Source organism: Vicugna pacos, chromosome 21 (genome assembly GCF_048564905.1).
Source record: "Vicugna pacos chromosome 21, VicPac4, whole genome shotgun sequence".
Lineage (NCBI taxonomy): Eukaryota > Metazoa > Chordata > Mammalia > Artiodactyla > Camelidae > Vicugna > Vicugna pacos.
Genome location: NC_133007.1, coordinates 28,598,279 through 28,670,367, shown reverse-complemented (window position 1 = coordinate 28,670,367; position 72,089 = coordinate 28,598,279). Strand labels below are relative to the sequence as shown.

Sequence of the window (72,089 nt, the reverse complement as noted above, 5' to 3'; positions counted from 1 at the left end):
GCTGGTGGTTTTTCTCTCATCCTAGGAAACCACGAACAAGCTCACTCCTCAGAGTCTTCCAATCCCAGGCTCAAGTAGCAGAGGGTGAAAGGATTTTCTAATCACAAGCTGCTCTGTCTGTGCTAGTGACAAAGTCTCCTCCCCTCTTGCAAGCCAGCTCACAGATTTAGAGGACGAGCATTATGGGATCACCTTAGGGAAAAGGAGAAAAAACTCAAGAGAGGTCGAAAACGGACCTTGGCAGAGATGTTAATGGAATTTGTGGAGCTCAGAAAAGGCTGGCTGGGGTTGGAGGATGTAGACAGAATGCTGGTCTCTGATTAGACATTCAGCTAGAGAGTTAACAGCCAAATGCTGGATACAGCTGCTAAGGGTAGAACTGGGTGCAAGATAGATTCTACAAACAGCAAGGGCTCAGTTTAGACACAAGGAGGAACTTCCTGGCAGTAAGGGGATTTAGGCAGTCAAACTGGAATCATGGAAAGAGGCAGCAGAACGCTTTTTTCCAAGTCTGAAATTTAGTCCTCTAGGAAGAGTGTAAGTGCATCTTCGCCTAGAGAGAGGGTTGTGATTTAAATGGCTTCTCAAGCCCTTGGGAGCTACGTTGGGTTATCATGGTACCTTGGAGGGAGGAAGGAGAGGTAGAAAGTACAGGTGTATTTTTCAGCCTGTCTGAACAGACTCAACAAACTGAACACAGGGGCTGTTGTTCCTGTGATGCTAAAGCTCCTGAAATAGGTAACTCTCTTCATAATAGTATATATTTGAGGAAGCAGCAGGGAGGGGAGGGGGATGGTAAGAAAGAACAATATAAACATAAGACGGGAGAGGCCAGAGGGAGCCCTTCATTCCCCTCAGACATCCCCTTTACCTCCTCCCTCTGGACAATCAAGGACCATCTGGGTTTTGCTTACTTCAGGATGATAGGATTAACCTGTTAGCCCTGTAAGTGTCCTTTGAAGGAGTCATGGTGAAGGCAGACCTGCTGGGGCTCTGGAAATGGTAGCTTGGCTGAAGAGAGTGTGGACAAGGGGTTTAAGTGGAAACCCACTAGAGGAGTCAGGGCTTGGGGGCTGCCCCTCTCTTTCAGGCCTCTGTGGGCCTTGGGTAGGACAGCCTTTTTCTATCCTGCCATTCCACCACCCCCCTCCCCCCGCCGTCAGGCTTCTGGTTCCCAAGACTGATTTAAACTTAAAATCTGGGGACAAGGACTAAGTAATTTTATCCTTATCACCTCGCTTCCAACCATCCCCTAGGTAAAAGATGAGAAAAATATTCAAGAGGTGTTTGACCTGAGTGACTATGAGAAGTGTGAAGAGCTCCGGAAATCCAAGAGCAGGAGCAAGAAGAATCATAGCAAGTTCACTCTTGCCCACTCCAGACAGCCTGGGAACACGGTATGCTTCTCCTGCCACCTTGGCCACTGGAACATTGACCAGGTCAGGGAAGGGGGGATGCAGGGGAGAGCACCTTCCCCCTTCAGGAGCTCTCTCTCAGCTCAGAGGCCCTGAATTATTGCTCTCTTGCTGACTTTTATTATTTAACGTGAGAATATTGTGACCATTTCCTTCCCTCTGGGCAAGCCAGCCCTTAAACTGTCTAGCCACAAAGGTCATCTCTCTCTCTCTACCTCCCCCACCTCACACACACACACACACACACACACCCACCCACCCCCTCTCTTGGGAGACAGTCACTTTTACCTGTGAAGCCATTCCTGTCACATTCTATTTTTTCAAACATTTAAAGGTCTTTGTTTTAGTACGCATCCTTTACCAAACCTCTTCTAATTACCTCGAGTGCTGTATTAATGTCTAGTACCCTTTTGAGTTCCTCCTTGCTCTTTTCTAAAACAGCCTCCAAGCTGTGGCATTTTTCAGGAAGAGAGGCTGGTTTCCTTAAGTCACAGATGACTCCAGAAGTAGACTCTCTCCTTCCAGGAGCTGGGTCTAAGAGAATGAGATTATAATTTCTTATTTCTTCACTGTCAAGGTGAGGCCAATTCTAAAATCCTGGCTGAAACAGGAATCTTCCCCTCACAGGCACCCAACCTGGTCTTCCTGGCAGTGAGTCCAGAAGAGAAGGAATCATGGATCAGTGCCCTCAACTCCGCTATCACTCGAGCCAAGAACCGCATCTTGGATGAGGTCAGGGGACTTACCGTGGGGAGAGGGACGCTGAGGCAGAGGGAAGTGCTATGACTCACTAACGAGGGAAATAATGATGCAGGCCTTGTTTACCAGCTCTACTTCTTTGTCTCCCTTTTGAAAACCTGTTCTCCTATCTTCTCTCCAAGTCTTTTCTGCCAACTCCTCTTTCTCTGCTTTCTGATGCACGGGCCAGCCCCGAGCCAGCTTAAGAAGCCCCTTCATGTCCCTTGCCTTTGGATTTGCTCAGAAGCAGTTCATGGTGGGGGGGGGGAATTTTTCCCCGTCCAGGCATGTTCAGGCATCAGGGGAAGCTGGGTTGGGACAGAGAGTCTCTAAAGAGCATCCATGGCTCACAGTGCGTCTCTTCAGGTCACCGTTGAGGAAGACAGCTATCTCGCCCACCCGACTCGAGACAGGGCAAAAATCCAACACTCCCGCCGCCCCCCAACTCGGGGACATCTAATGGCCGTGGTATGTAAGACTGTAAGAAAGTAAAAACTGCTGAAGGGCCAACTCCATGTCCATTCATCTCAGACAGGACTGTATCTCAGATAGTACACCAGAGGCATTTGTGATACCAGAGGCTAGGGAAGTCCCTCCACCCCATTCCCCTGCCTCATTCTTCTAAAGCAAAAATATTTATTCAGCACCTACTGTGAATTCAAAAGTCTTGCCCTCAATAACTTTTATCATCCTTTGGGGAAAATGAGACATACCCACAGGAAAGTGAAAAATGGAAGAACTGAATACAGTACAAGGCAACAGAAGCTACTGTCATGTGGCTAGCTATCCTGATGGGTAACAACATTACATACTGCAGGCATTTAGAAGAACAATGGGATTTTCTTTCATTTGTCCAAGCTCTAAGTGTCTAGGAAAAGAGGCAGTCAGTACAGTAGAAGAAACATGGGCTTTGGAATCAGACAGAACTGGGTTGGAACCTGTACTCTCTCTGTGATTCCCTGAAACTGCTTGTCTCCAACTGTTAAGTGAGGCAGTAGTCATGCCACTTGAAGGGTTGCCATGAGGAATGATTGAAACAACATATGTATCAATACATATGAGGTACTGAAAACCCTTATCACTTTTTTTAAATTATAGTATTCTGAAAACAGAACAAGTTTTATTTTAAGGCAAGGGGTTCTGGGTTCCAAATAGCAGAGGGGGTTGAGGTGTGTGGCTCAGAGGATACAGATGGAAAAGGACAGTTACCCTTTCGTGCCAGGTATCCTGCGTGTGTCAAACCCAGTTTGATCCTTAGAGTCCACAATACAGAGGAAAAAGAAGCTCTTCAGGAAGTTCATAATAAGGTGAAAAATATGGGAAACAAGCAGAAGAAATTACTTTAAATCACAGAAAAATAAAAGAAAGAAATAAGTTCAAATCACTATCAAAGGAATAAGAAATAGCAAACAAAGCCACAGGGCTGTCGGGAATGAAGGGCTTCAGGGATAGCACGTCGAAGAGGAAAATGGCCACAGCTTGCATCTTTCAGGCAGTCAGTCCTAAAATGCCCACTGATGACCATCTGCCCCCTTCAATCCACCTTCTCCCCCTGCAGGCTTCGACCTCTACCTCCGATGGGATGCTGACCTTGGACCTGATCCAGGAGGAAGACCCTTCCCCTGAGGAACCAACCTCTTGTGCTGAGAGCTTTCGGGTCGACCTGGACAAGTCTGTGGCCCAGCTGGCGGGCAGCCGGCGGAGAGCAGACTCAGACCGCATCCAGCCCTCCTCAGACCGGGCAAGCGGCCTTCCTCGACTTTGGGAAAAGCCAGATAAAGGGGCCACCTACACCCCCCAGGCACCCAAGAAGTTGGCCCCCACAGAAAAAGGCCGCTGTGCCTCCCTAGAGGAGATTTTGTCTCAGCGGGACACTGCACCAGCCCGCACCCTCCAACTCCAGGGTGAGGACCCCTCGGCGCCCATCCCACCCCACCCGGGGCAGCTGTCCCGGATCCAGGACCTGGTAGCAAAGAAACTGGAGAAGACTCAGGAGCTGCTGGCAGAAGTTCAGGGACTGGGAGATGGGAAGCGAAAGGCCAAGGACCCCCCTCGTTCTCCTCCTGATTCTGAGTCAGAGCAGCTGCTGCTGGAGACAGAGCGGCTGCTGGGAGAAGCATCATCAAATTGGAGCCAGGCAAAGAGGGTGCTGCAGGAAGTCCGGGAGCTGAGGGACCTGTACAGACAGATGGACCTGCAGACCCCCGACTCCCCCCTCCGACAGACCATGCAGCACAGTCAGTACCGGAAGAGCCTGATGTGAAGGACGGCAACAGAGTCTGGAACTTCTCGGGGGTTGGGGGCAGATTCTTATCTCCAAGTGTTGCAGGATAAAGCTTTTTTATTTACCTCAGTCAAAAAAGAAAACAAAAACACAATCGAACTCGTTGCTCTTGCTGGTGCCCAGCCCTCCTGCAGCCCTTCTTTCCCAGCTTCCCTTCCTTCCTTCCCTCCTCTCTCTCTGAGACAGACCTAAATTGCCTCAGATTTGGAGAAGTGGTGACCCCACCTGGATGAAGAGAGAAAGAGGGTAACAAAGGCATAGTCTGACCATTTTACACACACCACCCCTCTGCGGCAGGACGAGGAATATACTGCTGCTCCCAAGGGTGTGTATGGGCTTCTAAGTTTAGAGGTGGGGGGGCTTCTCTTATGTCCCATTCCAACTTTTCAATTTGAGGGTGAAATTTCAGCCGCTCAGCTCTAGCTCTGTGGATGTGGGAGCCGGTGCCACCTGTCCATGCACACAGAAGTGAAATTTATCCCAGCCCTGAGGAGGATTTTTGCAATTAAAATCTTCTCCGCCAGACACTGGCTTCTCAGGCTTAGTAGCCTCTGGTCGAGATTGTGCTGCCTGGCTTTCTTATTTGAGGGTTTTCTTCCCTTCATCTCTCACACCCTCCCCAACACTGACTCAAAGATACAACCCTGGATGGATGGGATTGATTTGGTCATTTGGCTAGAGGGACCTAGCACAGGGGAACACAGCTGACCCCACAGAAGAACCAAACTCAGAAGGAAACTGATTTGTAATGCAAGCTGGGTAGGATGAAGGGGAAAACCAATATGTGCCCAGGTTCCTCTTTCGGCCAAGCTAGGGTTTCCTGTAGCCTCCCCCTCTCCTTTAAACCTCTCTTGCAATGTTAATCAAGCCCTAGAGAAACATCTTTCTACTCATGCCACCGTGCTCCTGAGCAACGTTTGGAGCTTCCAGGCTCCCCTGCATTTTTGTCTGTAGTAGATATTACACAACTCTGTTTGCTTCTAGCCTCTAAAGTTTCTAAGATCAAGCTGAATAACACTGAAGATGTCCAGAGAAGAGTTGTGCAGGCAAGATAACGAATTTTGAAAAGAAGGGGACAGAGAGCCTCAATGAATCAAATAAATGAAGGGTTTAAAAAAAAAAACACTTTGAAGAACAGTTGCCCCTTGAACAACATGGGGGTTAATCTGCTTGTAACTTACAGTCACCCTCCTTATCTGCAGTTCCTCTGCATCTGAGGATTCAACTAACCACAGACTGCAGTACTGCAGTATGTTTTTTATTGAAAAATACCAAAATGTAATGCAATTCAAACCTCTGTGTTCAAGGGTCAGCTGGAGACCTGTCGCTAGCTTCTTGATCCTCTTCCCTAGATCTCCTCTCACCTAGAGCCAAAGCCTAGAGCTTCCCTGAGGGTAAGCAGGGAAAAGAGGAGGAAACAGACGAGTTGTGTGTAGATCTCAGCTGCGAGCCTGCCCTCACGTGACATTCAAGAAGATGGGGTAGGAGAGAGACAAGGAAAATCCTTTGGGCAAAACATACTCTCAATTGCCATTCTGCTCTGATGTTACTCCACAACTCATCTAACAAGATGGGGGACTCTCTCCAAGCTGAATGTCTATAGGGAAGAGAGATTCTCGTGCTCTCTTGGTCCCCCACCACTCACAGTCATGAAGATCTTCCCTAGATAGGACCTGGAGTAAACAAAATTACATGTATCCTTGAGTGAGGAGAGTGCACCGGAGTAACAAGTACACATCATTCCCATAGTCCCCTGGGGTAGGAGGGGAGGGAGCTTGGGTCTCCAGACTTCTGATCCTCCAAACAGGTTTCATTCACCTAAACTCTAAGCATGGTCAGCAGAGTCATCCATTGTCACAAATATTGAGAGTCTAGTTTAAAATGGTATTTACTGTATAAGTCTCCATCTTTGTATTAATTTTATCAGCATTTTCCCTTTTCTCTCTTGTCGCTACCCCAGAGCTAAGAAAAAGAAAGAAGCAAGAATGACATGTATGTCCCAACATACCAATTATCTGAGGCTCCCAGGGGAGCTAGAGGATGGCGGGAGACACTGGAGAGGAGAGAGAGAGGTGAGAGGAAGGAGAAAAGAAAGATTGGGGAACCTGGGAGACTAAAAGTTGGATGTTGGGCTCCTGGGGTCTTCAGGCACCAGAGCCAGGCCACAAGGTGGTAAAATGAAACCAGCTTTGTAACCAGACAGATCTGAGTTCAAATTCTGTCTTTTTAGTTATGAGGCCCCGGGCAAGGCACAAGCTTTACAAGTGTCCGTTTTCCCATCTGAAAAATGGAAGTGTAAAGACAATGAATGGAAGTGTAAAGACAATGTATGGAAAATGCCTTCCTGTTTGGAAATAGTTCTGGTGGCTGCTGTTATTAGTTTGACTCAGTGGGCTATGAACTCCTGCTCAGGTGGCAGGATTACAGTTTGAATGAGGCCTAGGGTAAGGGGTTAATTAGTCGGCCTAGAGTGTTCTGGTGCACGAGTTGATCCAGATCACAAACTGTGCCCATAACCCTTTCTTCAAGGAGAGAGTGCTGAGTACTGTGCTAAAGGCTAGAGATTGAAAGTGGGGAGAAGGTTGATCTCCTGTCTTCAAGAATTTCAGAGCTAAGCACAAAGCCAGGCTTCCCAATAGAAAAACAGCTTAGAGTGTACCCTGATGGTGGGCTGCTAGCATGATCTCTGTTAACGAAGTGTGAGCACATGGCTGGAGGAAGATAACGCTGGAACTCTAGCTTTCCCGTCCTCCCAGACCCCTCTTCCCTCACTCCATCACTCCAATTTCTTTACCTACAATATTTCCCTTACTTCCTCTGTCACCTGTTTTGGGGTAAATGGGTGGATTGAGTGGGGAGCATGGGGCAACCGGCTTTCTACACAGTTGCCAATAGACATCTTTCGGGATGTATATTTATTCTTCCTTCATTCTTCTCTTCTAACGTCTTTGCAATATCTTTTCTTACACAAATGAACTGAATAAGGGAGAATCTTTGGGGAGGCCCCAGGCCAGGGAGATGAGGAAATCCAGGACACAGAATTGAAATGGGATAAGGGATAGAGACAAGTGAAGAACTAAATGCCATTTCCTATTTCAATGACATTTTCCTCAACTTTTCCGGTTCTTCTCCCATTAAATTGTTAAGTAAAGGTTTAGGGAACAGACTGAGGTACAGTCCTGATCCGCCTCCATTAGGTAGAAAGTGTGAGGTGTTGACCCGGAAAGCTAATGAGTTAATTTGCATGCTATTTCCACAGTATAGCTGTAGGTTGTTTAGGGTGAAAAGAAAAGGAAAAAAAAAAACCCACAAATTGATCTAACTCCTGCTTCACAAACCCTGCCGTGTGCAGACACTAGGGAAATAGCTTAGCCTCCTCCTTCCCTGCCCTGTCTCCCAGCCCCTCTGCCATCAGTAAACTACCTCATTCTCCCCAAAAACAGTCCCAAAGAATCTCTCCCCTTTCTAAACTTCACATGCATCAGGACCTAGCCCCATTCTGCAATCTCAAAGCTCGGCTACAGCCCCCTCCCCTTCACACTCCCTTCCCTTGCTTAGTTCGTTCCTTTTTCTGCTTTCTTCCTACCTCCCAGTCTCCCAACAACAGCAGCCAATCCCCAGCCCGCTCTAGAGCCACACCATATATGGAGAGGTTGGAAAGAAACCGGAGTAAATGCGGGAGCGAACACACCACACACACACCACACACACACATACACACCCCTAAGAGCTTGAGCACCTCTCTGCACGTGACCGTGTCTGTCTGTCTGTGTGTAGGACACAAGCCCCACCATTCCCTGCCCTGGCTCACCCCACCCACAGACCCAGGAACCTGTTTGCTATTCCCCGCCTTTATTCATGCCCCCTGAGACCATCAATCCAACCAGTTGCCTCTGACCTAGATTCTCTGCACTAATTACAAGCCTAACGAGATCTAACAAACACCCAACTTAGCACAGCTGAGACCCTCGAGGTCAATTAGTGCAGCCCAGCTCAGCTCAGGAAATGAGAGATGGAGCCAGAAACTTTTACTTGCCTCACTCCAACCCCAACCCCTACCCCAGCCTGGGCTTCGAAGCAGGCTTGGGGAGAATGCAGAAATTAGCAAAACCAGTTTAAAAATAGGATCTTGGAAAGTTAACGAGTGTGGGGAGAACTGCATTAGGTTGGGGAGCAGTTGGAGAATACAGATTCCAGCTCCTCCTAAGTTATCAGGAGGGAGAGCTTGGTGCAGCTACAGAAAGGAGGGACATCAGGCAATCTTTATTTTCGTAAGGCAAATATGGAGAAGAGAAACTCATAGAACAGCGGGTAGCATAGAACTCTTGACTGTATCACAGTCTCCAACTCTTATTCCCTCCTCCTCTTTGCTTCTTCCTTTGGACAAGTTGGATTTATCTCCCCTGTCTTTCTTGCTGGTTTGGAATGGCTCTGAAATCACTCCTTTCACAAATACTAGACTCTACCTCATTCTTACCCTTCCTCTTCCAGATTGTGAAAGCATGACAGCAAACAGCCCTTTCCTCCCAAGAAACACAGAAAAATATAAAATAAGGATAATCAGTTTGGAGTTAACAAAGTGTTGTCAAACACTTAGGGATAATCCCTAAATTACTATCTTCTAGATGAAGAATGAGAGGAAATGGTCAGAAATGGTAACAATGGGAATATGGTTGCTTTTGCAAAATTTTCCTAACTGGCAGCAAATGCAACACAACAAAAAGAAGATGCAGCAGGGCAATGTGGCTCAGTCCCCATTTTCCTGGGTTACTTTCTTTAGGTGACAAAACAAGGCAGTGAAATGGTTTCACATCCTATATCCTCTGCATGCTGGCCAGTTGTCCTAACCTCATCCCTAACACCTGTGGCTCTACCCAGGCAGAAGAGGGAGGGAGAGGGCTAGCGGAATACTATTTGCCTGAGTGGGGAAGTGGACTTGGAGCCGCTGCAAAAGCAGAATGTTCCTCTTCCCCAGCCTTTATCAAGTCTTGTACAGAGGGCTGCACTCTGCTAGCACCTGCCTTCTCCACAGTCCACTGACGCAGTAACCAGGAACCGGGGCAGGGGGGTGGGGGTGGGCAGGACGATGCACATAAGCATCATGTCTGTATGTTGATGATATCCAATTTACTTCCCTGGCCTGAACCCTGCTCTGGGATCAATGCATTTACAGCTAAGTACCTATCTGACATCTTTACTTGGGTATCTAACAGGCATCTTAAACTTGTGTGGTCCTCAAAGAGTCAACTTCCCTCCTTGCTCTTTTGCATTGTGAGTTTACTGCTCCTCTCAAGAGGCATTGCTAATTCTCCAACTGCATTTTGAATCTGGGTTTGCCTTGTGACTTGCTTTGACCAATAGAACATGCTATTGTATAAGTGCTAGAGCTTAGGCCCTGAGAGATCTTGCAGTTTCCTCTCTGGCCCTCTTAAAATTTAGCTGCATGTAAAGGAATCTGGCCAAGCATCTTTGGGATGTGAGACCATGTGAGGAAAGAGGCACTGAAACCCACATGGAACCAACCCAATATCCAAGTCTCTGGGCAAGCACAAGCAAAATGCAGCACACCAGGCGAGACTAAAGACCAACCATCCAGTCAGTCCACAGAACTGTGAGAAATTAATAAATCATTGTTGTCTTATGTTTGGGGGTTGTTTATTATTCAGTAGTAGATACTGAAACAGAAATTGGTACATGAGAGTGGGATAGGCCATAATTAAAACCTAAAATACAGGGCATTGGCACTGGGACCAGGCAGCAAACAGAGGCTAGAAGGGCAGCAAGGAGACTATTAGAAGCAGGATGAGCAGGGAGGAAACTGCTACTGGGCGCGGGAGAAAGGGTCACCTGTGTTAAATAGTGGTGGAATAATTTATGAAACTGTCACCTATGGTACCTGGAAGATAGAAAATGTATCTAATAAACTTGTTGGAGGTGGCTAAGGAGATTTCCAAGCAGAATGCTGAAAGTACCAATAAGCTTTTCTTAGCTGTAAATGATAAGGTATTGCAAGAAAAAGGAACTAAAGAAGGAACCATCCAGTTTGCAAGCAAAATTTGAAGGAAAAATAATAGAGAGACAGAAACAGTCTCCAGGCAGAAAGACTTTCACCAGCGATAATTTAGGAGAATGATCTAAGGGAGGGGAAAATCCTGGCCAGTGAAATCATCCAGGTATTTGAAAAGTACAGGGAAATGACTCAAACAAGGACAGAAAATTAGCTGATTGTTACTGAACTGCACTGGCATCTTACAGAGAGATAAGGAAAAGTGATTACCTAACAATTGAAACTAAGTGCAAAAGGCCGAGGCTTCTTTGGTGACTTAAAGGAGGTTCTTATCTCCTGCAGTAGGAGAGCAGTAAAGAATGAAGACCCAACTCATAAACTAGTAGAGGTGCAGAACTTCAAAGACTTTTTTCCATTTTTCCTTTTTATTGAAGTTGTGTTAGTTTCTGGTGTACAGCATAGTGATTCAGATACACATACTCTTTTTCATATTCTTTTTCAATATAGGTTATTACAAGTTATTGAATATATTCCCTGTGCTACACAGTAGGACTTTGTTGTTTACCTGCTTTATATGTGGTAGCTTGTATCTGCTAATCCCAAACACCTAATTTATCCCTGCCCTCCCCTTTCCCCTTTGGTAACCGTAAGTTGGTTTTCTATGTCTGTGAGTCTGTTTGTGTTTTGTAAATAAGTCCATTTGTGTCACTTTTTTCAGATTCCACATACAAGTGATATCATATGGTATTCATCTTTCTTTGTCTGACTTACTTCATTTAGTATGATACTCTCTAGGTCCATCCATGTTGCTGTAAATGGCATTATTTAACTTTTTATGGCTGAGTAGTATTCCATTGTGTGTATATATGTGTGTGTGTGTATACCATAGCTTCTTTATACAATTATCTGTCAATGGACATTTAGGTTGCTTCTATGTCTTGGCTATTGTAAAGAGTGCTGCTATTAATACTGGGGTGCATGCATCTTTTCAAATTAGAGTTTCCTCCAGGAGTGGGATTGCTGGATCATATGGTAACTCTATTTTTAGTTTCTAAAGAAATCTCCATACTGTTTTCCATAGTGGCTGCATCAAATTACATTCCCACCAACGATGTAGGAGGGCTCCCTTTTCTCCACATCCTCTCCAGCATTTATCATTTATGGACTTTTTAATGATGGCCATTCTGACCAGTGTGAGGTGATACCTCATTGTAGTTTTGATTTGCATTTCTCTGATAATTAGCGATATTGAGAATCTTTTCATGTGCCAACTGGCCATCTGTATGTCTTCACTGGAGAAATGTCTGTTTAGGTCTTCTGCCCATATTTTGATTGGGTTGTTTTTTCATTGTTGTTGCTGTTATTGTGTTGTATGAACTGTTTGTATATTCTTGAGGTTAAGTCCTTGTCAGTCCCATTATTTGCAAATATTTTCTCCCAGTCCATAGGTTGTTTTTTTTGTTTTGTTTATAGTTTCCTTTGCTGTGCAAAAGTTTATAAGTTTAATTTGGTCCTATTTGTTTATTTTTGCTTTTATTTCTATTGCCTTGGTAGACTGACCTAGAAAAACATTGCTACAATTTATGTCAGAGAAGATTTTGCCTATGTTGTCTCCTAAGAGATTTATGGTGTCCGGTCGTACATTTAAGTCTTTAAGCCATTTTGAGTTTATTTTTTGGTTTGGTGTGAGGGGGTGTTCTAACTTCATTGATTTATATGCCACTGTCCAGCTTTCCCAATACCACTTGCCCAAGAGACAGCAAAGACTAACTTTCAACTGAGACAGGTAGCTAGAACCTCCAGCCAAGGTAGATCTGTTATGCCAAGGTCAGGGCCCTAGTTGAGAAAACCTGTACTAGAACCATGACACATGGAGTGGGGACACCTGGTACCCTTGGATGGTAGATGTCCGTGAAGATTTTGGTTTCCCATACAAAGGTGGTCCACCCCTCCCCATTCAGAGCTAGCACCACCTGTCCCCAGGAAAGACAATGCTAAAGGCCCCTCTCTAAAAGGTGGCAGAGGTCAGAATCTGCCCCATCTCCTCTTCTGGCTGCCAGGATGATAACTAGAGCTAAGTCACAGCAAAATTTAGCTGAGAACTTGGGGCTCATAAGGAGGGAAAGGAACTAATATCCAGCTTATAACAACAGGAGCAGGAGAAAATGCCATGGATTAGATTTTGAGTGTGTTTGATCAAGGGTACCAGAATATAAAACTGGATAAGAATTTATTAATTTAGGGGCATTCTCTTGGGATACAAGGTTTACACTCGAGCAAGGACCTCAGGGATAGTTCCAACGTGTTAACAGAGTGCTCCTAGAAGCCTGGAAAAAGTGATGTCCCACAATGAGCAAAGTTGAAATGCCTGAATTTCCACATCAGACAGTGGAGGAATGGATTAAAAGGCTTAGGGGGTCGACATACTGGAATGGATCTATTATTTGAGGTCTGAAGACCCACTACAGGATTATATTTCATGGAAGGTCCAGAAGACACACCATTCACCACAGACATTAGGAGTGTGCTGGTGAGAGGGGTACCAGCATCACTAAGTTCAGTGGTGGCTCACCTCAGCAGACCAGGGATGAAGGTAGGAGAAGCAATCACAGAGCTAGGATCATTGATAGCAATGAAGGTGATCAACCCTCTCCCCACTGGCATCAATAGAGGCCAGGTGGCAACAGCACAAGTCGGGGGTTACAATTATCTTAATGACCAACAATGTGGTATATACATACAATGGAATACTGTTCAGCCTTTAAAAAGGAAAGAAATCCTGGATGAACCATAGGGACAGTATGCTAAATAAAGAAAGTCATGAAAGGATAAATAGTGTATGCTCCCATTTACATGAGGTATCTACGTTGTCTAACTCACAGAAACAGAAAGTAGAATGGTGGTTTAGGGGAAATGGATTATTGTTTAATGGGTACAGAGTTTCAATATTGCAAAATGAAAAAGTTCTGGAGCTGGGTTGCACAACATTGTGAATATGCTTAACATTACTGAACTGAACAATTAAAAATAGTTAAGATGATAAAGTTTATGTTATGTGTTTTTTACTACAACTAAAAATAAAATATTTTTAATACTTTTTTAAAAAGTTGTGATCTCCTGCCTAGTTCCTAGACCTGAAGTTGTTTTCAGACCTGAAATCTTTTGAATGAAAAAGTGTCCGATGCACCAGAAACTAACACAACATTGTAAATCAACTATACTTCAATTAAAAAAAAAAGTCCAAGTCCTCAGGAGAAAGGACTCTACAACATCACAGAAAGTATATACTGTAATAATTCTACCAGGCCTTCTCCCAAAGGGACTTACAGCCATTTACTTGGGTAACTGTAAACTTGGGGTTGGTGGATATTCAGCAGGACACAGGGTCTGAAATGGTACTGATATTCAGAGACCTGAAATGTCATGGGGACCCCTATTAGAGTGATGCAATATGGGCCAGGTCAAAATGGAGTCCTGCCTGAAGTCATCTTAAATGGGTTCACTGGGTCCATGGCCCCACTGGTGGTCATTGCCCCAGCCCCTGAATGTGTAACTGGGATTGATAAATTAAGCCGTTGGAGAAGGCCCCACATTGGGTCATTGGTTTATATGGGGAAAGGAGAATGGACACAGGCGCTCAAGAGGGTGAGCTGTAACTCTATGAAGATTCAGGGACCTGACCCTTCAGTAAAGTTATTTGGGGTCTAGTTGTCAGGGGCATGCTAGGACACCCTGTCTAAAGACAAACTGCTGCATCTTGCATCCACAAAGAAGGAAACACAATGCCTGATGGACGTCTTTGTTCTAGAGACAATATGTTCCACACCTAGGAATACTGCTCCCACCCATATAATGGGGGAACATGCAAGGCTGCAGCTTTGAGTGGGGCTGAGGCAGGTATGTTGAGGCTGATGAGCAAAGGGAGGTAGAACTGCTACCACACAGTGGAGCTGGAATACATGTGGCACTCAGGTATACACTTGGGCAACTCTTGGCACCCTGTGGCCTGTGACATGAATGACGAGTGCAGCCCAGTATATGAAGGGTGAGGGTATCAGGGCTCAGACCTCCTCAAGAATGGTGGTGAGTTACACCACCATGTAAGCCATGAAGACCAGCAGAGGTGATAATGGACTCACCTCCAGCAGAGAGGGAGAGTGGAATTTAGAATGGATAACGGAGCAGGGAGAAAATAAGTTACCAGTTGTAGCCCCAAGACCAACCACAGCAGCAGCCTATGGTTATCCCAGGGACCTCCCTTTTCAAAGTCCCTTCAGGAAGAGAGCTCACTGGAACCCTGGTGAGCTACCCCTTGCATATGGAAAAGTAGATCCACACAGTACAAGGGATGGACGATAGCCATGGGGGTGCCCCACTTGGATCTATTTTAGAGAAAGAGCTTGCTCAGCAGCTGCAAGGAGTACAGGCAGCTGTCAGCCTCCAGCCCTCAGCTCCTTCAGCACCCTCTTCCCAGGAAGCCCCCAGCCAGTGACTGAGAGCACAGTGAGGGGTCACTAGGGCCTGGGCATTTCTGCCCAGTGGGAACTTCTGTCATGGAAACATCTTTGCTCTGGAGTTCCCCAGTGGCTTGCCCAAGATTTTACCTGCATTTCAGTCTGAGGTTTTCCCTGTCCAATCCTGCTTCCTCTCTCCTTTCCTTTTATAGGCATTATCTCCCTCTTATACCTCCTACATGACTAACTCCTCAGCATCTGCTTCCCAGAGGACCCAACTAACAAACCTTTCTTCCTTTCGCCCTCCCCAAAGCCAACATCTAATCCATCAGCAACTCTTTTGATTCTACCTTAAAAAGTATCTACAATCTGACCATTTCTGTCTCTTCTCTGCCAGGTCCTCACCAAATAACTGCATAGTCTCCTGATGATCTCTGTTCCTGCTTCTACTCTTCCTCACTCCACAGCTGGAATTCTTAAAGCAATTCATATAACATTTCCTGCTTAAAACCATCCAAGCTTCATATCACTCTCAAAATAAAAACTCAAACTTCCTCCCCTTCATCATCTGACCCATGCATGTCTCCCACCTTATGTTGTCCCAATCTAGCCACACAGACTTCCTTTCTGTCCTTGAAACACACCAACCTCTTTCCCACCTCAGGACCTTTGCCTTTCCTCATCCTTCTGCCTAAAAAACACTCTAGTTCTCTTCCTTAAAAATCTTTTTTCAAATGTCAGCTCCTCTGAGAGCTCTTTACTGGCCACTCTATCTGAAGAAGCACCCTGCCAATGGAACTGCTCTTATCGCATCACTCTATTTGCTTCTTTCCCAATAATTACCACAGACTCATTTGCCTCATTTGCCTTGTTTCTCTCTCTCCCTGAACAGAGAATATAAGCCCCCTGGGGGCAGGGCCTTGACTTGTTCACTGTTAGCTCCCCAGCACTCTGCACACAATATAGACGTAAAAATTGTGTAATGAAGGACAATAAAATTGTGCCTAACCCACCCACACCTCCACCACATTCATTCCTACCATTTAGTTCCATTGTAATAATATTAATGTATCTTGATGGCCCATTTCTGTTTTTAAATCGCATATTTTTATTTGTAAGTAATGGCTTTTTACACACATTATTTATTTATCTTGTTCTTAAGAATTAACCCTGTGAGGAAAATAAGGGAGGGATGACCCCCAAATTAAGGATAAAAAAACTGAAACCAAGAGAAGTAACCAGACTAGAAAGTACCAAAATCTAAATTTAAAAGCAGGTTTGGGGGGGGAGGGGGTTTTGGGGGGGGTTATAGCTCAAGTGGTAGAGCGCATGCCTAGCATGCACAAGGTCTTGGGTTCAATCCCCAGTATCTCCTCCGAAAATAAACCTAATTACCTCCCTCCCCCAGCCAAAAAAATAAAAATAATATTAAAAAATAAATAAAAGCAGGTTTGGGGAAATGCAGTGATGTCTGACACCAACTACCAGTGCTAGGCCACCAATTCCACAGGTTAAGGGTACAGTTCTCCACAAGGCTGTCCTCACTTCAGACACCTGTCACAAGTTCAGGGATCCCACTACTCCCTCAGTTTGAGAATTTGCTAGAACTGTTCACAGAACTCAGGGAAGCACTCTACTTACAATTCAAGTTTTGTTGTAATGAAAGGATACAAATCAGAACCAGTGAAAGAAGAGACAGATGGGGTGAAATCTGGGCGAGGGCCAAACATGAAGCTTCTGAACATCTCCTGTGGAGTCCTGGATGGCATTACCTCCTCCTGGCTACAATGTGTGCCAATACTCAAGAGTGTTGCCAAGCAGAGATGCTTACCCAAGTCTCTGGTGTCCAGAGTTTTTATTGAGGTTCAGTCACATACTGCCCACCTTGCTGACCTTCCTCTGGAAGTCGAAACTGATAGAGCATGTTCCAAAGCCCGCATCTTAAATCACGTCGTTAGACTGGCCTGTGGCCAAAGCCCCAGGCAGACAAAGACACTCTCATCAGGTAGGATATTTTAGGGATCTAGAGGTTGCTTCCCAGTAGCTGAGGGCAAAAGTTTCTCTTTGGATAAAGCTAATTCTTCATTATACAGAGTTTTACTCTTCCCTTTTTTTTTTTTTAATTCTAAGTCTAGCGCTCTAAACACATTGTTCTGTTTAATCTTGAATCTCTAAATCTGACCCATCCTTCCTCTTTTAGAGTCTGCTTCAGGTCACATGTTGCCCTGGAGAACGGAGAAGGCTGAGCAGATAAACAACCAATTACGGCCCCAAGAAAGCAAGAGGACAGAAGTAAACAGTCTTTATTATCAAACAAGAAATATGCTGTTTACAAAGGAAATTATGACAGATTCTTTTTATTACATAGTGTTATCAAAGTAAGATCTAGCAAATATATCTGTTAGTAAAAAGACTAAAACAATGCTGGGCAGTGACATCAAAGTAACATAATACTGTAATCTAGTTGACATTCTCTGATGATATACTACTACACTGCAGCCTAAAATTTCCTACAGATTAACATGCCAAGAAAATGCCAGTTACTTATTGGAATGTAAAATTCATATGATTTTCACTGATGTTGGGGGGTAGGGAGCGGTTACGCATGAGTATGTGTATGTGTGACTTCTTTTTCCCACTTTTTTCAAAAGTCAATGTAATCATCATCTTTTGAAAAAAAGTTGTCATCAGGCTATCATTAAAAACCATTTATTAAGCCTACAAACTGCAAAGTATATTTTGTCTTTGATTCTTAACTGTTTATTTCCCTTTCTCCCAACTAGATGGTGAGCAGTTTACAAAAGTACTCAATAAATGTTTTTTAATGAATGTCTACACAAGGCTATCTAATTTGAATTTTTTAGAAAAGATAATTACATGGACCAATAAAAACATACTCACAATAACGAAAGTTAAAAAAAAAAAAAAGTACTGAAGTTGCTGACCAAAAGGCCAGGTTCCCATTCTGGCTCTGGTCCTTATTGGTTATTCGACCTTGGGCAAGTCTCAATTCCTAAATCTGCTTCCTTGTCTGCAAAATGGAATTACTCACATTTGCACTCCTTACCTCATAGGGTTATTGTAAGAATCAACTGAGTCCATAGATTTTAAGGTATTTTGCAAACTGTAAAATATCTTACTAACACTACTTTTTTTTTCAATGAGAAATTATTTTTAAAGTGACATGTGCAGAGGAGGGTATAGCTCAGTGGTAGAGTGTGTGCTTAGCATGCACAAGGGCCTGGGTTCAATCCCCAGTACCTAAATAAATAAATAAATAAACCTAATTACCCCCTGAAAAAAATTAAAACTGGAAGATTAAAGTGAAATGTACTTTAGTGGGATGTAAAATATGATTGCAGAAACAGACTCAAGAATTCCAAGCCTAGACAGATTGAGAGCAGGAAAGCTACTTCTCACCTCATCAGTCCTGTAGTAGTCTAGAGGGACTTCGTTCTGCTCTCTGCTATTTGTTATCTCTGTATCGTCTCTGAGTCTCAGTTTGTTTATGTCAATCTCTGAGCCTCAGTTATACCATCTGTTATATGGGAATAAAACTTGCCCTACTCACCCCAGATGTTTCGCTGGGAGGCTCAAATTAGATCATTGTTGCTAAAGTCTCTTTGCCAGCCGTAAAGTGCAATACAAATGTAAAAAAATTTGGTACATTTTCCTAAAGGTGATGAAATTTCAGGAATAGTTTCAGTAAAATACAAAGGCTGAGAGTATGTTAGGCTGGCACTGGCAAGCACAACCCAGGAAAGAATAGACTGTGCTTCACTGTCTTGGGTTGAACTACATATTGCTTTAACAAACTCCATTCTGGAAAGGCTTTGGAAGAAAAGTAAAATGAAACATAGCCTCTTCCACATGCACTGCCTTATTAAATCTTCCCAAGACTGTGCCATCCAGGAATTATTATGCACAATTTACTGGCAGAGGAACTGAAGCTTAGAGATGTTAAGACTTTCCCAAGATCATGCAACTGGTAAATGGTTGCATCTGAAACTAACTCATCAGGAGGAGAGGACAAAGTATGCTTAAAAGAAAGAGAGGAACTAGTGGGAGGTGGCCTTACAACAATGGCCCATTTCTCACTCCTCCTTGACACAACATTCTATTCAAGCCATCAAACCTAGTTTCTGTCTTTTACAAATACTTCATTTTCTCACTACAGCTAGAGAGTCCAGAGAAACAACTGGAACAGTAGGTAAATTTAGGAGGCAGCAGGGTGACAGCCATGGATGGGTAAGAGGGGATTTCTCCTGGAGGAGAGTATGGGCAGTGTTCATAGTTGTGGCAGCCTCCTCCCCTGAAAGATTTTTAACTGAAGAAGTGATTATGCCAGCTTTAACCCTTCCCTGTTAGAAATGCCCAGTTCTCAAGTCACATAGACTCAAAGGTCTGCATACACACTCACTCCTCTCCCACCTCTACCCTTATACCCACATTCACCCTAAGGTTTAGGCAACTCAAGAGTATGTTCCTCAGTCACGAAAATGCCAGGGGTCCCTGTTGATGTATAAACCTTTTTTCAGCGCCCATAATTCTTCCTTCATTAATTCATATCTCTTCTCTTATGTAAAATCTAATTCAAACACCAAAAATTGGAAACATCCCCAATGTCCTTCAGTTTGGAGACTAGTTTAAGTAAATTATGGTAACATATTCATTCAATGGACTACTAAGCAATCATTAAAAAGAATGAAGCAGATGTGGCAAGACTGCCACAATATAATGTGAAGTGAATTACTAAAGGGAAGAGCAGGATGTATGGCATGTTCCTATTTTTGTAAAAGGAAAAATATTAAATATTTTAATAAAAGTAAATTTTTTAAATAAAAATATTAAAAATTTAAGCTTGCAATGGTACAAAAAACTAAAAGAATACACAGGAACTATTAATAGTGGTTGGCTCTGGTTAAGACATACTTTTCATTGTACATCTTTAGTACTGTTTGAATTTTGCTGTGGCATGTATTACGCTTTCAATTAAAAAACAACTTTGATAAAGAAGTTGTGGTATATTTATACAAGGGAATACTACTCAACCATAAAAAGAATAAAATAATGCCATTTGCAGCAACACAGATGGCCCTAGAGAATGTGATTCTAAGTAAAATAAGCCAGAAAGAAAACGAAAAATACCATATTATATCACTCATATGTGGAATCTAAAAAAAAAAGACAAATGAACTTATAAAGAAACAGGAACAGACTCACAGACAAAGAAGGCAAACTTGTGGTTACCAGGGGGGCAGGGGGTGGGAAGGGACAGATTGGGAGTTCAAGATTTGCAGATACTGACTGGTATATATAAAATAGATAAACAAGTTTATACTGTATAGCACAGGGAACTATATTTGATATCTTGTGGTAGCTTATGGTGAAAAAGAATAGGAAAACAAATACATGTATGTTCATGTATGACTAATCATTGCGCTGTACATCAGAAATTGACACAACATTGTAAACTATTACTTCAATTTAAAAAAAAAACTTTAAAAATGAACTCAAAATCTTTTTCTCTCAAAAGCTTTTCTTCTCCATCCTACACTTCTTAACTATCTCCTAAATCTGATCTCTTCCCTCCCTCGCTCCCCTGCCTCTGCTCCAGACTAACTGCTAGGGGTTGATGATACTTTGCCGCTGGAGACAAAACTGTAGAGGGGAAGATCTTTTTTTTTTTCACATAATTATTTTAGAAGAATAGTACCTGGTTATCCAGAATATTTAGTTAGACTGAAAGCTATTGGAAGGCACATTACCAGTCACACCCACATGCAAGCCATATCTTGAATTACAGAGTTGTTTGAAGGTCAGTTTTTAGTTGTTCACCTTGAGTGCTAAAATTGCTATCCATGGTTCTGCCCTTACAGATTCAGGCTATCAGCCCTTCTCTCAACTAATACAACATTCTTCTAATTAGTCTCACTGATTCCACTGTTTCTCATCCTCCCTTTCCCATAATCCAGTGCCACACAGCAATCAGAGTGATCTAAAATTTAAATCTGAGAGTCATATCTCCTTTGCCCTTGAGTTAAAGTCTACTTTCTTTAACACAGTTTACAAGATCCTCTAGATCTGGACTCTTTGGCCTTATCGTCTCTCTCCCCACTCCCCTCACTTGATGTCTCAGGGCCTGGTCCCCTGCTCTAAACTCCATCCACTTTGCATGTGCACTAAACTTTCTGTTCCCTGAACCAGCAGTGCTCCCCCTGGTCTCAACTTCCCATATCTGCTGTTTGCACTTTGAGGAACTGCTCCCCACCACCAACTTGCCTGCAGAGCTGTAACCAAAATATATGTGCAGCCACAGTCTTTCCTCTCTGATGCACACCCTTCTCCTGTTGGAACAAGTATCCTTTCAATTAAAAGTAATAAATCTCCTCTTGTCTAAGTAGCAGATGGTTAAAATTGTTCTTTTGCTTTTAGCAATCCTCTTAAATGGGAAAGGAAACCTATGCATAGGCATAGACTGTGAGAAGAGATCAAATATTAAGGCTGAGAATAAATTCCTAGCAGCTAGGCAGAAGTTCGGGGTGGGGTGGGGATTCAAATTCTTTACATCAAGACCTCCACAAGGGCCCCTCCTGTCATAGGCTCAAAGTTCTAGCAGTCTAGGTTCATCCTCCAATGTGTGATGGTCAAACTTACTCAGAAATCTGTGAATCACTTGGACTCCACATTCTCTCCCACATCCAACCTCCCAACCCTCACCCAGCTTTTATTTTAATGTTCACCAAGGGAACTTCTCGTGTGCACACACTCAAACAGAAAGCACACTTAAAGGCTTTTTCATACTTGGACAGGAGAATATAAATTTCTCCATGTACGTGCCCTGACAACACAGAACAGAGACCTGATTTTTCTGGTTCTTTTCTAATGTCCACACCATACCCAGTGAACTCTCCCCATGTGCAATGGTAATTGATTATTCAGTTTATACTTCATTATATATTGTTTTGAACTGTTCTCTAACAACTACAAGGCACTTTCAACAACAGTCAAATGGGAAAATGCCAAACTGGAAGTAAAAATATCTAGCTTCCAGTCAAGAGTCTGCCACTAACTCTGTGTAATCTTGAGCAAGTCACCTTTCGGGGCCTCAGCGCTCCCTGCAGAATAAGAGTGGATTGCTGATTTCTAAGGATCTCCTACAGTCTATGGCTCAATGACTCTGAGCTCCTCAAAGTTCGGGAGCACAGGCCACATCCCTTCTCAAGACTAGACACATAATAGGAGCTCTCTTAATACTTGAATGAAAACCATTGATGAAGAAGTTGCCCGGCCTCAGCACTTTCACACCAAATCAGCATGCTACAGATGACGGTGTCTTCCCTGAAGAGCTCTCTCAAAGTTTATAAGTGAGTCTTCAACTTCACTGATACATATCTAATAACTTTTATTATCTTATTCCACTGGAAAGTTATTCCTTAGCATGAACTTAAATCTCTCCAGATCAACCTTCAAGAAAAGTAAGGATCATCAGCTTCAAATTTGCTTTATTTCCCCCACCCAAGGACTCCATTTTGCTGCAGCACTTAAATTCTACTTCAGAAAACAAATATTAATGCTGGGCCACTAATTTGTTAGGGACACTGCCTTGGACCTACTGCCCAGACCCCCAGTATTCCCACTAACCAAGCTAAGAGATCATTCAAATCATTGACTAACACCCAAAGGCAAAAGAAAAACAAAAACAAACTCTTTTTCACTTAGGAAACAAAGTATAATAGCCAAAAAAAAACCCTAATTTTTTAAGCTTTTGGAGATGTTGGGGGTGTAGAGATCGCAAGAACTGGTTTCCAAAGAGCACTGCATACCAGACAATACAGTACAAGAGCCTCCCGGCTGTTTTGTCAATGAAGCCTTTCAGGCCCTCCACACTACTTCGCTTGTTCCCCTAAAGTAGCGCTTTCTGGAAGCTAAAGCTCTCAGCTGGTGAGAACAGTGGACCCTGTGCCATTTGTCTATCAACTTCTTTAAAAAGAAAAACCTCCTGTACAGCTGTCTTGTTTTGCATTTTCTATTCTGTACTCCAGTACATGTAATGACAAACAGAGGAGGCAAGGGGCTCTTTTAAAACTGTGAAGAAAGAAGAAAATTTTAAATGCCCAGAAATCTCTGCTTCAGCTATTGGGGAAAGTTTGCAGCCCATAGAAACCAGCACTAATTTAAAAGAAAAAAAAAAGTGAGTCCTAAGCACTAGAAATCAACAACAAGGCACACTTCATTCAGGCTTTGGGGTACAGAAGAAATGACACAGCCCATCCACCCTAATTCAAGCAAAATGGTTTTCTAAAATTTGAAGGTAAAAATCTTTTCATATGTGAATGTTACCTTAAAAAAATAAACTCTTAAAAAATCTTTCCACCTACAGTCTACTCTATTGGCACTACTGTAGGAAAATAGTTGGTACAGATAATTCAAAGTAGTAAATATTCCCAAAAGCATTTCTTTTCCAAAAACACTTTTTACCACTCTTTGGTATACTCTATGTACATTTTACAGAAAATGTATCTTTGTAATTTTATTTTCCTTAAAATAATTGCTTAGTATAAATAGTTTACACCATTTGAACCCACACCCATTGACAGCATAAGAATGCAGTTCAAAAGAGTACCTAAAAAGAACTGAAATATTCTTTTTAAATGTTTTCCTTAAATATCTTTTTAAAAACCCAAAAACCCTACATGTTCAAAATTGGTGTTTAAAGGAATATTATTTAAAAAAAACTATTGATACTGTTCATTAAAAAAAACTAATGACTTAAAACACATCAAGAACTCAAAACGAACTGATAAGAAAAACCTGAGAAAATGACAAAGTAAATAATAATATAAATAAATAACAATATGAGGAATTGTTCATACTTAATAGTGGTCATCAAAGAATTGATATGAAAACAATAAAATAACATTTTTGTCCCTCAATTTAGCAAATAAAAAACAAATGAGACTACTTCAGTGCTGTTAACTGACATGAAATGGGCCTCTCGCACTGTGATGGGAACTCAAATGGGGACAACCCTTCTAGTAAGCAATGTGTCAAAATACATCAAGAACCTTAAAAATGGTATATTCTTTAGCTTGGCAGCTCCACTTCTAGTAGGAACTGGACCTAAGGAAAGTAATCCTGAATGTGAAAAAGAGTTTACAAAGATGGTCGCTGAAGCATCAAATGTGGAAAAATGGAATAAACGTCTAACCATGGGGCATGGCTGAACAAATTATGACACATCCCACTATTGTCATGTAGGTATTTTAAATGATATATATGAATATTTTTAAATGCTTATGACATAATTTTAAGAAAAAACAAAATAAACAATTCTATTTCATGATCACAAGTATTTTTAATGTACCTAAAAGACTTGGAAGGAAATATACAGAAATAGTTGTCTTTAGGATTGTGGATTAATGTTTTTCTTTTTTTTTTTCATATTTTCTAAATTTTCAAAGGGTCCTTTTCATAATGGGACAAAACAGATTAAACTTAACTTTAAAACTTACTGTCTGTATAATGTGCAAATAATGGCAGTGTGACTGTTAGGATGAATATGAAGTTGCTTTTGAAAGAACAAGATATTTCATTTTAACTCAGAATCCATGATGAACTCTCTCTCTCTCTCTCCTTCTGCATTTCCAGAACTATGAACTTAGTACTTTGGGAGTTTAGCACTTTAGGGCTATAGTTTAAAGTTTACACTAAATCTTTATACTAACATTACTTTCCCACTAGATATCAAGCTTAATGAGAGCCAAGATCATATGGCTTTTATGTAGTGAACATACCTCCCCACTCCCCAGTGATTCTACATATAGTCAGAACTTCTTGATGACGACTATTTGTTTCTCTGATTGGTAAAGAGCTAGTAACTAGAGTGCAGCTAGCGAAATAATCAAACATAATTGAGACCAGTTACTGTAATTGACATGTAGTTACTACATACAGTATATTACTACTCTTGCCATGTCAAGCGACAAATAAATACCAGATGACTAAATGAACCTCAGTTCAGATTGTGAAAAATAACTTCTTGGCCATGAAAATCAATCCATTTGATACCAACTTAGTAGTTCTAGGAGACTACATATTACTTCTGTATTTCTAATGGTCTGCACCGTTCCCAGTCTGTCTCTCAGACTTTTAGAAACTCTCATTCGCCGTCATCCCTGATGTGGCTCCACTCCCACCACCTCCAAAATCATAAAAATTTTCTCTAAACCTGTGAGTTACCCAACGAATTGCATGACTTTGGACAATTTATGTGCTTTCAAGATGTAGATTCCCTTTTCTACAACTTGCAGCTACGCTGTTTCCTTACAGTAGTTACTATCGCCATATGGCTACTGAGCACTTAAAATGCACCTCCTGCAAATTCAAATATGCTATAATTGTAAAATACATACCACATTTTAAAGACTTGGTACAAAAAAAATGATGTAAAAATACTTACCTGGCAGGGGAGATACCATGGTTTTCCCAGGGCGAGGCTTATCCATTGTACTCCGGATGTGCTGACCCCTGCGATTTCCCCAAATGCGGGAAACTCTAGTGCATGATTTGTGGTAGTGGGGGACTGTGTTCCTGCTTTCCCCTGTGGAAAAAAAAAGTAAGATATCTTGTTAACAATTTTATATTGATTACATTTTCAAATGATAGTATTTTGATCATTAGGTTAAATAAAATATATTATTAAAATTAATTTCACCAATTTTTAAAACATTTTTAATGTGGCTACTAGAAAACTTTAAATTTAAAAAGTGGTTCATGTTATATTCCTGTTACATAGCTTGCCTTAAAGGACTACAGGACTTCAAACATCCCTCCTTCCAGGTTTAAACAATAGAATTTCCAAACTTTGGGTTCAAATCTCTGCTCCGCCACGTACTAGCTTTAAAACCTTAGGTGATTACTTAAACTCTCTGTGTTTAGTTCCCTCACTGGTAAAAATGGAGATGATAATAATCATATGTACCTTCTGGAGCTGTTACATAGATTAAACGAGTGTACACATGTAATGCACTTAGAACCAGGCCTAGCGCTTACTCAGTACAGTCAGCTATTTTCATCACCATTTTTATTTACCAAAGAGAGCAAAGTTACAAACTATGCCTTTCCATATAAAATACCTAGACGAAAACAGGAAATATCTTGCATAATTCCAAACACAGTGTTGCTTAATATTAAATTATAAATATTATAAGTATATTATATTAATAAAAATATTAACTATTATAAATATCCAGAGTTCAATGAATATCAAGCTTTCCATCATATGGATTGTGTTCTTTATATATATCCATTTATTCAACTACTAAATATTCCTTGAACATCTACTATGTGCTAGGCATTTTTACAAGTATAAACAAAAATAGAAAAAAAAATTGCTGTCTTCATGGAGTTTACATTCTAGTAGAGGGCAGGAAAGCTAGTGACCATAAAGTCAATCTGAACTACTTGGTTTTTTTAGATCACATATTCTTGAATATTTAAAAAAGACTTTAAAAGTAAGCTCAAAAATTATACCAGTTCATTATTTTCCTAGTCTTTTTCCATTCCCAGCACCTTCTCAAAAGAATGATAAACCTAATTAGTATTCTGTACCACTATACCAATTAGTACCCACCCGGAGCTAGGGGGAAAGAAGCTACCACAAAAATGTGTCTAAGCTCATTACTTAAACCAAATGAAAGCATTAAGACTCAGATTATTTCCATATTTGTTTCAGAGTTTTAGAAAACATACAGTCTGATGCAACAGATTACAGGATTTTGCATTTTTAACTTAGATTTAATTGATAAGACAGCAAAAAATGAATACGTGCAACTGAGCAATTCCATTCTTACATGTATACATTAGAGCAGAAATCAGCAAACTTTTTCTATGAAGGGTCAGACAGTAAATATTTCAGTCTTTGCAAACAATCTAATCTCTGTTGTAACTACTCACTGGGCCTGAAAATAGCCATAGGTAACATATTAAAAAATGAGTATGGCTGTTCCAATAGAATTTTATTTATGGACACTGAAATATGAATTTTCATGTAATTTTCAAAAACATGTCATAAAATAATAGTCTTTTTTTAATTTTTAAAAAATCATTCAATAATGCAAAAACCATTCTTAGCTCCTGGATATACAAACATAGGTGGGAAAGCCTTATGGGCCAGGATGTAGTTTGCTGACTCCTGCCCCAGAGAATTGTTACACATGCACAAAAGCAGCTATCATATGAGAACATACATAACATCATTATTTGGATTAGTAAATAATGGGAAACAACCTAAATATCTATAGTAGGAAGATGATGAATAAATATTGGTGTACCTAGAGATACTTGTATCAACATGGATGAATCTCACAAACATAATGTTGAAGGCAAAACACAAATTATAGAATACTTACATGCCATCTATAAAACGTTTTTAAATACGCAAAAATTATACATTACTGTGCATATTTAACATATGTAATAAAAGTACGAAGAAATAGATGAGAATGTTAAACATTAAAGTCACTTACCTGGGCACCTGGGCATGATGGCAGGGCAGAAAGCAGGAAGAGAGGGTTACAATTGAAGAAAGGGTATGCAGAGGGTTTCAGTTAGATTGGTTCATAAATGTCCATTCTTTACACCGTGTTGTATATCTTTAATGTTTAATAATAAATAAAAAGGAATGTGTAGGTGTAATGTGAATTTAGCAAATGGTTTGTACTGTTTGGGAAAAAGATGTTCAATTTTTACTAAAATACTCAAAAACTTAGTCTTGAGCCTGGATGTCTCACTCTGAAGAGAGAAAATGTTTCATTTTTTAAAACTGGACTGATACTTAGGAGAAAACAGAAAATTTTATTGCATTCTTGCATAGTCAGCTAATTAAATGTTTTCAGGCAAGTAAATGGTTATTATTTATCTGTTTCAGAGAATCAAAGAGCTGTGTCAGACTCTCTCTGCCTTGTCTAATGGGTTCAATCGGCTTTGCCTGTCTGCTCTTAGTCCCCCTTTTCCATACACAGCTTCCACAGCATTACAATGATCCACATGCCCTAGGAATAGCCACTTTCCATCACCTGCTTCAACAGAACAAACAGAAGTGTAGGTGGCAATGACGTTAGTGTTTCTGTGTGTGAAAACCTAGTGTGAATTTTCCCCTTTCTCTGGCAAAAGTTCTCAAGGCATCATTTATAAAAAGAAGAAAAAAAAAAAAACTTGCTCTGCTTTTACTGATTTCAGCAACAGTTATCATTAAAACTGCCTTTTGATCTAGAATTACTTAAATAATTCCTTAAGGGCCTCCTAAAGCCACTTTTCTTCAAGTTACCTAAATCATGAGCTCTTTTTTTCCTTCAAAGACCCCCAAAGTAAAGTAATGTCAGTCACAACCGCTGGGCAGGTACTGCCCTCTAGTGCTTACACTTTTATAATAAAATCTTTAAACACTGACATCATACCAAAGAAAGTTAATAACATCCTCTTGATCAAAGATTTTTCAACTTCATACTACTGACGTTTGGGGCCAGTAAGTCTTTGCTGTGGTGGGGGACTAACCTCTGCACTGTTAGATTTTTAACAGCATCCCTGGCCTCTCTACCCACTAGATGCAGTTGCACCCCTCACCTCCCCACCCTGCCCTAGTTGTGACAAACAAAAATGTCTCCAGATGTTGCTAAATGTCCCTTGGGGGGCAAAATCACCCCTGGGTGAGAACCACTGAATTAGCCAAAAGTGGTCCAACACATTCATATTAGTACTGAAATTATAAGCAAAAAAAAAGTCTTCTCTAGACTAATTCATTTGAGTGAAATAAAAGATAATTTCATTTCTGCATGAAAAAAAAAAAAAACAGAGAATTAGATTTTCAGCTTTTCTCCCCACCCACAAAGTCTTGACTGGTGGGAAATTCTTTACACCTTTGTCTTTCTGTTCCAGCTTTACTTCTTAGATCTATTCACTTCCTTTCAAAGGGCTTAGAAAACAAAGCTTGCACTTCTAGCTGAATGTAGGGAATACTATAGGGAAAGGGTAGGGGGAGGTATGAGTGTCTGTATTGTGTTCTAAAAAAACTTAGAGGGTCAACATGAACAATGCTGGCAACAGAGAATCCTTATTGCTTGTAAACACAATATGAAAATGCTTACAAAATATCAAAAGAAGTTTCAAATCTGGATTTTATAAAGTTACATTAGGAAGGTTTATTCAGATCTGCTATGAATGGTTTGTCCTCATGTAAGTGCTTTATGCTTATAAATCCTGATTCTATGAATTTTAAAGCCTAGAAATGACTGAGGACTAGATATTTAAAAATAAAAAGTAGTTTGGACTGGCATTGAGTGAAATTTCCTCCCCTCATCAAATTTCTCACTGACTTAATTGATTTTACTGATGAAATAAATAAGAAATAAGAATCAATAATTTTAATTCACTTATATGATTAAAAATAAATCACTTTTTATTAACACATTCAGATCTAATATTTTATTTATTGCTTAGTGAAATTAAAAGTACTATAGCTCTACAATTGTAAGCTCTTATTAGCAGACCCTTGAAGTGGAAATCTATTTTAGCTCCACAGAGCAGTATGTGATCACTCCCAACCTCTTCTTAGAGGCTGTTGCTTTGCTGACTTTATATTGGTTTCATTCTATCCTCTCTAATTAAATTCAATTAGAAAGTCTTCTAATCATATAATAAAGCCAAGCACAAATAGGTTTTAGGCTTTGATCTTTTAAAGGACAACCAAATGATTTTGAATGTATATTTAAAACTATAACAAAGAAAAGTTACATGACTTGGATCAAAGTAAAATGCTAAAGGAAAACACAAAATCTGGAAAGATATCACTCTGATCAGGGAGAGAGGAGGAATACATATCACCCAGTGATACTATTTAAGTCATTTTAAGGTATTATTTAAGAGTTATGTTATTTTAAGAGTTATAACTTTTTTCAGTTATATAAAAAGTCTCAGCTATTCTATAATACGCAATTATTTTAAAGCATCCAGAAACTTTTTTAAAAAAAATAATTATTCTAGAAATTAGTTTATGTATTCATTGCTAATTGCACAGCACTTGAAGCTTCTCAGTGAAGGAAAATATTTTCTTAAGTTCTAATTTAAAGGAACTGTGGTGGGCAGAATAAGGGGAGATAGTTACCTATCAAATCTCAAGAGATTAAAAAGTCCAGTAGCCCAACTATACTGGCTGTTGAACAAGTTGAAACCTGAGTCAGAAAATAGAATCTGACTTCAAAAGACAAAAATGGCAACGTTAACAATGTTACTTTTATGTGACCCTGTAACAGAAAGCTGAGGTTTGTAGCAGTTGTTAAAAACAAGTTAAGTCATTGGAGGAGAGAGCTGAGCTTGATAAATTGTGAAAAATAGGCCTATCCTCTTAATGTAGACGGAGAGAACTGACTGACGATTATTCTCATCTCATTTCACTAGCATTTTAATGGTGAAAGCTGCCGCTGTGAAAGCTCGCTGCACAGCGCCTGCGGTGCCTCCTTCTAACACAGCGACTCCCAGTAGTCCTTTTGATGGCAAGTATCCATACACTCTTCCTTCTTATGTAGAAGTATTATTCAGACACACTTACAGGAATTTTAATTACCATCTTTAAGGATTACAGTACCTTCAAATAACTAAAACAAAGGCATATACTCCCAGAAGAAAACAACTCTCCTTCCTTTGCCAACCCACTGACAAATTTGGGAAAGATAAAATTCCATACATAAAGTTCATTATTGCTTATGATTTTGACTCTTGAAACTTTATGAAGAAAACCCTGCACACAGACTTTTTTCTCATCTTTTCTTTGTAGTTTAAGAAGATAAGCTTCAGAAATTCTCTTGCTTCCTCTCCTCCTGTCAGGTTTCAGGATCATCTGGCCATTCAACTAGAACATGAGTTCTTTTCTTCTTAGCTTCAACCAATTGTCATTTAGTATATTGACTTTTAAAATAGTGTCCACAGAGTAAATTAATTTGTTACAGAAAATTTTCTTTATTTTCAACTGGCATCAGTTGGGCATCAAGGTGTCCTTTGTACTAAGCAGTTTAATCCGAATTGGCAATATATGGATTACATATGTATAGTAATTTGGAGACTTTACTGTATTTCCCTTATGAAATGCTTTATACAATTTATTTTCTCTCCTTCCTTGATATCATAAAATGCCTTTAGAGAACTCTATGGACAAAAGGTACATTGTGAGTTTAAAGAAAAATATTTTAAGAAAAGTAAACTCTAGCCATTTCTACCCTGTACTTGAAAATTCTCCCTTCTTGCACTTCTGTAAGGAGGCAACTGATAACAACTAAGGGGGTTGTAAAAATCTAAACAAGCATTATAAACAAGGCACTGCTGCAAAGGATGGAAGAGCAAAGACAATTCCTGCCCTCCGGAGGTTCCCATTTGGTGGGACAGGAAAAATAATGATAAGAGGCTGAGTAAGAGCTGAATCATGAGCAAGCTCTAGACAAGCACCCCAAGGATGTGTAAGAGAAAGACTGTATCCAGAGGGATCCATAAAAGAAACCACCCTGAAGATGGATAGGATCTTAGTGAGCAGAGATGGGGGACATCCCAGGCAAAGGGGAAAGTGTGAGCAAAACCAGAGAGAGATGGCATATTAGTTTCCAAGGGTTGCTGTAATGAAGTACCACAAACTGGGGGGCTTAACATAACAGAAATCTATTCTCCCATAGTTCTGAAAGCTAAAAGGAAAAAAGCAAAGTGTCATCAGTGCCATGCTCTCTCTAAAGGCTTTAGAGGAGAATTTTCCTTGCCTCTTCCTAGCTTCTGATAGTTACCTGAAATACTTGGTGTTCCTTGGCTTATAGACACATCAGTCCAATCTATGCCTCCATCATCATATTCTCCTGTGTGTCTCTCTCTTCACATGGCCATCTTCCATGTGTGTCTGTGTCTCTTCTATTCTTATAAGAATAGCAGTCATATTGGATTAGGGCCCACCCTAATCAAGTATGACTTCATCTTAACTTGATTACACCTACAAAGACTCTTTCCAAATAAGGTCACATTCACAGGTACTGGAGGTTATTAGGACTTGAACATGTTTTTTTGGGGAGACACAATTCAACCTGCAACATATAGTAATCAGTTTAATGTGGCTAGAAAGTAAACTACACCTTGGAAAGGAATGAAAATAACAGGAAAGAGTAGTTGGGTTGCAGAAGACCTTGATGAACGAAAATGGGGGTGCCACAGAATATTTTTAAGAGTATTACTAATGAAGTTATCCATTTGGGAAAATTAATTTGTCATTATTGTGTAAAACTCATCATGGGAAAAAAAGAAAAATGAATAGGCAGTCAGAGAGCTACGTTAGGAATAGAGGGTGTTTGTGATGCCTCAAATAAAATGGTCTAATAAGGTTTATAAAGAATGGGACATACTAGAGACTGGTTATAGGAGATAAGAGATGAAGTAACACTGAATTTGAAGAATAGGAGAATAGTGGTACAATTATTATCACTGTGATATTAGTTGTATTGTATTCTAATTCTCTGACACCAACTGGGTGTTCTACAATTTAACTCTGACACTATCTATCAAGAGTTAGTGCAGAATCCACAGGTTAAGGGCAAAGTCCTTCACAAGACTGCCCCCACTTCAGACACCAGCCACAAGTGTCAGGCGTCCCCAAGCTATGCACACATCTGCCCTGCTGACGACAAATTCAGGCTTCTCACAATGCCTCAAGTTTGATAGTTTGCTAGAAGAACTCACAAAATTCACTGAAAGCACTATAGTTACAATTACAATTTTATATAAAAAACACAATTCAGGAATAGCTAAATGGAAGAGACATATAGGGCAAGGTTTGGGTTGGGGGAGGGGAAGAGGGGACACAGAGTTTCCATGCCTTCTCCTTATGGAATCTGGTGTATCACCATCCTGACATATTAATGTGTTTATGAACCAGGAAGCCCTACTGAGCCTCAGATCCAGAATATTTATTGGGGTTTCACAGCATAGGCATGGTTGATTAAATCACTGGCCATGTGATTGAGTCCAGTTTCCAGTCCCTCTCCCTTCCCAGGATGCCAGGGGTGGGAAGTGGAGGAGTAGGGCTGAAAGTTCCAACCCTCTAATCACATGCTTGGTTTTTCTGGTGTGGCCAGCCCCTCACTTGAAACTAGCTAAGGGCCCATCAAGTCACTTCATTTGCATAAATTCAGGTATAGTAGAAAGGGGGTTGTAATGAATAACAAAAGACACTCTTATCACTCAGGAAATTCCAAGTTTTTGAATCTTCCAGGAACTGGAGACAAAGACCCCAAATAACATTATTATATTACATGCATATTAATAACTAATATTTATTAAGGACTTGATATGCAACAGGACATTTAACTCTCACAAAGCCTTATTATTATCATCTCCATTGTACAGATGAGGAAATTAAGTCTCAGGGATCATATGAGTCCTAAATTCATAATGCCAGTAAATGGTAAAAAGTCAGTTTACTCCAGAGCCTGTGCTGGTGACCACAATGAATACTTTCTTCCTGTGCATCCTTGGGCAAGTCACTTAACTTCTCTAGGCTCTCTAGTAAACTGAAAAGGCTGTGATTACCAATGTTCCTTTCAACTCCAGTGTTTACCTTTTTCATTTGAATTGTTTCAAAACACCACACTATCCTACTTACAAATAAAGGATATTTACTATTACCCTGCTATTGGACATTTAGGCTGCTTCCAGTTTTTCCTTTATATAATTAACCCTGCAACGAATAACTTTGTGCACTGACTATCTGCTTTACAGATTATTTCCTTAGAATAAATTCTTGGAAATAATCCTAAATTGATTTCAGTAATGAGAATTTTTTTTAACTTTTGTTACTCTAATGAGGATTTTTAAGTATTATTTTAGTGTACCTGCTTTTAAAAAGCAATATATGCTAATAATAGGAATTTAGTAAGAAAAAATGTAACTAACTTTACTTTGATTTCTTAAAAAATTTTTATCACTAACTTTTTAATATCAGGTCTACATCTTCTTCACAAAATTACATTTATTAATAATAACAATTCAAAAGAAAAGAACACAACAAATTTTACTTACATCTGATTAGTTCAAAATTTTAATATCTTATTCATTGATGTATCCCTAGGGTTTGGAACACAGAAATCAATAAGTACTTACTGAATGAATAACTTTGTCTTGCTCTTTTTGTTTATTCTTTTAAACCAACTTTGGAAAAATTTTCAGTTCCCTCCTAAAAATATTCCATAGGGAATTTAAATGGGAATTGTATTGATTTTTTAAGTTGATTTAAGATGGCCTGAAGTCATTAAAATGTTTATATTTCCATCCAAAACTTAACATGCCTCTCCATTCAGTTGTGAAAAATTAAAGGTGTTTCTGTTAAAGGGTGCTTCCAATATTTTTTCTCTCTGGTAATAATTTGATAGCTTGGATTATATAGATCAAACACATTCTTCATTAAAAGCATGTCTATTAATGTTATTTGTTGATATAGTGAATGAGATCTTTTCCATTACATTTTCTACCTAATTGTTGCCAGAAACGTAGAGTGATTTTTTTCCTGAACTACTTTATTAATTCAAATGTTTAGTTGAACATAAAAATTCCATCATCTATTTTTCCTCTAGGATTTAAACCACTTACTTGTGTGCTATCTTACTGCATTAGTCAGAACTTTCAAAACAATTTTAAATTACAGTGACTGAGAGACTAAATATACAATGGCCAGACCATATAGAAAATAGAACCTTGACCCACAAGCTGCAGCCACCTGCCCAGGAAACCAGTCCCTTATCTACAATAAACAACCCAGGAAGCCAGCCTGCTATGTCAGACTTGCAGGAAGCCAGGTTGCTATCTACAGTGACAATCCAAGCAGCTAAACAATAACTTCTGTAACAACTGGTTTGAAATGGCCAGGACTTGATTAATAACTGACAGCTTCCCTAATTTTGGTCCCTACTTCCAATGTGGGACCAACAATACAAAGCCAAGTATGCACCCTCCAACCAGTCACATAGGATGCCCCACTTCTAGTTAGTCTGCCTACAAGCTTCTCCATGCCAACTGCCTCCAATTAAAGCACACACGAAGCTTCCCCATTCCTGTACCTGACACTGAGTTACTGACAAAACTCAAGTGATGGTGGCTGATTCCCTTGCTATAGCAAGCTCAGAATAAACAGCCTTTGCTTTTCTCATTTAGTTGGTCTTCATTTGTTTGAACAGGCAATGGCAGGCATCCTTAATTTTGCTCCTCATTTTAATGGAAACATCCTTAATTGGGGACGGGGCATTAAGAATAATATTGTTATTTTGAAAAAGATTTTTATCGTATTGTGGTATCCTTCTATTCCATTCTTAACAACTACTTAAAATAGAATGTTTACTTCTTATCAGGTACATTTTCAGCATCTAAAAAGATCTTATATTTTTCATATTCAGTGTTTTAAGATTAGATTTCTTTTTATTGAACCACCCTCAAGTTTCTGAGATAAGCATTTCTCAGTTGTGAATAGTTATTCTTTCAAAATATTGTAATATTTACATGCTTGTCTTTTTACTTAAGATTTGAAGTCTATATAGGCAAGACTCATTTTTAGTATTCAGTATTAATCTTACTAGTTTTTTTTCCAATGGGTAATTTTATTTTCAGACTGAGAGGGCATCTTTCAGGTAATTTTAAAAAGATGAACCACAATGTTAATAGCAACTTATAATTATAAAGGAATAATAGACAAATGCCTCACCTTTAAGAGTATAACAAATTTAAATGTATTCAAAAGTGAAGTGAAAATAAACCTACTTACAAATATCTGCTGTAATTAAACAGAAAATCATTATTTTAAGCATTATCTTTACTTGAAAATTCTTATTGCAAAGAGCCATAGCACCCAACCTAGAGAGGGAAAATTCTATTGATATTAGAAACAGAAGTTAAGACTCCTCAGGAATAAGAAAACAAATACATATAACTATGATTTCTCTTAATACTAACCTATTTCTGTATTAAATGATAATATGTGGGGGGAGGGTATAGCTCAGTGGTAAAATGCATGCCTAGCATGCACAAGGTCCTGGGTTCAATCCCCAGTACCTCACTTAAATAAATAAATAACCTAATTACCTCCACCCAGCAACAAAAAAATGATAATATGTGTTTCACATGTCAAATTAATATACATTTAAAATTTGACTTCATGAAGTTAATATCCTGACGTTAATGATATAAATATTTTTAAATAATTAGACATAAATAAAATATAATATATAAGAATTTTATATTTGCTAAAAAGGAGATATCAAAATAATTGGCTAAGAGACAGATTATTCAATAATATATGGTGCTGGGAAAACTAACAACTTGGGAGAATGGAGAGACAAAAAAGATTGTCCAAAGAATGAACTAGGGGGCTTTCCCACAGTTACCTGACAATGAGCTGGCTGGTATCTGGAGGTGCCTGATCTCACCTTCCCCCAAAGTCTCTGAGTACTGAACAGCTAGTGTTTCCAGCAGCTCTCTAAAGAGCTGGCACCCAAGCTCTGGCTATTTGACACCCAATTCAGCTCCATCCTCAGGCCACTCTCATGTTTGACCACAACATACCTGGTACACTAGAGTGAGAATAACACTCTCTTAGATGGCGGGCGCATGGCCCCTTGGATCCTGCTGACTCTTCCATTTATTAATTCCTGCTTGAACCAAATAATACTTGCTATTGATTAGCTGAGTCCTTTTCTTGAGGAAATGGGTTTAAACACTTAACCTCACATTATGCACCAAAACTAATTCTAGAAGGTCAGCAAGTCAGTAAAAATAAATCAAGACAATGAAAAGCTAGAATAAAGTGGAATTAAGTCATCTACAAATCTCTGGAGGATGAGACAAATTTCCAGGCTTCATAAGAAGATAAATCACAAATAAAAACACTGATCAATTCACTAATTTGACATAAATATTTTAAATGTTCACATAACAAAAGAAGGACAAAGAACAGAAGAAATATGTTCATCTAGTATGACAAAGGGTTAACATCCCTATTACATAAAAAAATTAATAGAATTGGTGTTTTAAATCAAATCATGAAAGCTCAGTCGATAAAGGTTATAAGCAATCTACAAAGGAACATGCAACCAGTAATCAAAGAAATGCAAATGAAAGCAACAAGGTACCATTTTAACCTACTTTTCTTCCTTTTTGATAGCTCCTTCTTAGCCTGTTTGGCTCCATTTCCCCAACTTCTGTATGTTGAAGTGCTCTAGGAATTCAGTAGTACTTAGACTCATTCCCTAATGACCTCACCCAGTCTCATGGCTTTAAATAGTGTCTATGTATCAATGACTCCCAAATTTTGTATCTCCAACTCAGACTGGAATATCCAACTGCCTACTGGCCACCTCCACTTGGATTTTTAACAACTGACTCAAACGTAATGAAAATATATCTCATTCTGTACAGCTGATACTCTCTCCCCCAAACCAGTTCCTGCACCCTTCTCCTTCTCAGTTGATGGCAACTGAATTCTTCCTGTTGCTCAGGCCAAAAATCTTAGTACTATCCTGACTCCTCCTCTCATATGCCACACCTCATCAGTCAGCAATTTCTGTCAGTTCCACCTCCACAATACACCCAGAATTCAATTCACTTCCCTCACTACCACCAGGTTCCAAGCCACCATCTTTTTTCACCTGGATTATTGCAATAACCTCCTAACTGGTATCCTGACTTCTGTCCTTGCCCCTCTTCCTCTGTTCTCAGGAGAGTAGTCAGAGTGAACCTGTTAAAAACTAAGGCAAATGCTCTCACTCCTTTGCTCAACTCTCCAATAGTTGCCCATTCTCATTCAGAGTAAAATCCAAAGACCTTACAGTAAGCCCTACATGATCTATCCCCTTCTTACCCTACCCCACCCCTTATCTCCATGACTTCATCTAATATTGCTAACCCTCTTGCTTTGTTCTAGCCACATGGCTTTGATGTCCCTCCACCACACCAGCCATATTCTTACTACAGAGCCTTTGCACCTGCTATTCCTTGTCTGGAATGCTCTTACCAAGATATCAAATAGCTAGCTCTCTAATTTCCTTTGGGTCTTTATTAAAAATGTGTCTTTACTTTTCCTCCACCCTTTTCCTTCCATTCCTACTGGCCCATAGTGTATGTTAGAGCCAAGCAAGACAAGGAGGGCACCCATGCAGAGGGGTGGCCTGGCACGGGGTATCAGACTAAGAGGGTGAAGATTTGCTGACATCGAGTGATGGAGCCCAAATTCGGTCAAAAGGGCATCGAGGCAGGGGAAGGGGTGGCAGCAGAGGAAGAGATTAATTACACACAGAGGGTTTGATCAAATAAGTAAATACACTGAGGATAAAGACAGCTAATTTCTCACCGTTAGAGTATAGACATACAAAGATAGAAAGGCATAAAACTAGAGTGAACTGAGGTTGGATTGAAATTGGAGTGAACACACAGTTTTCAATATAGTTATAGTATAAATAAATACACACTTATATTGTTTGTATATATGTATATGTAAATGTGTACACACACATACATAAATATTCTATGTCCACTGAGAGTGTCAAGGAGCAACATGCCAATAGTAATGAGCATGCCTAGCGCATAGAGCATGGCTTCAAAATAGCATTCTCAAGGGCTCCTTGGAGAATTGCCTAATTCCGGGGTTGGACAGGAAAGTACAAGATAAGCCTGGAACATCTTGGTATGCCAGAAAACAAGGAGGTGTTCAAAGAATGTTGGGGGCATGTCAAAAAGACACAGAAGCTTAGTTTGAAAGTGTTCCAATGGGAAAATGTGAGAACAATTTGAACATCAAAATGATTCTAACTCATTGACATAGCAAATTATGAACTCATATGGACATAAAACAAACTGGAAGTTTGATAAGAAATGTGATCAAGTACCTCTCTACAAAATAAACAGAAAAAGGATAACTTTAAACTGGAGAAGCTTGGAAGATACCACCTAAATCAAGTGATCAAAGTAAATATGGTCAGTAATAGGCCAAACAGAAATTATATGTCATCTGATAAGCTGCAGCAAGAATACTGCATGATTTCTGTGATATTCCTGCCAAAAATGCATAAGCTTAAGTCTAATCATAAGGAAACAGCAGACAAACCTACATTAAGGGGTATTCTACAAAATAAGTGGCCTGGAATTTTCAAAGTGTTAAGGTCATAAAAGATAAAGAAACAGTGTGAAACTGTTTCAAACTGAAGGAGACTAAAGACACAAGATAACTAAATGCAACAACTATTGATGCAGAACTGGATCTTTCTGCTATGAAGGGCATTATTGAGACACCTAACAAAATTTGACTGGAGTATGAGGGTAAGACACTATTAATGTATCAATGTATCAAGACAGTATTAATGTATCAATGTATCACAGCATCACTTCTGTGATATTCCTGCCAAAAATGCGTAAGTTTAAGTCTAATCATACGGAAACAGCAGACAAACCTACATTAAGGGGTATTCTACAAATTAAGTGGCCTGGAATTTTCAAAGTGTTAAGGTCATAAAAGATAAAGAAACAGTGTGAAACTGTTTCAAACTGAAGGAGACTAAAGAGACAAGATAACTAAATGCAACAACTACTGATACAGAACTGGATCTTTCTGCTATGAAGGGCATTATTGAGACACCTAACAAAATTTGACTGGACTATGAGGGTAAGACACTATTAGTGTATCAACCCTTATTTTGATGGTTACAATTTGATTATGTAGAAGATTATGTACAATTTCCTTTGTTTATAGGAAAGGCACCCTAAAATATTTGGGAAGGTGGGACATTATATGGATAACTGAGTATATATATATAACTGAGTAACTGATTCTCAAATTGTTCAGGAAAAAAATTTTTTGCTACCATATTTTCAACTTTTCTGTGGGTTTGTGATTTAAATTTAAAATATTTTTTTAAATGTTGTCACTTACTCAGTGAGACCTTTACTAGCCACTCTTGAGATGCTCACCCCAATAACACTTCATATTTCCCTTTGGCACATATATTTTATTTATTTATCTAGTTGGTTGTTTCACCCAGGAGGATCCATGAGGGCAGGAATTTTTGTCTGTTTTATTCATGGCTGTCATCAGCGCTTAGACCATTGCCTGGAACACAATAAGTGCTCAATAAATATTTAATGAATAAATGAATGGATAAGCCTATTAAGTAAATGTTTTAAGGAAGATAATAACCATTACAAGGACAGGTGAAGTAAAACTTACTCTTATCATCAATGACAGGCTTGTTAAAAATCCTTTTGGAAAACAATTTGGCAAATGAGAGTCATAAAAATATTAATATTCTTTTTTCTAGAAATTTCACTTCTGGGAATTTATTCTAAAGAACTATCCTAAAATATGGGGATGTAATCACAGTGTCAAGCTCTTCACTAGTGTGTTATTTATAGAAAAAAAAGAGAGAAATATACAAAAAGCAGTTGATAAATTATGCCATAGCCACAGATTAAAATTCTACTTCATTTGAAATTCCATTTGTTTTGATATTCATTTCATTTGAAATTCTACTAATGTGGGAAAGTGCTTTTTAATGTATTATTACATGAGAAAAAAAACTGAATATAATTTTACAGTCTATGAGTCCAACTAAAAAGCATGCACTGTATTAAGCAATTATTGTATTGTGGCAAATTTTATTTGTTTTTCTCTATTGTCCAAATAGTTGGTAATATGGTTATAATTTATATTCTTAAAATACATTTATAATAAATATATATATATATTTTTTTAAACACATCATGGATGAAATTAGCTACATGTAGAAAGTATTAACCTCATGAAAGAAAATAACTGCTTGGGTGAAGAGATTAAGAACATACCAATCAAAGACTGACTAGTCTGTCTTCAAACATGAAAAATATAAAAAAGGTTAAAAAAAATTTTAAGCCTGTTTAAATAAAGTATGTTAATAGAAAAAGTGGTTTACAAAGACTCAAGAGAAGAATTGGATGATACCAGTCTATTACTGCTGATGCAAGACATGCTAAATGCAACAAATACTAAAACCACCAAAAAGGTATACTCTGCTGGACGAGGGTAGGTTCATCAAGCTTGCCAGGCCAATAAAACATCCCTCAAGACCATCCAGCACCCCCTGTTCTGATACCATGCTCACCAGAGAGTCTTCTGATTAACTTGGCCTCCCAGGTAACTTATAGGAAAGGCATTTCCTAGATCTTCACATAGCCACGTGAGTACTTGAAATGTGACTAATCCAAACTGATATGTGCTGCAAGTACAAAATCCACTCCAGATTTTGAGGACTCTGTATGAAAAAAAAAAAGTAAAATACCTCAGTAATAATTTTATATTGATTACCTGATGAAATTATAACATTTTGGATATATTGGATTAAATATGTTATTAATTTTACCTGTTTCTTTTTATTTTTTAATATAGTTGAAAAGAAAATTTTAAATTACTTCTGTGGCTCACATTTGTGGTTAATATTATATTTCTGTTGGAGAGCACTGATCTAGAACACTGAACAAGAATACTGCAGTCCATGTAACTATATAATCTCCCTATAAAGCAGTAAATTGACAGTCTGGTTTAGACATCAGTCTCTTGTGAGCTTTCCTGTCACAAATCTGTCCCTCACAAACTGATCAACTTTGCACTCACAAAAACAAACCCAGTGAAGATGAGACCTTCACTGAAGTGAGCCAGTCAAGGTTCTGGCATCCTCTGAGCTTCCTGGGCACAAGCTGTCAGCTCCACTATTTCTCTACCTCTCATCATTTCTTCTTGAACTGTGTCCTTCAAGAGACAGGGTTGTGTATTATTAATCTTTGTTTTCCTAGCACTTAGGTGTCTTAAACAAAGGTATTAAAAAGTTTATTAAATGAACATTCTTCTACTTTTTATGCCTTTGATCACAGCTACAGGCCTCTTTGCCTTGAAAAGGATTTGTACATAACCTCCTCACTTCTTCATCTGTTAACTGCAAATGGCTTATAAAGATTGAATACATAAAAACCTGAAAGAAAGTTATTTACAGTCATGTGAACTAAAAAGAATAGTATCTAATATGGAGTGAAAGCTTCATAACCATCACAGCACACTATACTTTATTATCAAGGACAGAGCCTTAGAGACAGACCACAGAATTGATATTTCATCATTATGCAACGGCCTACATAATTTGACCTCTTATTTGTCCCTGAACTCCAACAGCAACCTGAAGGCTGATATAAAATAATGATGGAAGGGAAAATAGATGACACAAAAAGAAAAGGAGGTTTATTATGGGATCAGTGTAATGCTTTGGCCTCAAAACATAGACCAGATGGCAATAACCCCTTTCTCTCAGCAAGTAGCTTCTCAAAGTCCTACTGGTTGTCAAAAACAAATTCACTATCAACCTTCTCTGCTAATAATCATTTTTGAGTACTGTGGCAGCATCAAAACAATGCTGAAAACACACACAATCGCTCAACATAAAGATAAAAAATATTTTTTAACTTCTCCTAAATATTTACTTCTGACAAGGGAAGCCTTTTTCTGAGAAATGGTGTAACCCAGTAGAAACTCTAAAACCCCAGGCATGTTTTCATCTTTTTTTTTAAATGAAGTAGACAGACTTTGTTTTACCATATTTTGTGGCTGTTTTGTAAAACAAAATGCCTTAGAGCTGATAAACAGAGGGCGACAGTCTGGAAATGTGGTCTTAGGGTGAGAGAACTGAGGGTCCAAAAAGCCGTATCATTGACTGAAATTGACACTGTTATCATGGGACAGTATTGAAATCTCAAGATAAACAAGTTCACACTGTATAGTACAGGGAACTATACTCAATATCTTGTAGTGACCTATAGTGAAAGAGAATATGAAAACAAATGTATGTATATTCATGTATGACTGAAGCATTGTGCTGTACACCAGAAATTGACTCAGCATTGTAAACTGACTATACTTCAATAAAAATACATACTAACAAAGAAGAAGAAAATGCCTGAGAAACTGTTGGTTTTACTGAAATTAAATACTTACAGCTGCTAATTCTTTCGGACATTAAACCCTTCCTTTAATTTTTTTAAAACTGTGTACACAAGAATTCAATTGCCTTTACCTTCCATAGTTCCAAAGAAACCTTTCTGGTATACAAGACAAACTGAAGCAAACAGTCTCTGAAAGGTGACTTAGTGATTCCAATAAGAGGTATAATCTGATGACAGTTTTTCTTCAATTGTTTGAGGCACTTCTCACAAACTACAATTCAGTTGCCCTAACTAGAAGTCCTAAGCCTGCAAGCCGACCTTTACAAAACTTCCCCAATAGAACCATTCTTTCCTTCTAGAAGAGAGAATTTAAAAATCCTACATACGTCAAAGCTCTTTATCATTTTACACGGGGGCTGCGTGTCATTTTCTCTATGATTTACCTCTGGTTAGTTGGTTGACTCTAATAATTTTCCAGAACTGTTTCGTCCTGAGGTACCGACTTAACTGAACTATTAAGGCTCAGATCAACCCACCAATTCTGACACAGAGAAAATGGGAATAGGAAGGGCTGAGCAGGCCAGCGCCTGGGGACAAGAAGCAAAGTTCACCGAGCAAAGGTCCCCCAAGTGCAAACCTGAACCAGAACGGCACAAACGAGAGGGACAAGCAAAGGGGTCAGAGCTCCAACCGCATTTCCACCTCAGAGATCTTGAAAACGTACGTAATACCAATTTATAGCTGTTAAACTGGATGATACTCGTGAATCTGGGACTGAGAATCATTCAGTATTTGAAATTGGGGGGGGGGCGGAAAGCTCTGTAAACCGTTAAGCGAGGTTTGTAAAACGTAGGAGTGAATGAAGAAAAGGAAGGTCCTAAGGACCTGACAGGAGACGTTCAGTCCGCGTCAGCGGGCTACCTCAGGAGGAGGAGGAGGGGCTCTTTCCGCCGACCGTTGGCGCGCGAGCACCTGGCGCGACTTCACCCTCACGCTGCGCACGCGCAGCTCGCCGACTGGAAGGTGCGGGCGTGCGGTGGGCGTTGCAAAGCTGGCGGCGGGGAGGGCGGGGCGAGAGCACGTGACTGGGATGCGGCATTTCTGGTCCAATCCGAGGCGTCCGGGAAAGCGCCCTTGCGGAGCCTTTCGGGTAACCCCGGCTCGTCCCGGGTGTTGACCTTTTCTTCAGTCTCCTGGCTTTTCGACTACGCGCTTGAATCTGAGAATCTGGTTTGTTAGAACTTGCTGTATGTCCCGCAAATCAAATTAGGGGTACATTCTAAAGTGGTTGGCGCTTTTTATTCTTTTCTCCGTAACTAGAATGTCATTTCTATGATGTCAAATCTTGTTGCTCTCTCCCCAACACGCTCAAATCCCAGTCCGAATGCTTGAGACTCCAGAATCGCCGGAGGGCGCCCTGTCGTAAAAACAGTCCCCTTAGAAAGAGTAAACTTCATACCTCAGCGAGTGAGGATTAGGGACATTAAGGTAAGAATTTAAAGAGGCACGTATCCCACAGAACTACGACAGATCACTTACCTCAAAGACAGACTCTAAAAGATTACTTTTATTAACGATTTAGGCATTTAAGTAAAATCTCCCGCTGTTTATTCGCGGCTGCTATCAAGGATCTGAATTACTGTTACTGGGAGATTACCTGCACCATGTGGTTAGTTCGCCCTAGAGGGGTGTGACGGGAAATGAGGCTCCGGAGAAACCTGTCTTAAAGCTGGAGTCCTTGAAATAAGAAGGGAATGGGGTAAAAGCAAGATAAATGAGGCTGAGTTCCAGAGTTTTAATTCTTCGTGCTGCTACAGGCCAGGAACCTTGGCATTGGGAAATCAGGCCGTAGTGCAAAAGGATAAAAATGCCGACTATATCAAAACAATAACAAAGGAAATTTCTCTCCACATATCCCAATATAGATAACTTCATTTGGAATCCTACTTAGGAAGGTTTCACTCGTTTCCTACAAAGAAAATCCTCAACACTGCATAAATGAGTTTGTTCTTAACTCAGTCTATTCTCAGAAACCTGAGGTAGGGCACACAGCTGAAGGCTCTGGACCTGTACTGCTAGTTGCAGTGTGATTGTACGTGCTGCTTCCCGTGCAAACCCTAGCTTCCTCTCGTGCTGCTGTCACTGGTTCTTAAATATAGTTATTCCAACTGCATTTCCTGCCGTAACACAGATTCTTCTACCAACCCCAGTATTCCTCAATCGCAGCTGTCTATAAATGACATTGAGCTCCACCGAGCATACTATTATTGGCTTATTGGTGCCAAGAGAAGAGGACCCTGGGAGCAAATGCCTCCTACTGGAGAACTCGGTAGCCTTTGTGAGTTAATTTTGGGGCTGTGGAGTGAGTTACAGCTAAAGTGGAGGGCACAGATCATGGCCTCCAGCTGCAAGATGGTGCAGTCTGAGTATTCAATAGAATTAGAGAAAATAAGAAACTATTTACAGGGTCAAAGTCACTTCTTGAACGGCAAGAATGAGTTGTTTTCATCAGTGTTATGTGCCTGTCTGGTGACCTGTGTCAGTATTGACCAGTAATGTGGATGTGTCCATTTTATAAGTAACTAGGTGGAAATGATGCCTTAACAAAAATTTAAATTATTTGTAAACATTCTTAAAATTGAAGTCATACTTGCTTCTGATTCTTTCTTAATCAGAGTTGCTGTTATGGGATAACCCTGCTTCAGGGTCTTACCACACATAAAAGTGGCTAGATTTGTATAAAATAATTAAATATATATATGTATACATAAATAAATAAATAAATATATATATAGCATATAAAGGATATAAAGCCTTTTGAAAGATTCTCCTGGAAATCATTTTATAATTTCCATTTTGTGGTATAACCTGTTCTCAGTCAAATTAGGGCTCTTCAGTAGACTAGTAGTAACACAAGTAGCTGCCTCAGGCCAAATTACACAAGCCAGGTTCTCAAATCTTAGGCTGATTAGTACATGAAAGAGGAATGCAATAGTAGAATGCTATTATTAAGCAACAGCTGCAGAATACCATGGCATCCAGTACCAGGAACAACAGAGCGGAATTCTCAGCAATGGGAAGAATAAATGTCACATGTTCCAAAGCCTCTCTCTAAAATACAGAACAAGGAATAAACAATACTTTAAAGTGTTTTTGAATCACAAAATGTTTAGTGTTCTACCATTTTCTTTAACTGACAGGGAAAAGGCTTTGAATTTTTTAAAGCCATCAACCCCCCCCCACAAAATACCGTATTAATTTCAATAAATAATTCCTACAGTTGAAATACATTTCAATATTTTCCACCTCTCAGGAAGCAGAGTTCAATAATTAAAATACTTTCAATATTAAACTGTAAAAGTCATGAAAGCATGGCATTATACTTGTGCCTTGACTTTACAGATTCCAGAGTCGTCTATGAACAAAACATTTTAAAAATCACTTATCACAGGAGAACTAAAATGAGAGCAGGAAAAAAAAAAGTGTGGTTCAGGTTTGATGTACTCAAGGTAAACATGCAAGAATTGTTTGTAATTATATTATCTATGGATTCTGAAAATAAATATTATACAGTATAAGTGGGGACTTTGAGTATAAACTCATTTTAGAAAACTGTTGGTGTACAACAGGTTTATAATCACTTTAGTTAAATATAGGTAATAGTTACTTCAACTGTAGGTTGTAAGTTATTACTTCAAGTCAAAATACAAAAAGTACTGGCTCAATTTGCAACTCCAAAAGTAAAGTCAGTTTTTTCAGCTCCTTGGAAAAAAAGTTAACAAGGCAGATAGTGAGTTTAACTATTACATTGTAATGCCTCATATCACATCCAAGTGTTTGAATGTTAACTTTCAAGCTGATTCTTAGTTTTTAAAAAAAAAAACCTTCAAAGCTCCCAATGCTGGTGTTCAAAAATGAATGTCATACAGTGAAACTAATCATTAACAACAAATCTTCAATTTATTTGAAGCAATTCAGTTTCAAAAACTTTAAGTTACAGCAGTCACAGAAAAAAAAAAACCAGGGAATAGTCAGAAACAATAAAAATAATTAGGAGTACTGCATTTTTTGTTTGTTTTTAACACTGTCATGGCTTTATTCAAAACACAGTTGCACAAAAGTATTAACTTCAAAGTTTTTTAAGGAGAGTTTGAGGAATTTAACACACTATATACATACTGCCATACAAAGAGCATTAAAATAGGACCAAAAACTTCTACAAAATATAAAACCCCACCTTTATTTATTTGCATGAAAATACCACCCACAAAGCTAAATAAGTCTTAAAAAGTTATTTGGAGGCTCTAAGTTTTGTTTTCAAACCAAAGAACTCTAATTCTGATTGTACAGTAAGATGATTGATAAGAAAGTCAATATATAGATTTAATTTTTAAATAAGTATTTGATAATCTGGCATTGCAATGAGAATTCTTAGAGACTAAAACAGGGCATTATAATTGTAAAAAAGGAGTAAAATGTTAGCCTTTTGGAAATTCCAATCCCCCCACTAGACTTATCCCAACAGTTTTATTTCAGTCATTTATGCAGCTCTTTTAGTTTATCCACAAATAATTTCATCATTTTTACTTTAAAACCCCAAGCTATACATTTTAAACTAAAAAAGCAGTACTATACTCAGTAATTTAAATGTGTCCCAGTATAGAAGTGTAACATCAATTCATTTGTTGATACTAACTTTTTAAAAACTTACAAATATTCAAAACAAAGGGGAAAATTTTAGATGGCCAAGATTAAAAAAGCAATTGCCTTGAACATGGAGCCTCCACAACAAAAAAGGGAGAGGTACTTGTCTATTCATTGTATTATATTTAGTAGCCATAAAAGGAAATATACACTCACTTATCCCAAATGTTTTTCCTACTTCTGACAGACATCCACTTGAAAACAAACCTCAATTTTAATATTGATACAGTTTCAAATATTTTTCAACTGTCCCGTATATTCCAATTAAATGCTATTATCTGGTAATGCTTTAAAACTATAAAGAATAATTGAAGGTTCTACTCAGAAAAATTAGAAATACTCCCAGAGTGGTATCTAAATCATTTGGGAAGCTAATCTGACTTGAATTAATTATGAACAGGCAATTGTTCTGACTTTTGAGGAATACTAATGCTGCTTTCAAGAGCCTCCTCTGCTTTTCTTGCTTCATCCTACTAATACAGTCTGTACATCTTGTCAACCAAGAAAGATTTACAGTAAGCAGAGTCTGTTGCATAAAGCTGTATTGATAATAATATTCATATCTCAGAAAATACTCCATTTCTTCCACTTAGCTTGTTTAAAACTGAAGACAAGTCTGAGAAGGCGGTTGAGGTATAAGACAAAGTTGTCCTGGGTATCCAAAAGTTTCCCAACTCTTTTTTTGAGAAGAGGGAAGGGGGTGAAACAAGAAAGGGAGGTGATCATAAAGGGATCACTGAGAGGAAAACGAAGAATGCACACTTAAAAACAGACAACTGCTGGCATGTCATGATCTTCAGCTTAAAGAAGAAAGGACTCACCTGCATGTCTCTCAACTCAGTATAAGCAATTTTTCCTTCAAAACTAAACTGCTAGTCACCTGGCTTAAAAGGTTTCAGAAGCCTCCACAAAAGCCATGAGCTACATTGTTGAATAGAATCTTCACTATTCTACTCCTACCTCTGAAGCTACTCTTGTGACAAAAGCACCCAAATACTCTCAGCTAAAAAAAAAAAAAAAAAGTTATTGCCTTCAAACTAAAGATCTCTGGGTCACCTCTAAAAAAACAACCAACCAACTTATCATTCAAGAAACTATTTTCATTTCAGATTCCAGCCAACTGTGATTTCAGTTAATTTATAAATAACTTTAAAACCTTATGAATGAAATGCACCATACTACACCTGTGTAAAAGCGATCATGTTTTAATTATGCTAAAAATGACTAATACAGTGAGCTTCAATTAGAAAAATTAAGATTCTAAATAAATTGCTAGGGAATTTCACAATGGGGTCAATGAAAATTTTTCTCTACATACAATATGATCATTAACATACTAGTTAATCTTATTTGGAATGATAAGGCAAAAATAGTAAAACCACACTTTTCCTATAAAAAGTTACACGTTATCTTCTGTAGGGATAGCTATCATACATGAGGAAACAAAGATGTGATCACTCTATTGCACACCCAGGAACATTAGAGAATCTGGTCTTAGAATGATCTAGTCATCTTCTTCCTCTCCATCATCTTCAGCATCTCGTTTCCTCTTTTCTCCTCGAAGACCTTCTTCTTCTGAAAGAGAAAGGGAAAACTATACAGTATTTAACAAGTGAATATTTGTTAAGCCACAAAGTGTTGAATGTATCTAGTGATAAGTTCATGGCATAAGAAAATTATAGTTAAGTCTCCTCTCTGCATTACTTTCAATTTCAGTATTGAAACAGCCTCAATAGATTTAGAAATCCATGTAAAATGACAGCTTGCTATGCACCCTTGTGGCCAAATCATGAAGTACAGATCAGGAAACGGCATGACATTAATGGAATTATTAGTGAATTTTTAAATTTATTTTGAAAGACTTAGGTAAAGAGAACCAGAGAGAAAAATCTAAAAAAGACATTATCTGAATTTCAACTGTTCTTCTCTTATAAATAAGGTTTCACCCTCTGCAAAATGAAGGGCCCTAAAAAAATAATAAATTGAGCTCATAGTTTCATTCTCTCTTCATTCCTATTTTGAAAATAAATGTTATAAGCTGTTTTTTCCATTTAAATGGAATTAATGAATGCCCAAGAAAATTCCTCCTTAAAAAAGGTTTTATACCCTCAAGGCATTCTATGATATGTTACAAAAATCAAAGTGGTCAGTAATGATTTGAATTATAGACTCATTCTTTAAAATCCATGAATAATAACTTTAACTTTAACTTTAGGATTTTTAAATGGGGCATGTAACTCACCCTCCTCTTCTTCTTCTTCTCCCTCTTCAACATAGTCATCATCATCTTCTTCATCCTTGAAATTCAAATATTCAGTTTGAGAATAGATAAGCTATGACTTGGACTTTTCACTATTTGATAATACATTCTAACAAGAGCAAAAAATTATGGTCATTCTGTGTTCTGACAACCTCTGCCTAACTTATATAGGTCTTTTTTAAAAACCCAACTAAATTTAGTTACTTTATGAAAATAAATTATATCTGAGACCAGCAATGTTCAAAAGAACTTTCTGCAACGATGAAAATGTTTTGCATCTGTGCTGTCCAATGCAGTAACCACTAGCCACACGTGGCTACTGAGCATTTGAAATGTGACCAGTGCAAATGAGGAACTGAATTTTAATTTTGTTTTATTTTAATTTAAATAAACAAATGTTCCCAGTGGCTAATGAACAGAGTACATTTGACTGTTTCAAAGACAGTCTTCTGTTTTATAGATTAAGGAAGAAATTACCTGAATCTTAGCCCCTACACAGTTATATGGGTTGAATAAGTCAATCTCTCTGGACTTTTTCCAATCAATGAAAGAAAGTATTCATCTAGAAGGATCTCTAAGTTCCTTCTACATCAAAAAATCTACACATCAAAACAGCAAATGTCAGTAAAAACCACAATAAAACTTGATCTACAACTCTTGTGGAATGAGTTGTTCTAGACAGCTAAGATTTAAACATAGCCTTGAAACATCATAACCATTTTTCTTCTTTAGCCAATTGGGATAAAATCTCTAAAGTGCACTGCACACTTCTACCATTATAACCTAGCAAAACCTCTTTCTTGAGTTCTCATAATCCCCATTTTGATCATGAACACTACACTAATTAGTACATGCCAATTCCCTCAAAGCCTACCAATATATGTAAGGTGCTTTTCTCATTTTTAAAATGACCTTGGCCTCTACTGTATCTTTTCCTAGTTTTTATGCCTTCTCTTTTACTGTCAGTTATTATTCCAATTTTAATCTGCTATGGATTCAGAAAATAGATCAACAAGCTTACCAGAGAACAGAATATAAAAGAGAAAATTGGTTTAGAATAACAGCTGAACACTCTCCTACAAAGAAAATGTCTTTTGTTCCTTATACTTCAGCTATCCAGAGACCTTTTACACACTGTCGTGTGCTTAGTTGTATTCCAAACGGTTGAGTTCTTCTACGTTTGAAAAAAATGGAACCCATCTAGGGTCTTCCCTCCAATCCCACAAAAGTTTACTGCTCCTTAAAACCAGTTTAATTGGCAAATGTCAAGAACCTCTGGGTAGTTAGGAAAAACTCTGATAACCCACCCTTTTCACAGTATCTACAGCCCTGTGTCTAGAAATACAGTACAGAACCTATTTTTCCAGCATTTAGCTTGAACACTAAATTGCGTATTATATTAGAAATTACTCTCATACAGTCAATTCAAACACTAAAGCATTTTAGACCAGAACACCCAAGCTATAAGCAGTACAAACAATAGATGTGGCAGCAAATAAACTAAGGAATTATAGTAAAAGTCAGGAGAACGTGCAGGCTCACACTAAAGGAAAGGAAAGAAAGGAAGAGAAAGGGGGTAAAGGAGAGAGGGAGAGGAAAAGAATGAGAAAGAAAAGGACATTTTAAACATCTCAAAGCTGCAAGGAATGATGAGGATATTTAAATATTTACTGTTTTTTTTTAAACCACTCAAAATACTAATCACACTTATTCCATGATAATTTAGAAAAGCCCAAGTCTCAAAAGCAAATTACTTCTCTGGATTTTGTTTTTAAACAAAACATGATTAATTGACTCATGGTTTTATGCCTTTTTTTTTTAATATCATCTGTTGGATCACCAAGAGACGTGCTCTGTAAAGACTACGGTCTTTTCCTAATCAGTGGGAAATAAAATGTTTCCCCATTTGTACTATGAATAATACAAGGACACCAAAATTCCCAATTCTTCTAAAGCCTCCATCCCCATTTTTAATGAAATATACTACAAATACATAAAGTCCTTCTTTATAAATATTAACTCCTTACCTCTGAAGAGCAATTGAAAGAGATAAGACTCAAAACAGCTAATCAAATATCATTTCTATTTCCTTCTAATTTCTTTTTTGAATCTTATATAGTCTCTGAAGCTTCTCTGGCTCTTAGCTGCTAAAAATAAGATTTAATTTTTAAAACTATCCAAATTATCTCATCACGATTGAAAACTTCTGGTCCCTGTTACTGGGTACCACACTGACTTAATGTTGTATGCAATAACTCAGAGATGTTTGCTCTATACTTGACCACGTCAATTTTAGTTAATATTTCCCAATATTCAATGAAATGATTAAATTTGAAACATAAACATTTGCAGTTAGCGCAAAGTCATTTTTAAATTACTTAATACTATTTAGACTTAAAGAGGAATTATTGGCAAAGAAAATAAAAAGTCAACTGCAAAATAACAAGTCTATTATTTTACTAATTAAAACTTTGAGGAAAATATTCAAGTTGTATGCCGATGTAAAATGAATAGGTTGCCTTTCTCCATGAATACTTAAAATACTTAAAAGTTCTGTTCTTCGTTATTATAAAGCTCCCAACTCACTAAGGCCCCCAAACAAGTTTGTCTCATTTTTTTTAAATTTTTTAAAATTTTGTATAATTTTATTTTGATGGGAGTGGGGAAGGTAATTAGGTTTATTTATTTTTAGAGAGGGTACTGGGGATTAAACCCAGGACATCATGCATGCTAAGCATGCACTCTACCACTTGATATACCCTCCCATAAGTCCCATTTTTTCCTATACTAGTTTCATATTTTAAATGGTATCATATAACTGCTACACATAAAATAGATAAACAACAAGGTCCTACTGTATAGCACAGGGAACTATGCCTTGTAATAGCCAATAATGAAAAAGACTATGAAAAGGAATATATATATTATATATATATTATATATATATATATATAATATATATATATATCTGAATCACCATGCTGTATACCAAAAATTAATATTATAAACTGACTATACTTCAATAAAAAATAAAAATATAGTATCAGAGAAAAATCATTAATCAGTGATACTGTCTATCTAACCAATGTAGAAGTTATTAGAATAAATAAGACTAACAATTTCTAGTCCAAATAAGATACCTTTTTAATAATATTACTTCAAATTATGAATTATGAAAACAAAACTCAATAATTTAACATTAGGAGAAAATAACTTATCTAAACTCGCAGGGGCTAAAGATCATTTGTTCAAGTCAATTGACATTTCCCATGAACCTACTATGTCCTAGTCAGTGTACTACATACTGAGATACCAAGATGAACGGACCTCCCCTGAAGGAGCTTTCTAGTACAAAGTGGCCAAATAAACAAGTTTTTACAAAAGTGTCTATAAGCAACAGACACCTAATCAAGGTTCAAAGGTAACAGAGGAAAGAGTGATTGTCTATGGAAAATTATAGAAAATTATAGAAAGCTTCAATAATGAGGCAACTCCAGAGTTGAGTCACGAGGCATGATCTGAGTGGTAGTTACAAGAGTATGTACATATATAAAATTTCATGGACTTGTACATAAAATCAGTGCACTTTACATGCTTTACTATATTTATGTTTACCTGAGGAAAAAAGAAAATAAAGTTCATCAGGGGGCATGGGTAGAAAAGCCATTTCAGATAGATTAAACAATGTATATAGAGATAGGCAATTACAGCTTTGTATGATGATTTAATTGGGTATTGAGGGAGATGAAGCTAGAGAAGGAAGCTGAGGCTAGATAATGAAAGGCCTCGCATGTCTTGGTGACAACAGGGAAACAAAGGGTTTCAAGCAGGCTAGTGATACCCCATTTGCATTCAGACTACGCAGGCAAGCACTGTGGAGGACACACCTAAGTGGTGACACTGTTCTCAGAGAGACCACGCAGAAAACTATTAGAAAAACATAAGAAATAATTAGGGGAAAAGAGAGTTTTCCTGGGGGTCTACAACGTGCCAGCAACTAGATACTTTACATACATGATTTTTTTAAATCCTTAAAACAACTATATGAGGTTGGTATAAACTCAGTTTTATAAATGCAGAAACTGAGGCTCAGAAACATCTGTAAAATGTTTCCACCTTACCATGCTGCTGAGGGCAGAATGGATTTGAAAGATATCTGGGAGGTAAAATCAGCAGGTATTTGATCATCTGGATATAGTATGAACTGGGGGGGCAGTGGGAAAAAAGGCAGGCAGACATACACAAACAACTCTCAGATTTCTACACAACTTACTTTTTGTACTACTTAACCCTATGCCTAAATAATTAATTTTCAGTGCATGTGAGAAGGTCTATTCACCTGAATTTCTTCTTTCATTAAGTATGAGAGGCCCACCTCCTCTTCTCCCTCTCCTAATTCTGAGCCTGCTTCATCTTCATCCTCATCCTCATCTTCTTCCTCCTCTTCTTCTTCCTCTTCTTCCTCATATCCTTCAGGTGGACCAGCTTCATCTTCCTCTTCATCTTCCTCATCTTCATCTCCATCTTTAAAAATATTTTAAAAGACGAGCAAATGACTGGGCAAATGTTTCTCACTAGTATGCTGATCCTTTTTACCCTGGCCCCTTAAACTTTAAAGTCAATTGGTAGGAAGTATCTCAGGGTGACTTTTTTTTTTTAAGATTTTTCTTTTAGAATATCCACATTTACTACTTGAAAAACATGGTTTCTAAATATTGAAATTTTCCTAATGTATACATTTTCATAAAACATTATACGTACTAAAGTTTGTTGTACTTCATGGACACTTCAAAACCTGCCTGTCCATCATTCCATCATTTTATAACATTATTTATCCACCAAATTTCTTCTTACAAGCAAAAAACTTTTCTGTGACAATGAATATGTGTATGTTCACGTATAACTGAAAAATTGTGCTCTACACTGGGATTTCAAAAAACATTGTAAAATAACTACAACTCAATAAAAAAAGTAAAAAAAAAAAAAACAAAAACTTTTCAACCAATAGTAACAGTGTCCCATTACTAACAACAGCTATTCTGTCATCTGATCTATCAGTCGTCCATTTATCTAAAAATATACATACAAATGTTCTAGAGAACATTTCCATCACATCCTCTCCCCCGCACCCCACCCCCAAAAAAAACCCATATCCATGAGCAGTCACTTACTATTTTCTCCCACAGCCTTGGCAACCATTAATCTATTTTCTGTCTCTATAAATTCGCCTCTTCTGGACATTTCATATAAATGGTGTCATACAATATGTGGCTTTTTGCATCTGGCTTCTTTCACTTAGCAATAAGTTTTCAACGTTCACTCATACTGTAGCATGTATCAGTACTTCCTTTTTATGGCTAAATAATATTCCATTATATGATATAGCACATTTTGTTCATCAGTTGCTAGACATAGGGTTGTTTCTACTTCGTGACTTTTATGGATAATACTGTGATGAATGGGTTTTTTTTTTTAAGTACTATTTTAAAAGTTGCCATTTTTACTGGGTGGTGGTTACACAAGTTTATACAGATATAAAATTTCATGGAGCTTGATATTATAATAATCATTAAAGTCCCCAAAGCTATTAGAAATCTGACAGAATACAGGACTAGAGCTGTGGGTTTTTAAATTTTTCTTGTCTTACTAACATTTTTTTTTCTACACCTAAATATCCACACCCAATCTAATCTGCTAGCTAGAGTGGAGGCTATAATTGTAACACATTTATAAGCATTAAGAATGATTACCCTCATCATCTTCTTCTTCTGAATCAGGTGCTTCGTTATCCTCCTGGTCAAATCCATCTAAGTATGTGATTTGCTGCAGCAGTTCAAAAATACTTTCTCTATAATCTTCCAGGTTTGTGATCTCACAGTTAAACAAGTCAAGACTCTTCAAATTTTTAAGATTTTGCTGGAAAAGTAAAAATTATATTCAAGATTTAAAATATAATGTTACTTTTTAAATTCATAAACCAAAATATACTAAGTGATATCAAGTGAATGATTTTTGAATTTTTAGAATATTAGAATGAAGGGTTATTACCTCAAGCACAGCCAATTCTCTTAATGAGGCCCAGTACATAAACTCCAGGAAAGTAGGAACTTTGTTTTGTTTGCTGCTTTATCTCTAGCACCTGGCTTAGTGCCTTACTTATAGAAGGCACTCAAAATACTTTGTTGACTGAATTTGTTCATTAAATTGGCAACAACAATAACATGGTTTAGTTTAAATTCAAAGTCAAGCTTTTTTTCAACAATTTCAACCTCCTCGTAAGCTTTTTTTTTTTAATCAGAGCAACAATTTTCAGTGTTTCACTTTATCTCCTTTTCTTTCCCTCATACCAGGAAACAAAAGAGCAAATAATGAAATAACTCAAAAGATAATCAAGAAAGGATGGAAAAGGGACAGAATTTAAGAAAATACTGGAAATCTTATTTTAAAACCAGATAGTCCACTCCTGAAGTTGATAATAAAATAAATTTCTGACTGATATAAAAATTTATCTGAATGTTTTACTCCAAAGGAAAATAAACCAGTATCATCTAGATGACAACATACAAGAAATTCATAAGTTTCAGAAGAGTGAAATAGAAATCATTAAGATAAGACAAGCAAATCTCAGAAAATTCAACCAAAAAAAGCAAGTCCAGAGACAAACCTTCCCACTTACCAGAGCTTCTACTGTACTGAGATCTTTGATTTTGTTTCCACTCAAATTGAGGTAGGTAAGATTTGGACACTTCTCTGCCAGGACTTCCAAGCCTCCAGAAATGATATTGTCACTAAGTTCCAACTATATATCCAGCATGGGGAGAAAACAAAGGATGGTGAAGGCTTAGGAAAAATCAAAGATTTTTAAAATATATCAATTTAAAGAAGAAAAGCAATTGTCGTTCTCTCCGGCCTCAAGAGATTGTCACAAGTCTTTAATTTCCAATCTTCCACGTACAACCATCAAGTAATATATTAAAACCTATATATAATAGGCTTCCAACCCAGGTTTGGTTCCAGTTGTGTAAGAGTTGGATTTTTTGTTTTAGAGAAAAACACTTGGTAGAAGTTAAATCTAAATTTATGACATAAAGCAATTTCATTATTAAATTTAAATTTCTAAAAGCAATATTACAGCTGATTTCAAAATTCTATATAACCCTTCTTCTTACCTCTAGAAACTTAGAACCTTCTAATTAAAAGGCAGAATGATCATTTCATTTGGCAAAAAACTGTACAGAATAGACTCCAGCATCAAAATCATGATGCTTTCATGCCTAATGCCAACTTACCTTCCGAAGTTTATTTAAGCTGGGCAGCCGTGCCAGTGAACTTAGTTCCACATTAGCCATACTCAGAAACTCTAGTTTTTTAAAGGTATCATTCAGGCCCTCAATTTCCCCATTGACACAAAGGCAATTATCAAGGACTAACTCTGTCACCTATAAGAGAGAACATGAATGATTCTTTAGTTTGTAGTCTGTTTAGTAGAAGACCTGGGTCCTGACATTCTGGAAATATGAATATTAAAACCACCAATCCCCTTACATAGATCCTTTTCTTTCACACACACACATACACCAAAAAATGAAATACAGTCTCAAGTCATCATAAGTTAACCTTCAAATTTAAATCTGGGCTAAGAAGTTCAATGCCTGCTTCAAATCACCAATAAAAAATTAAAATTGCATAAAAAATAAAACTTCGAAAAAGGTCTCACGTGAAACTTGTTTCTGACCTTCATGAAAACGACTCTTAACACCAGGGTATACATTTATGCAGTGACAGGATCCCTGGGCTACTGAGAAAGGATTTAAGTGAGCTGCCCTAAAACGGCCGGAGAAAAAAGGAAATTGTTCTATTCACTTTTTCAGTTTAAACCCCATTATCTTCGGTTGATAAGTATCACTATAACTCAGAAATACCTTGTTACCCTTCATGAAGAAATGTTAGAAAGCTTCTGAGACAGCCCAGCTTTCAGATGTTATTTGTTCTGATATGAAGGCCAAACAATATCACCCTCAGAACAATACATCCTTGACAAAATGTTATTTTTCCCCGCCATGCTAGTAGCGTTTTTGTGACTACTCCCCATTCTTGGGGGGTGGGGCATGCTGGATCCTCTGTTAGGTCACAGTTGTAGAACAAAACTTTCTGATGAGGGCCTAAATGGACTTAATCTGAAGGAGGAGGCAGGAAACCCTGGCTCTCCATTCCCAATGCAAAAATATCAGGTATTTTGAGTGCTAAAAACTAGCGACAAGGAATGCCACCTTCTCTATTGTAATATGACTTTGACATAATTATTTCAGGAAGCAGAAAGGGCATCATAATCTGTTGAGAGATGAGGAAGCCAAGGCTCAGAGGGTAAGAATGATTGCCTAGGGTCACAAATTGTGTGGCAGAGCTGTGCCTCCCCTCTAAGTCTTCGGACTCCTAGTCTAGCTGAGTGGAGGAGAGAGGGCCACTAGACTTGGTGTCAAAAAATCAGTTCTTCCACTTGAGTAAGTAACTTCACTGCCCTAAGACTCCGTTTGCTAACTTGGATTCTAGAACAATACAATCCACCTTACAAGCTAGTAGGAGGGAGGTAAGTAAATAATAAACATGAGAAGTGCTTTGTAAACTGTAAAGGGCTATACAAATACAAGAGACCGTTATTACACCACAGGGGAAGGAGAGGCTGCAAAAAGGCAACATCCGGCACCCCCCCCCCCAAAACTGGCAAGGAAATTACTACGGATAGGATAGGTTAAAAACTGGAGGGGTGGGGATCCACTTTTTCAACCCAAGACATAAAAGAGCATTCGAAATATGTGCTTCTGCGACGCAGCTTTTTAAGTTTGATTTTGTTTGTTTTTTCCTAAAGCCCCTAAAGAGTAGGCCCTAGGAAACTTCAGGTTATCTCGGGTGATAGCAAGTTGACTGTTTCCTCCTTCCTGCCTCCTACCAATTCAGGGAAACAGTGACTTTTTTAGAAGTACATAAAGATCTTGGATTTCCACTCTTCACGCCGTCACAGCCCATCGGACAGACCCTACTCATCCTCCATGCTGGTATGCACAAGCACCACCTCCCCCCCGCTGAAAAAATTACACCTCTCATATTGCGATTCTAGGCTTTATTTCAGAGGTCGCAAATAGCAAGACTCTGGACGTTTTCCTCTGCGACCACAAGTGCGAGGTTCCTCGCTGGCCCTGGGCCCCGCTCTCGAGACCTGCCGCTCCGACCGACGGGAAACCCCACGAGAGGCGGGGACTCCCCAAGGAAAAAGGGGTCGCCTCCCAGCCCGCGTTCCCCTAGGGCCTCCGCCCGGGGCAGGGAGGGCTGGGTGAAGCGGAGGAGGCGCCCTCGAAAAGGAGGCGGAAACGCCTCCCGCCCGACCCCCGAAAAGTTGACCAGGACCCCGCCTCACGTGGCCCCTCCCAACCCCGTCTCTTTAACTAAGGCGACAGCAGCGAGAGCGCATCATTTAGTTTCGCCGAACCCATCTTTAGAACACAAAACTTCTACGACCCATTTGTTGAGTTTTGTGAAGCCATCTCCAGGGACCAAATTCGGAGTTGCGGCCACCACGACACGACACACTGAATTTCGTCACACCGTGGGGGGGACGAAACGGAACACGCCTCATGTCCCCTCCCCACCTCCGGTCACTACAACGAGTCCTAAAACTTCCCCGCGACCGGAGAACCGGCGGCTGACCCAGATTCCGCCCGGCGGCGGTCGGCGCGCGCCGCTTCCCCGGGGGAGTGGGCGCCGCCGGCAGCAGGCCGTCCGGATTCCGCGAGCGACCCCAACCCGCGCCCGGCGCGACGTCGTCGGACACCCGGGGGCCTGGAGGCCGGGGGCGCCCTCCCCACCAAAAGAAGAGTTGGCAGCACCGCAGAAAAGTTGGACTAACTTCTCAGGCAACGATGGCTACAAAAGACGCGAGTGGGTCTTGGGGGGTCGCGCCCACGCCGCCGGCCCCAAGGAGCAGGAACGTGGGGAGTTAAGCGGCAGAGAGGCCCGCAACACCCCGCTTCCCGCCCCCACGAGGCCGGGATGCCTGACTGCAAGAGAGGGGAAAGGGGCTAAGCCCCCATACACACACAAAAACGCCCCTAGAAACTTAAACCCTTCGCCATTTTAAGTAAAAGATTTTAATGATTTAAAACTTAAAATTAAATATTTTCCCCCAGCCCTAACCCCAGGTGGGAGTTAATTCACTACCCCTCCCCACACACCCACCCAGACCCCCAGAAACCCGATCCTCCGAATTCAGGGCTGGTGGGAAAGGGGAGGGGGCTGAGTCATCTCACCTCCTCCGGGGCTCTGTCCCTTAACTCCAGGTTAATCCTCTTCTTCATCTCCATGTCCTCCTCCTGCTCTTCTGCTGCTACTCTCCTCCTTTACCCTTTCCTGCCTTTCCCACTACCCCCAACCCTAAAATTTTAGAAGATTTGGAAATGAATGAAAAGAAACGCAAATATTAACGCCCACCACCACCAGATAGGTTGTGGGGGAGAAAGAAGAGAATAACAAATGGAGTCCAAGGAGTTGGGACTCTAACTCGGCTGCCCCTACCTCCTTGTCCACACACTCGCGCGCGCACTCACACGCACACACATACACACACCCGCAGTTCCTTCCCCTTCAATGGCTGCTCGGAGACTGAGCCTCCATGACACGGCACCGCCAACCCCCTGGCCTACACTCCACCCACCTCCCGAACATATTGGTTGATTCTTCAGCATCTCACTATCCTATTGGGCTACATAAATGTCTATCAGTTTTCAGGGTGGACCTGATCCAGAAACGCTGTGTCTATTGGCTATGACCAAGCGCGCAGTTAACTCCGATAGGTCCAGGAAGGTGTTCGTCCCGGGGAAATGATTTTGAATCCCAATAGCCCCCCTCCTTTTCTTTGTGTGATTGGCGCGCTTTCCCTAGGCAATCGGACGGTTTTGAAGCCTGTTGGGTTTGTTTTTGTTTTGTTTTTGTTTTTGTTTTGTCTGTTTTAAATGCTAAAAGAAGGCATACAGCACCCTTCTTACATGCCGAAGTTGTGAGACAGATAATTCAGCACACGGCATCCAATGGCTCTTGACAGTTTTAAGGCATAGCTCCTGCTTTGCAACCGAGGTGCACAGCAATGTGCACATCACATAAAAAGCATGCCTTTATGACACTGTTCTGCTAGAGAGAGGCTTCTGGTGCAGAACCAAAGCAGATATAACGGTGGTATTTTAACATCCACCATGAAGGACAGAATGATTTGAAAGCAGTTTGGTGAAGTGTGATAAGCTAGGCACCTTTAAATAACACTACCCTGAAGGAATTGTTACTGAAGTAATTGTTGCTGCAATAAACACTAAAGCCTTGAAGGAAAAACAGTGCGGCCTGATGAAAATCAGACATCAATGCGCATAGAAATGGTACTGCAAAGCCTCTCCTTTTTAAAATCCCTTTGGTTGGTTTCCATGGAAATCTGTAGTTTAAATGCTCGTTTAAAAGTCTGTCAATGTGAAATATAAAAGTGGGATAAGAATGATTTTTTAAAATTTCGTCTTGAGAGTCTAGCTTTTCTTAGTTCTTGCTTAAATTCTGTCCTTTTCATTAACTTATGCCTTTCTCAGGATAAATACCAAAGAAATTCCAGATGATTTGGGGAAGGAATTGGCTGAATTAGTCCAACCTTTCCCAGAGCTGAGTATTTATTTGCAATTTTTCCAGTTTCTCAGGTTAGAGACTTTAGGATTTCTGAACACTCCACCATCACTGCCCCTCCTACCATACAGACACACGCAGCTCCTCAGATAGGCTTATGTTTAAATTGTAAATATTTGTCAATGGACATTTAGGTTGTTTCCATGTCTTGGCTATTATAAATAGTGCTGCTATGAAAATTGGGGTTCATGTATCATTTTGAATTAAGGATCCCTCTGGATATACGCCAGGAGTGGGATTGCTGGATCATATGGTAAGTCGATGCCTGGATAAAGAATTTGTAGTATATTTATACAATGAAGTACTACTCAACCATAAAAAAGAATAAAATAATGCCATTTGCAGCAACATGGATGGATCTGGAGATTGTCATTCTAAGGGAAATAAGCCAGAAAAAGAAAGAAAAATACCATATGATAACATTTATATGTGGAATCTTAAAAAAAAAAAAAGACAAATGAACTTATTTACAAAATAGAAACAGACTTACAGACATAGAAAACAAACTTATGGTTACCAGAGGGGAGAAAGAAGTAGGAAAGGATAAGTGGGGAGTTCAAGGTTTGCGGGTATGAAATAATACCTATATATAATAGATAAACAAGTTTATACTCTATAGCACAGGGAACTATATTCAATATCTTGTAGTAACTTAGAGTGAAAAAGAATATAAAAATGAATATGTGTATGTTCATGTATGACTGAAGCATTATGCTGTACACCAGAAATTGACACAACATTGTAAACTGAGTGTACTTCAATTTTAAAAATATATACAAAAAATGTAAATATTTGGTATTTGGCAAGTTAAATACTTTGAAGGAAAACAAAATAGTGGTTGTCTTTTCCTTGACAAATGTTTCCCTTGAATTTCCTGAAAATGAAATTTTGTGAAGATGAAAACAAAGGGGGAGAGCTTTGGGTATAAAATGACATTGGAGGAGGGGGTATATGGAGTTAGTCAAATTTGTTTGTTTGTTTGTTTGTTTGTTTTAATGCAGGCCAAAGGAAGCCAGGATGACATAAAACTGAACAAAAATGAACTGAGGAACAGTTCAAGGAAGAATTTAAAGAAACAGGAGAAGGGGGTAAAAAGGCTACAAAGAATCCTGGAATTACCAGCTTGGGAAGAATGCCTGTGTTCTGATCCCATCGGCCATTGCAAAGTCTGGAACTCTGGAATGGAATCCCAAAGAGAGTTCAGGGAAGGAGATTCATATTTGGGAGTTATCCATTTACAAGTGATAGTTGAGCACATGAGAAAAAAATAAGATGTCCACAGAGAATGTATATAAGGAGACTATCAGGCAAAGAAGAGCAAAACATGGTTATGGGGAGAGAAAGGAATTGCCTACCAAGGTTTACCAAAAAATTGAGGAGTAATAGGAATTAAGGAGGTGAATTTGAGGGGGAAAAATGTATGGAAGCCAAAGAGTTTCAATGAAGAGATGATTATTGGGGTTAAATGGTAAGGCTTTTGTATCAGAACACAGTAAAGAGAATGGGAGAGTAGGCTGGAAATACTGAACGTGATGAGCCAGATTGGAGGATGTAGCTTAGTATGAGAATCAGTGGGCTGCTTCTTCCTTACTTCGGAGGTTTTCCTTCTTGCAAAAAGAGCTCCGTTAGTGTTAATGGGGCCTCTCCTAGCCCTTTGTTCATCCACCCTAAGTGGCATGTTCCATGTTGCTCCATCCTCCATGCTCCTGGGAGAGGGAGCCTGTTTGTCAGAACACACGTTCTGCTGTGCTCCTCCACACTGAGGTCTGCCCCAGTCCTGGCTGCCTGATTCTGAGGCGCAATCAGCAGACCCATTGACTCTCACACTAAGCTGCGTCCTCCAGTCTGGCCTCTAGTAGTAATAAAGGGGAGATATTGATCTCCAAGTTTACTTTTTGCTTTATTTCTACACTTGTTGGACTCTTGAACAAAGAACAAGTGCTATTATTGGGATCCCCCTCAGAGATCCCATTAGACTAGAGGTAATTGTCTTAGCAGAGGAGAAAGTTGAAACCTAACTGCCTGCAGGAGATTGACAGACAGCCCGATTTACACTGTAGATCTCCACAAAGCTGCTGAATTTGGAAGCACTAAGAACCCTTGAAGATGAGGATGAGGGTAGAGCTAAAACAGAAGAAATAGTAAAAGGTCATATTAAAAGCAACTAAATCCTCTTCCCAATGCTGGCCCACAGAGATCAAAATAAAGTACTCTAAACTCGGAGGCAGAAGGCACAACTAAGGCCAAGTTAGATGTAACGAAAACTGAGAGAAAAATGAAAATTTTGTATTTTAGTGAGAACTTTCCCCAACAAACCAACCCCTTCCTCTCCTCCACTCGTCTTATAATTGGATGTAACGTCAGGTAAAAGGTTGGAAGTTTCCTCTCTGGAGAAACTGACCAGTCTAAGACAGAAGTCCAGAGATACTGACAAACTGGTAGGAAATGGCCAGATATCTGTTCTGTCCCCTCACCGTGCAATCTACCAGTCAACAAGCTTCCATACATAATTACACACACCTTTTAAGTGCCTCATTCTTAAATGTGAATCCATAGGTAAGAATCACCAAATATTTAGAAAAGCTTTTTCACATAAAAGAAGAGCAAAAAAATAAACAAACTGGAAAAAATGAACCCAGAAGAAACAGACAGGGCAGGAAGCAGAAGAAAACAATTTCATGAAGCCTAAGTTAAGGGGTGGGTATGGCTCCGTGGTAGAGCACATGCTTAGCATGCATGAGGTCCTGGGTTCAATCCCCTGTACCTCCATTAAAAAAAAAAAAAGTTAAAAAAGAAAGCCTAAGTTAATATCATAAAAGATGATATATTCATGAAAATAAAAGAAAATGCAATAAGAACATTCTCAGAAGAGCTTATGAAAATTAAAAATATGAATGCAGAACATAATAATTCAATAGAAAGGGTAAAAGATAAAGCTGAGGAAATCTCCCTGAAAGTAGAACAAAAAGCAAAGAGATGGAAAATAGAAGAAAAAAGTCAAGAGTATTAGAGATCAGTCCAGAAGATTGAACATACAATTAACAGGAGTTTCAGAGAAAGAAAGTATATAAAACAAAATTATTAAAGAAATCACATGAGAAAATGTCCCAGAGCTGAAGGGTATAAACTTCTAGACAAACAAGCCTACTCAGCATCCTTCTAAGAAATGAAAAAGACCTACACCAAGATACATTGTCATAAAATTACAGGAGACTTAGAACAAAGGAAAGATACTTAAAAGCTTCCAGGGAGAGAGAAGCCGGTCTAATTTACAACTGGAGGATGGAGGGCTCCAAGACGAATATTGCTTTTAAAAGTGTTATGACAGATTACCTTGTATCTTTGAACACAATGAAAGAGGAATTACATTTTCAACAGTGAGTTTAGAGATGAATAAGCAATTATAAAACCAAAGTAAAAAGAAAAAAATTATCATTATCAGTTCAAGGGAAGATTAAAAGTCGTACAAGAAAGGAAATATAATATACTCCTTGGCTCAGCTGTATTAATGACTTAAATGCTGAATGCTGATTTAACTAAAATTGTGATGTAATAATTATATCAGGAGGATAGAATTAAAAAATGTGTTAGGGAGGGAGTGTTGTGTAAAAAAGGTAAATCCTTATCTTTTATAGTTAGAAGTTAGTAGATAATCATATCTAAAACTGAAAAATCAAGAAATAGCAGTATAAACATATTTTTGGAAGTTTGGGCTTATAGACTAGAAGTAGTTTAAAATTTGCAGTGACTGTCTTTAGTAAACAGAATCAGATATGGGGGAATAGTGCTTTATTTTGAATTTTATTGATCTATTTGACTTTTAAAATTATGTACATTACTACTTTGATAAGAATAAAAATTAAATTTAAAAATAATATGAGGGAGCTAACAACCAGCTTGTGGACCTTCTAGAAACACAACAAAACATATTGAGTGAATCAGCTGTCTTCAGACTGATACCTGCTTTTCTTACTCTGTAGTAGAAGCTAAGAATATAGGCATATTTGCTGTATAGAAGTTTGGGATGCCAAATCCAAACTTACAGTTACAAGACAGAACTTTTTCACTGCACAATGCCTATAGGCAATATTGGTATACTCTTCTACATGTGTTTCAAAAAGTATGTTCCTCTGTTTCTTTATTTTTAAATACAGTTAGATTTTTGCCAAGGCTATGTTTGTATTTCTATCTAACTTTAGTTCAATCAAGCCAATGACTTCCACAAAGTACTAACATAAAGTCTTAGTAATCAAAGAGTTGAATGCAATCATGCTGAAATATATTAAAACTTATTAGAAGCTGGGTGTCTGGTGCAACGTGGTCTGTTTAATTGAGGTCTTCTCCTGCTTGATTATTTGAGCTATTTTGACAAGCAGTATTTTGCATTACCATAAATTGTTTTAGTATTGTGATTTCTTATAAAATAATGGGTTTACTTTCAACATGTGCTTGCTATACTCACTAATGTAGACTTTACTCATCTTTAAGCCAAAATTTCCTTCAAAAGAACATATCTCTCACTTTATACTAAAAGTACATGTGAAGATAGGATTCAGAAATTTATGGCAATGTAGTTTGGTGCAGCCATTGTGAAACAATTTGGAGATTCCTCAAAAAGCTAAAAATAGACTTACCATATGATCCAACAATCCCACTCCTAGGCATATTTCCAGAGAGAACTCTAATTCAAAAAGATACACACACCCCAATCTTCATAGCAGCACTATACACAATAGCCAAGACGTGGAAACAACCTAAATGTCCATCAACAGATGACTGGATAAAGAAGCTGCAGTATATTTATACAATGGAATACTACTTGGCCATAAAAAAGAATAAAATAAGCCATTTGCAGCAACATGGATGGGACTGGAGATCATCATTTTAAGTGAAGGAAGCCAGAAAGAGAAAGAAAAATACCATATGATATCACTCATATGTGAGATCTAAAAAAAGAAAAGAGAAAAAAGAAAAGAGAAGACACTAATGAATTTATCTACACAACAAAAAACACTCACAGACTTATAATAAACAAACATGGTTATCGGGAATGAGGGTAGAAGGGGATAAACTGGGAGTTTGAAATTTGCAAAAACTACTATATATAAAATAGATAAAAATATCTTCTGTATAGCACAGGGAACTATATTCAATATCTTGTAGTAACCTATAATGAAAAAGAACATGAAAATGAATATATATATATGACCAAAACATTATGCTTTATGTCATAAATTGACACATTGTAACTGCCTATACTTCAATGAAAAAAAAAAAGAAATTTAACCATGATACAGGTAAATTTTATTTCTGTGTGATAGCTGGAAGGTCACAGGGAGAGAAAAATGCTAAATTTTTACCTAGTTGGGGAACACCAGTTGTGGGGTCCTTTGCTTATCTCTCCAAAGAAAGAAGAGTGACAACTTGTGTGTAAACTATTGGCGGAGCCTTTAACCTTTAAAGAAGGCAATATGGCAGTAAATAAAGCAAAACCCTTAAAAGTACACACCTCAAATTAAAACCAAAATGCAATATCACTACACACCAGTTGGAATGGCTACTTTTTTTTTTAAGTGACAATGTCAAGTGCTGGAGCAACTGGAGTGCTCATTCATTGCTGGTGGGAATGAAACAGTGCAACCACTGTGAAGAACAGTTTGGCAGTTTTCACAAAGTTAAATATACACTTATCACACAATCCAGCACTAGGTATTTACTCAAGAAGAATAAAAATGAATTGAATGTTTATACTGGTTTTATTCACGGTTGCTGAAAACTAAAAACATCCCACACGTTCTTTAATTGGTGAATGGATAAACCATGTACAACTACATAATAGAAAAACTCAGCAATAAAATGTAGCAAATTCCTGATATGCAACAACATAAATGAATGGTAAATGAAAGAAGCCAGATTCAAAAGACTACATGCTGTATAATTTAATGCATAAGACATTCTGGGAAAGACAAAATTATAGAAGCAGAAACAGATCAGGAATTATGTGGGGTGGGGTGATGAACTGTTCTATGTCTTGATTATGATGGTGGTTACAGGACTGTACACATTTGTCAAAATTCAGTACTCTACACCGAAGTGGGTAAAAGTTACTGTATGCAAATTACACCTCCATAAACCTGACTTTAACAAAAGGAATGAGTCTGAAGTTTTTCATGATAGAGATTTTTTTTTAAGTATATACCCTCTTGCAATTCTACTTCTAGAAAACAGTTGGACAAGTGTGTAAATACACATGAACAAAAATTCTAATTGAAATATTGTTTGTCACAGGTAAATATCTACCAGTCCAAAGGTAGAGAACTGGTTAAATACATTAGGTTTCTTCTCTATAACACTATGCAGTTTAAGTTGCTGACAGGGATATATATTTATTGACACAGAAGAATGTTCACAAATAGTATCAAGAAAAAAGTTATAGGTCAATTATATATATATAGTTTGGCCCTATTTTTGTAAAAAATACAATATTTTTACACACAAAATATATGTATTTAGATACAGCTTCATAGAAAAAAGTTTGTAAGATATCAGAATGGTAACAGTTATTATCTCTAATTGGAAGAATTTTGAGTGATGTTATTTTTATTTCTTTTTTGCTTTGTTATATCTCTTATTTCCCTAAACTAATCAGGTATTACTTGTAAAATTAAAAAATAATAATTAAGAGGAAAAGTGACAAGCCATTGCTAAGATCTGATGTTCTCTACCATTCTGGAGCCAACTCCAATATTTCCTTTTTAATTTTTAAAAAAGGAGCAAAAAAGTCAATTTTTCCCAGTGTGCATGGATTTGCAACCAGCCTGCAATAAGGCTTCTTAAATAAAATATGTGTAACATGAAATAATAAGCATATTTGATAGTAGAAAAACGGGGAGAATGCAGGATCTAGGAGCTCATTAATAACTGCATTTCACTTTTGCAGGTGTTGCCTTAGAAATGACTTGAAGCTTTTAAAAAAAATAAGGTTATTTTGGTTTTATATTTGGATTTCCTCCTCAGAGGTATGCCTCCCCACCTATTACAGGGAATTAACTGAGGCAGCAGCAGCCAGGGCCAAAAATTTCTTCTATTTTTTTCAAAGGTTTTTGATCTTGTTTTAAAATATCTTAAGTGATGGATCTGTCAGAGCCTGAATCTTTGTCCTAGTACTATTTCTCTATGACCTCGGCAAAGTCACTTTATCCTTCAAGGCTCATGCCCTTTTAAGAAAAATGCACAGATATTTTGAAGCAAATAAAATGCCAATGAAAGCACAGCAGGATCCTTCACTTTAAGGTTTCAAAGAAATCCAAATCACTTGTCACAATCTGATCTGAGAACAGACTTATTTGGGGGATGATTAACCTAGTAATAAGCCACCCATCATTACAAGATTTCGCTATCTTGTCCTCGGCTTCCTAGTCCTATGGCAGTTCAGACATAACAATCCATTCAAAAACAAAGAAAAAATTATCTTTAACTGGAATCTTCTCACTATTGCAGGGAAGTGGTATTAAATGTTAATGTCCTTTGCTTTCGTTGGTACACAACCTTCACCTGAGTTAGATGAATGGTAGGGAATAAAAAGAAAAGGGAGAAGCCAGGCAGAATGAGGCAGCCACCAGAACAGATGGAACAAATTATTACCCTTCCAGGGCACCATGATAGCCATTATCTTCCTCCTTGCAAAGGAAGCAACTTATTAAATATATTAAAGAGAATCCTGCTTAGACATAACTTATCCTTTGGTGTCACTCTCAGAGACAGTGAAGCATGGGTCTCCCTGCTGAGGAGTGGCAACTTTTATGTTCTTACATATAACTATAGGACCTGATTATGGACCCATCTTGTGGAAATATTGTTGATACCGGGTGAAGAAAATCTCACTAATTGCCCAGCCTCCTTGGTTCCCCTAACACTTTGTTCTGCCACTCTTTCGAACTTCTCACTATTGTAGTCTAGTAACTGGGTAAGGTATCTGCATCCTCTATGAGACTGTGAAGTTCTTGAGGGCAGGAGTTTGTCTCATTAATTTTTATTTCTAGGGCCTGCCATGGTGCCTAGCACCTAGAAGTGCTCAATATATATTTGTAAACTAGTGAAGGCCTGTTGCTTACCTCTGCGAAAGTGACTGCAAAGAAAAATTCCAGATATCTGGAAGCTCTGCAAAGAATGGCAAACCCCTTCCTGCCTCTGCTTCTCCAGCTGGTGTAGAGCATTGACTCTCAAGTGCAGTCCCTTGGATCAGCACCATCAGCATCATTTGGGGACCTGTTAGAAATGCAAACATCTGGACATACCCCAGGCCTGTGGAATCAGAAACCATGGGGCAGAGGCCCAGAAATCTGTATTTTAACAGGCCTTCTAGGTGATTCTGATGCACAATGGCGTTTGAGAACCAAGAGGAGAAAGTTCAATGGCATCTGTGTCCTTGTCCTGGTTTAGCTTAGCAGCTATAAGACTAACCACGGAAGGATCCCTAAATCCCTCAAAACTCAGTCTTTCAGGGAATGACAAGGGAGTTGGAAAGATGCCTGAGGACCCTTTCGGTCTAAAATTTTGCTAAATACCAAAGGCAGAAAGAAAGTTTAAAAAAAATGGTCCAATAACTAGATTCATTCATTCAATCAGCAAATATTTACATACTAGGCAGTGTTGTGAGCATGAAATCAATGCGTGACACAAAGTTGCTCCTTTTTAATTCAAGTTGAAACATTTCAGACCACAAACTTTTGCCTGTCTTCTGTCTACAAGATTCTCATACTGCATCTGTCATGCAGTGTGAACTGGAAAACTGAGAAAATGACCCAAAGAGTTCTGACCACCCCCCTCCCCTCCAAATTACTTTGACTTTAATTCTTGCAAGCTTTTATGTTTCCTTACGGGCCTTCAGTACCAGTGTGTTAGAAGACAAGCACGTGATAATAAATGTGATTATCAAAATAGACTATCTCTGGGTCTACATTACACAGGGCACAAAGTTGCTTGCTTTTTCAGGAAACTGAGTCCATCCAATTGTCTTCTCATTGATTCTCTTTTCCCGGCAATCAGTCACCAGCTGTTCTGCTGGAGTAAGTCCCTACGTTGACCATCCTTCTTTCCTTTTGATCTGCCTCCCTCCGTCACTGAATTCTCACTTACCCCACCACACAAACTCAGAGCACTTACTGGGTTCCTGTAAGGTGTTTTAAACTATTTATGATATTTGGTGAGTTTAAATATCCTTTTTTAAAAGGATCGTTTAAGAAAAAACAAACCAAAAAACTCACTACACACGGACACCTTTGATTCTCTGACTTGTTCACATTTCACTGCATTTGAAAGGACAGGAGATGGCGCCAGAAGGCAGCAGAACGCCTTGGTTTTAGTGGGGTTTTAGCCAATCCCAGCGTGAGGAATGCGCTGGAGAGGGAGCAGTACGAATTGAAACAAAGGCGGCAGAGTATGAGTAGCGACTAAGGTAGAGCACAGTGAGGGGTGGGGGTAGGGGAGGGAGAGATTGGTGTTTTTTTGTTTGTTTGTTTGTTTGTTTAACATGTAAGGATTCTCTTGACACTACTCCAAATCAGCTTGGTGACGACAGAATTACCCACAGCTGAGCCAAAGATGAAACTAAAGGCAAGTCCCTGGAGTTTGCCTCGTTTCCTCCTCTCTCCTAGAAACTGAAGCCTTTGTCCACTTGGGAAACACGAGGGCCTGGAGAAGGTGCTGATTTGGGGCTGAGACATCTTTGTGAAACAATGTTCAGTAGTGTAGACAAAATCCCAAAGCCCACCAGCAGGGAAACACTTCCCAGAAGGAATCACATACAAAACATTTTGAACTAAAACTTGGAAAATTAAAAAATTCATAGACAACCAGGAGGTGGCGCCTGGCAAGACCTGCTACCTGCCTTGGGAAGCTGCATCGCAGCCTCAGATCCTCCGCGGGAACTCTGTCCTGGAGGAGGTCATTCTGTCCAAATCGCTTCTTTCCTACCATGCAAAAGATGTCTCTGCTTTCTTTCTTTTTCCTGTTCCTCTGTGTTAACTATCCTGATTCTCAGGAAGTCTAATTTATGCTTTAAGCCTTTTATCTTTCTTAGGTGGGATGGTTGGGGCTTTGGGGGAACCTCAAAACATAAAACTTACCTGGAAGGAAAAACTAATTTGGAGCATGATGAGAGAATCAAAAAGGAAATGACATCTGCAAATGGCTTTGCTTTGCAAATTAATCACAGTAGACAGAAAGGCATGGCAGACTCCTGCCTCTGCAGGAGCTGATGATTTAGCACATGCATTATTCTGTTCGCTTGGCTTTTATCCTGCTCCCTAATTTAGCTTTTGCTCCCTTTGTTTTGGCTATTTATTGTTACTTGGCAGGAGCAAGGAGGGCAGAGGGAGCTCAAACGGGTGCATCCTCCTGGCTGTGACTCTGAAGGGTATGGAGAGAAAGGTTCCAATGTCTGGCCTGAAGTTATCCGTGAGTTTCACATTCTGTAATGAGGGATTTAGAATGTACATTC

At 38.8% G+C, this 72,089-nt stretch overlaps 2 protein-coding genes, 2 long non-coding RNA genes and 1 pseudogene across 8 annotated transcripts in view; 3 read left to right on the top strand and 2 right to left on the bottom strand.

Moving 5' to 3' along the window:
• The window catches only part of PLEKHO1 (pleckstrin homology domain containing O1), an 8,860-nt gene extending 4,329 nt beyond the window's left edge, over nt 1-4,531 (top strand). The window contains exons 3-6 of the mRNA XM_031688917.2: nt 1,257-1,397; nt 2,043-2,147; nt 2,520-2,621; nt 3,712-4,531. Coding sequence (XP_031544777.1) covers nt 1,257-1,397; nt 2,043-2,147; nt 2,520-2,621; nt 3,712-4,416 — 1,053 coding nt within the window. The 3' untranslated portion in view covers nt 4,417-4,531. The remainder of the gene's footprint in view (nt 1-1,256; nt 1,398-2,042; nt 2,148-2,519; nt 2,622-3,711) is intronic.
• Nucleotides 4,532-25,352: 20,821 nt separating this feature from the next.
• On the top strand, nt 25,353-25,504 carry LOC116284982 (U1 spliceosomal RNA; annotated as a pseudogene).
• Nucleotides 25,505-39,941: 14,437 nt separating this feature from the next.
• Nucleotides 39,942-43,779, bottom strand: LOC116284938 (uncharacterized). Its single transcript, XR_012062895.1, has 3 exons — nt 43,359-43,779; nt 41,091-41,240; nt 39,942-40,063 (listed from the first exon to the last, which is right to left on the bottom strand). It is a non-coding gene; the product is annotated as an uncharacterized lncRNA (long non-coding RNA).
• A 223-nt stretch (nt 43,780-44,002) lies between these two features.
• LOC140688129 (uncharacterized) lies at nt 44,003-56,382 on the top strand. 3 transcript variants are annotated; one of them, XR_012062892.1, is made up of 3 exons: nt 44,003-44,145; nt 44,295-44,403; nt 56,230-56,382. It is a non-coding gene; the product is annotated as an uncharacterized lncRNA (long non-coding RNA). The 3 variants fall into 3 exon arrangements; XR_012062893.1 differs by having other exon boundaries at nt 44,003-44,162; XR_012062891.1 differs by lacking the exon at nt 44,003-44,145 and having other exon boundaries at nt 44,169-44,403.
• ANP32E (acidic nuclear phosphoprotein 32 family member E) lies at nt 47,806-60,565 on the bottom strand. Of its 3 annotated transcripts, none has more exons than XM_006216925.4 (7): nt 60,181-60,565; nt 57,169-57,318; nt 56,556-56,678; nt 55,630-55,795; nt 54,219-54,403; nt 49,862-49,916; nt 47,806-49,194 (listed from the first exon to the last, which is right to left on the bottom strand). In XM_006216925.4, the coding sequence occupies exons 1-7, from the start codon at nt 60,232-60,234 to the stop codon at nt 49,124-49,126; spliced, it is 804 nt and encodes a 267-aa protein (XP_006216987.1). In that variant the 5' UTR covers nt 60,235-60,565; the 3' UTR covers nt 47,806-49,123. The 3 variants fall into 3 exon arrangements, with proteins under 3 accessions (XP_006216987.1, XP_072802815.1, XP_072802814.1); XM_072946714.1 differs by lacking the exon at nt 60,181-60,565 and adding an exon at nt 57,802-57,903; XM_072946713.1 differs by lacking the exon at nt 60,181-60,565 and adding an exon at nt 57,615-57,703.
• Nucleotides 60,566-72,089: the final 11,524 nt, after the last annotated feature.

What these genes read in the sequence shown, in the direction of transcription:
- ANP32E (XM_006216925.4), bottom strand. Translation starts at nt 60,234, where the DNA reads ATGGAGATGAAGAAGAGGATTAACCTGGAGTTAAGGGACAGAGCCCCG. An exon ending in GCTTAAATAAACTTCGGAAG is followed by an intron (nt 56,679 to 57,168) that starts GTAAGTTGGCAT and finishes CTGGATATATAG; the next exon opens with TTGGAACTTAGTGACAATAT. An exon ending in AGAAGAAGAAGAAGAGGAGG is followed by an intron (nt 49,195 to 49,861) that starts GTGAGTTACATG and finishes TTTCTCTTTCAG; the next exon opens with AAGAAGAAGGTCTTCGAGGA.